The following is a 72089-nucleotide window of genomic DNA, read 5'->3' as shown; positions in this document are numbered from 1 at the left end:
CGTAGAAAAATTCACTCATTTGCGTTACCGTAACTGGCGTTGAAAATTCAGGCATGCGCATTATGTTCTGATTGTTGACAACGGATACGGACGTTTTGAAGGCTTAACCTGTTTTCGACCGATTATTTTAAACGATTCTGTTTATTTTTTTCGAGTTTCTTGCATTTAAAACTAAACATTGTTAATTAATTGATCTGTTCATGTTGAATCTGGGAAAATTTTGTAGAAAACTTCTTGAGATATTACATAAATTAAGAAAGATATTCTTTAGTGCCCATAAGGTTTAGTTTAAATACTCAGCGACTTTGTTTTCAGTACTCATATTTTTAAAAAAATACTTCGTTTCAGTAAAAAAATTCCTTATATTAATTGCAATTTAACCATTTCCACTTTAATTTAAAGCATAAATTCTATGGGAGCTAAAAGAAAATGAGAGAGATTACGTTATGGTTGAAGGCCTTTATAATATTATGAATGAATTATATGACTATCAAAATTTATAGCTTTAAAATATTTTGATGAAGAAGCTATTAAAATAGGAGTTACATAAAATATTTAATTATTAAAATTTTAACGAGCAATAAGATTGGTGAACCGGCTGGTCGCTAAAGGCGGCTAGTTGAAAATAAAAATAGAAAGATTACTAAAATCTTTATCTTATATGCTGAATAATAGAGAAAATTACTGAGCTTAAATTAATTGATTAAAATTTCAGAAATACTACTCCGATATTAAATAAAGACAATGAGATTAAAATGTTAGTTAAAAAAACGAAAATAAAATTTCAGCACTGAATGAACGTCAAAATATGAAGATTCATGAAATTTGCACAGTTTATTTCCGTTTCGTAATTCAATGAGACTATTAGAAGTGTAGAGAAGTTGGTCAATAAAGCATTCCTTGTCAAATCTGCAAAGCTGTAATCTTTCCTCTTTTTTTAAAGTAAAAAAGACCCCCACCCCCACTGCAAAAAAATTAAACAAAGCTGCGATTCGACTGCATTGCAATTCGAACTTCCACAGAAATAAATTCAATCCTATCCCAGAAAGTAGTCATAAATATCTGATTAATAATTCGCTATTTTGTCCACTCTCTTCCAACATAGCAAAATATTTATTATTTATCATTTTTGCGCTTAGCATTTTCGTTTGTAGCCCTTTTTTTGCTGATTAATGGGATAGTTCCAAGTTATATAGAAGTCTGACGTTAGTTTATACCCCCTCCCCCTCTCATTCTTAATAAGAAGGCTAAAATATCCAGTTTTATCAAATACTGCTCGCATGTTTTTTTTTTTTTTTTAGTTTTAGTTTTTTATGTTATAGCGATCATTTGTCTTCGCTTATAAAACAAAAAATATCTATTCTTATATAAAGCTCAGTGTGTGTGCGTGTGTGTTGGTGCTCTACAGGCCAGGCCATTTGACCTATAGCTACCAAATTTGGTACATGTATACCTTAGAGGTCGGGAATGTGCACCTGGGGTTACTTTTTTTGAAATTTTAATTATTAATTAAAAACTAACTTTTCCGCCAAAAAGTCTTCTATTTTCCCCACCGCCAAATGAGTAAGGCTTCAGTTTTTTTTCCCAACAGTAATGAGGCTATGGTTAATATTCACGCATTTGCGTTACCGTAACTGGCGTTGAAAATTCACGCATGCGCATTGTGTTCTGATTGTTGACAACTACTTTCAACGGATGCGGAGTTGATTTAAATTATTTTTAGGTTAGTTTTATGCTTTTGTAATTAAATTGTATTTATGTTAGTCATATATTTTTTTGTATATGGTTATAGTTTTAAGTACATCGTTTTTTAAGTAGTTTTTTTAAACCTGTTTTCGCCCGATTATTTTAAACGATTCATTTTTATTTTCTTAGTGTTTGATGCATTTAAAATGAAACATTGTTAATAAATCGATCTGCTCATGATGAATCTGAGAAAATTTTGTTGACAAATTTTTGAGATATTACATAAATTAAGAAAGTTATTCTTTAGTGCCCATAAAGTTTAAATGCTCAGTGACTCTGTTTTCAGTAATCATATCATAAAAAAAATGCTTTGTTTCAGTAAAAAATATTATTATGTTAATTGCAGATTAATTTTTTCCACTTTAATTTAAAGCATAAATTCTACGACATATTACGTTATGACTGAAGGCCTTTATAATATTATAAGTTAATTATATGACTATCAAAATTTGAAGTTTTAAAATATTTTGATGAAGAAGCTATTAAAGTAGGAATTGCATAAAATATTTAATTATTAAAATTTTAACGAACATTAAGATTGGCGAACCGGCTGGTCGCCAAAGGCGGCTAGTATTCAATAAGAACCGGAATATCAACTACTTCAGAAATATTAAAATTAACTGAATATAGTGAGATATTAAAAAATTAAGAACCCTTCATTTTAATTTTTAAGAACGTGGGGAATAAATAAATGAAAAGGTACTTTTCACTTAAGGTAGGTGACTAAAGTTGATTTTTTGCGAAATTACATTTTTTTTTCTTCAATTTAATATTCTTAATGTTTGAACAGGCTTCCTTATAAAATCGGAAATACTGATTTTTATATTAAACGCGTTTTAATGCTATTTTATATCGTTAGATGTTATTTCTTCAATTCTAATCTTTGATACAATTTTCTTGCGAAAAATACTCATACATTAAAATCTAATGAATATTTTTTTGTTCAATTTAGTATAAAATTTATCAATATTTTTTGCTATTCCAGAACTAGAAATTAAGTAATCTGTTCAGTTAGAAAGATTTTGTAATCGTTGTGCTGCACAATGTAAGAAAAAAAAAGAAATTTTGTGTTATTTAATAATTGAACCCCAATTTTTAAAGAATTATTAAAAATGCAATTTATATTTTTAGTTATTGAACTAAATAATATCTTTGCAAGCTATCGGCAAAATTTTAAGTAAATCATTTGATAAACCTTTAAACTAGAAGAATTTTGCTTTATACCTCTTTTTAGCCAAAAAAGACTTTTTTTCTTTCAATTAAAAAAAAAAAAAAAAAACATATGCAACTTAACTGGTACGTTTTGGTTGCATAGATGTCTTCTCAATCTTATTTAAGTAAATATTCAAAAATAAAACTATTTTCAAACGTTTGTCAAAGAAATTCATCCAGAATGTAATCACATTCCTTAAATGCTGTCAATTTTTTATTCCTTCAATTTTGCGTATCTCTATATTGGTGTGCCAAAGGGTAGAGAAATCTTTCTATCTGTATAAAATGAAGATGAAGAACTGTAAAACTTACTTCTGCTGAAGCGTATAACTAGACAGAGGGAAAATTCCCTTTTCACTGACCTTGGTTGAAGTTAGTTTTGTTATCATTCTTAAACAAACTGCGCATGCGTGTATCTAAGCTCGAACTGTATACGTCATGAAGGGAATTTTCCCGATGTGACCAGACAGCGACCTCGGTTATTTCACTTAGCTTACTTCCACTCTTTTTACTGAGCCGCTTTGAATTCTCCGTGGGATATTCATAACGATTTGAATATGGAAGAAGACAAGTGCCATTTCACAGCAAAGTGGCAAATAGAAAACGCTACATTTTGGTGGTTGGAAAAAACGAAGCCACCTGAATCGCTCTGCAGTCCTGCTTTCAATATTTCGCAAGATCCCAGTTTGTCTTTCGCCTTGAAATTGAATCCGTTGTATGAATGCGGCGAATGTTACATCGGACTTAGTCTTTTGAAAACGGACCCTGATATTTTTAGTCATTATTGTGATTTCGAACTTTAGTTTCTTACCACCGATGGGACGCCACGGAAATCGGAGAGACATTGTGAAGTACTTTTTGGTGAGAGTCCTATTTTGCGTGTGAAACGAAATGAAATATTTGATGAGATAAGTGACGACTCGCTTTTACAAGATGTCCTGATTGTTCGCTGTAAGATTTGGTTCGACAAGCCTCTTCAGACAACAGGGCAGTGCTGTGCTCGCACTCGCTTCGGAATAAACAGGTTGCTGTTCCATGGAACTCGGGGAGATTTCAGTTCATTATATCCTGGTAATAGGAAATGCGTCACTATCAATTACGCATTGATGCAAAAGTTAATGTATCTTGTGGATATTTATTTGACTCGTGATCGAAAGATTTTTCTTGAAGGAACACCGCGTAAGAAAATGCCATGCAATTCACTCTTCGAACTGCCGCAACAATCCGAAAAACTCTGCGTTTGTAAATTTTCTTTTTTAGATTCTGCTGAATGTTGGATTGGTTGTGGGCAGGCAGCTGGTATTTGGAACCCTTTCAAACCTTGGAAATTCCCTCTGAATATTTCTAAAGAAAAACTAACAGTAAATAAAGAACAATATTTGCCAAACGATACTCTGACCCTTCAATGCGAAATTATATATTCAACGGGAATAGAATTTCAAAACGTTGAGAAAGTAGATGATGGGTATGGGCTTCCTCGAGCAGTTCAGCAGATTACTTCAAATTTAAAAAATACTGATTTTTTCAATGATTCGCAGGAATTGGAAGTATCATCAAGCTTCAAAGATGAACTCATGTCCCTCTACAACAGTGGTGATCTGTGTGACATGAAACTGCGTACAAATACCCAGACATTTTCTACGCACAAACTTATTCTGAGTGCAAGATCTCCTGTGTTCAGAGCGATGTTCACCCATGATATGAAAGAGAAGGTGAAAGACTGTGTCGATATTGAAGATTTGGATTCAGACACTGTTCGTCGGATGTTGCTGTTCATGTACACGGATAACCTGGAAGATATGGAGTGGGAAAATGCTAAGAGCCTTTATTTTGCAGCAGACAAATACGAGATCCTATCATTGAAGCAAAAGTGCTCAAATTTCTTGAAATATAATATGTGTCTGAGCAATTGTAGTGACATCCTGCTCTTGTCTGAGTTGCACAATGATCCCAATCTTAAAAAAATTGCTCAGGAGTACATTCTGAAACACGATAAAGTTGTGTTTGCTTCCGAAGAATGGGCGTATTTTATGGAAAATCATCTTCAATTAGCTGCAGAGACCATGCGTTTAAGATACATAACGAAGTAGGTACAGTAAATTGGACTGTTTGTATTCCTGCTATCGTAATTATTCTTTACATGAACATTTATAAACATTTCCTGAAAATTCAGTTGCAGACCTCATGCATTTATATAAAAAAATACATGTTTTCTTTGTTATTACTTCTAATGTAAAACTCTTTTTAATTTAATTTAATATTTAGAGTTTTTTTTTTAATCGAAAGTCAGCTTCATTGAAATTCAAAGGACATGTGTGAGATATGTGATGAAAAAGTAAATAGTGTATAAAAATACAGCTTTTTTTAAAACCTATTGTAATAATGTATTTCCATTAAATGGATATTTAAATATATTCGTTGATGAATCAGCAGCAGAGATATATGCCTTCAAAATATATAATCAGGTTATTTAATGCATGTTAATATTGTTCTTTATGTTTCAAAATAATATATTTATCTGAAAATCAGAAGAATTAAACTAAAGAATACAGTATAATCCCCAATTGTAATTGTTTTAATGATGATAAACTGTCAAATATGATAATTTAACAGTATTTTTTAATTAATATTTGGCGAGTTTTCTGCTGGCAAAAGTTTTATAGAGATTGACAGAAAAAACAAAACAAAGCTATACTGTTGTTGATTTATACTTGAAAACACATGCTGATGTAGATTTTTTTTTTAATTATTATTATCTCATTATTTTTTTTTTCAAACCAAATGAAAATATTTCATGTAAAATCAATTTTCAGCTCAGCGATCTCATTTTTAAAATGTGTAACGCAATAAGTAGCACATGTTTATTTTTCTCTTTCTTCTACCATATAGATCTCCATTGGGAATATTAATGATATCATGTTAGGTGACAAAAAAAGGCGCCAATACTAAATATCACCAATGGGGTCCTATATCGAAATTTTTCTTTCATTTTTAATATCATATCGTTAATTAATCTTATAATATTTATAGATTAATATGCTATTTGTAAATTTCTACATGTGCAAATGTACAATGCTATACGCATAATTAACATTAACTTTTAGAATAATAAATGTACATTAGAAAAAAAAAATTTCAAATTTTCATTAGTTTTTTATTTAAAAATTAACTGAAATTTAAAAAATTTCCCTCAATAAATTTGAAACATATAATCGCACTAAAATCATTTTTACACCACTTTAAAATTTCAGAAAATTACCATTTCATTAAAATCAATTTTAATTATATACAAATTTTACGATGTGAATGCATTTTTAAAAAATATTTACAAGTATATTTCATAACAGAACTTTTCATATTTCTAGTGAATGATTTTTATAAACACGCTTGTTGTAATGAGATTAAATGTATGTTTGTGTGCATATTATTGTTCTTGCTTATTGAATAAAATTTTATAAATATAAATGAATTGGTCCTTAAAAATTTTCATGCAATGATATTTTGGATACAAAATATCTGATCAGTATTCTCCCCCCCCCCTCAAACAGTTAGAAATTATTTGTTCAAAATCATTTTAATTTAGATGAACAAGTTATAGTCTTTCATTTAGTCGAAATTCAAGACAAAATATAATTTTTATTTGGTTTATAATGATATGTTATTATGTTTTTCTGGCAAAATTTTGGTTTGTCCAAATTTCAAATTTATCTTATGTTCAAGAAAAATGATATATTTAGATAATAATTTTTTTAATGTAACGCAATTAATAACAATAAAAGATAATTATGGTCAAAAATTTATGATGAAATTACATTGGAACGTTATTTGTTATATAGTATCACAGTTTTAGTTTAGGATTTTACAATCTACTATACATTGGCGTAATTAGGATGTGGCAGGCAGGATAAGTCCTTGGAACCATCACCAGAAGAGCGAAAATTGTGGAATAAGTTGAATTTAATAAAAAGTACTTTTTTCCTTCTTTATCGTATTTAAAATGAAACTTATTCTCTCATTTTAATAGTTAAATACAATCAGTTATATTGATGAATTCCCAGATTCAAACGACTATTTAAGTTCCGTACGCAAACATTGTTTCTGACATAGACAAGCGAGTCATGAACGTTTGAAAATATTTGATAATAAACAAAGATAAATATATCTCCATGACGTAAGTGAATCCTGTAATTGCGAATTCTGTTACTTGCAGCCCTAGTCTTTGCTCATTATGAGGCTGATCTTTTAATAAAATGGTAAATTCAGTTCCATGTTTCAACGCATTTTTAACATATTAATTACTTGTCTTAATTATCTATTTAGGCTTGATATCTTTTATTTTATAAACTAATATGATGTACTGTCTAAAACATATTTAATAAATTTATAAGACTTTGATCTTTTTTGTTTTATTAACTAAGAAAATGTACTTATTTTCATTTATGTATAACGTCTTGAGACTGCTTCGCATCTACGTTTGTACACATTATGATTGAAGCAGAGGTTCGTTATTTATAAATATTCCACTAACTGAAGTGAATACAATCAGACATATAGAAACATGATACAATATACTTGATAAAATATTAATATTATCAAAATATTTATAAAACTTGGGTTTTTTTACAATTTATTTATTCATCAACTTAGAAATTAAGTTGACATTTTAAATCAATCTGATTGCGTCTCTAAGTTAAGTCTAGATTATGTCTGCCTAATCAGAAATCTGCCGAAGTCATGCTAGTTGTATATGATAAAACTAGACACAGTGTAAAATGAGTTTTAATTTAAATAAGCTTAGAAAATCATATTTATATTCAATAATCATTATCAATCAGCAAAAGCTTATTTGTACTTTTGTTTGTTTTATGTTGAAAGTGTTTCGTTTGTTGTATTTTGAAATATATTTCGATTGTTTAGCGTATCAATGCACCAAACTAACAATCAGGAAGAATCGTGAATAAATTTCATTAATGATAAAAGTGCCAAATGTAGAAATTAATAGCAAAAAAAAAAAACTTTTATTTGATCGTATAGAATAATGAGAAAATAATTGGATATTCTTGCTGCTTTTTAAAGTTGGAATAAAATTAACTCATTTTCAATTCAAATCAGAACAACCGAGAACGAACGCCGTTCTTTTTTTTTTGGGGGGGGGCATAATATTGACGTTGCAGTGGAAAACGAATTCTTCGCTGGACTTCAGCTCTATTTTACAGATTGATTCAATATTAGAAACTCCTGTAGCCAATAATCATTTAACTGCTGCACAATATTTGACACTGAATAATTAATCAAAGAACTGCTATACAGTTGCATGATCTCATTAAACTCCAGAACCATAAAAATTCTGAATATTTCCATTTATTAAATTCTATCATAGAATTTTTAGTTTCATTCTTTTTCAAATGCAATATATTAACTCATGGTCTTCTTTTAATTTCAAAGGATATTTTTAATTTAAAAAAAAATTATTTCATTTCTTATAAAAGTAAAAGATTTAATCAATATTATAATCTAATTTTTTTTATATATATTTTCAATGATTGTAGCACCCGTTGCCGAATTCTTTTCTTAAATTCGTTGTTGAAAATTTGATTCGATTCGATTTCCGAAGTTGGAAGCATATTTTCTTTAAAAATAAACGTATCTTAAAAATTCTTTTGGAAGCTTATCTTAATTAAAATTTCAACTCGATAATAATATAAAAAGAATTCTAAACCAATAATTAGTTTCTATTATATTACCAACTCTGCTGACTCTAATTTCATTGAAAAATAAATATACTAGTTATTCTTTTAAAAAAATATTCTCTTCAAGTGGATTTGTACTTTCTCCAATTTTGTATTCAACCATTTTTAAAATTAAAATCAGAGTTATCGTTATATTAATAAAAGATTTTTTTCAATTCCGGCTTACTATATATATCTCTTTTATTTAAAATTCAATTTCTGGTATTGAATAATTCATTTCTATTTCTATTTGAAAAACTCTTTAAAATGTGGTGCGATATTAAATTTTTAAATGAATATTTCGTTGAATCTGTGAAATGTTTATAATTTATATAATTAATTTACTTATAGCCGTTCAATGAATAACATAAATTAGTAGCTACTGAATTTTTAAGTCTTAAAAAAATTGTATTTGTTTATAAAATGTAGAATTAAAAATATCTATACCTTTAATAGTTATGAAAATTGCTTAAATTATTAATGACAATATAACATTCAAAATCCAATCTTGAAACAAAATCTACTTTTTGCTTAAGATTATAAATCTAGTATGTAGAGATAGAATATAAATTCGTTATCTGTAAAATCACTCATAATTTTGCTTAAAAATAAAGCAAAGTTCTTGATTCAAAAAGTTATCCGAGATACAGTAATCTTTTTCAACTGACGAAAAACAAATGCTTTAAAAATTCAATAAGAATAGGAAATAGGTCTGACTTAAATTTCAACAAATAAAAATATTGTCGCAAATTATATCTAAAATAATTTTAAAAATTTATTAAAATTGAAAAAAAATGCACAATTAAATATGTTGATGAAAACTTAAGTGTTTGGAATTTTAATTTGCTGTAAAAACTTGTGAATTTCAAGGTGATATTTTCGGTAATTGTATTTGTGTAGGATAATTTCAGACGTTTTCTCTAGAACCATCGAAATTTGATTTCTTTTTTGATTAATTAAAACTTGTGTTGAAAAATTGCTTTAAGATGCACATTTCCATACTCTAAGGTATATTTATGTCAAGTTTGATAATCGGTAATTTGCTCTTTCTTTTCATAATCAGTAATTTGTTTAATGGGCCAATCAATTACCTGCAAGCAAGAGATACACATTTCTGCTTTTAATACTTATAGATGTTACTACATAATGAATATTTAATTCAAACGGTTCTTTCATTTATAATGATACATCTTTAAAATGTTTTATTTTAAGGCTTTTGAAAGTGTTTAATAAAATTTTTTATAGTCTTGTTCATCAAACGTTTAGTATTTTAATAGCTTAAACTGTGAAAAAAATTTAAATGAGAAATTGAATAAATATTTATATGAAAAATTTGGTATTAGAAAGATATGAAATCAATATACATTCCACTGATTTCTTTATGGCTAAAGCTGGCATTCTTAGAGCAGATTCTGAAATAGTTATTTATAATGTAAATTTCGATTTTTCACAACTTATTTTTTAAAATATGACTTCAAATGGTTTTACTCATTTGAGTTATATTTTATAAATATAACTCAAATATAACTCGCCATGTTTTGAGTTATATTTTATATATATATAACTTTTAAAAATAAGTACTAAATTATTTACCTATTTTTAAGGTAAATAATTTTTTTCATAGGAATCCATGTTAAAATAGGGCATTGTGTTCCATTTTGAAAAAAAAATTTCAAATTTATAATGCAAGGATTTTTTTATAAGAAAATTGACTAAAGGCATTTATTATTAAGACATTAAAGACAAAATTTGGCGAAAATGGGATACAGTATTATCGTTAATGAATTTGTAGAAGGCATAGTTATTGCCTGATTACGACGATGCTTCTCAGCGTACGATGCACTAAAATCTTCCCTTACTTAAAGGAAAAGCTATTCCTTGCAAAGGCCCTTGTTTCCTGCTTCCTGACGGAAACTTATCTCCAAGTTTTTGCTATGACACAGAATAAGATCTCCATAAACTCTTCTGTAGTTCTGTAAACATGCTTTCACCAGCTCATCGATGTTGTGTCCACTTCTAGTACCATAACATTGGCTACAGACACATTCTGATCGATTAAGACTTCATGGGCACCTGCTCAAATCCCTTTTAGTTGCATTCGACAACGCTTTCCAGCTACACATCTTTATTTCCATGCAGAAATAAAGATTCTCTTTAAAAAACTCTCAATGCAAACTGATATCCAAATCTTTAGTTCATTATACGAATCACTCGTAATGGAAAGTGATGTTTATGTGAGATATGGCAATACATGAGAATATATCAAAAATGTTATACATAAATAATACTATGAATATTTTTTTGTTCTTTTACAAAATAGCAGTAATCAATTAGCATTCTTCGTCAGGTACTGGCAACATTACGATAATCTCATGAAGCATCATATCGTATTCGAATCCAGCCTTATATTGAAACCTACTCAATATGAAAAAATAAGCCAAATTTTCATACCTTAATTATTATTGATAAAAAAAATTCCACGAAATAAATATTAATAATGAAAACGATTTGAAAATCACTTTGTAATATATCTTCTAATCTATATTCTATCTCTTTGTAATCTATCTAATATCTTTGTAAAATATGCTTAAAATATTTATTAAAAATAGAAACAAAAAATTCATTGAAAGAATAATTTTTTTTAAATTTTAAGATGATGTAGTGATGTAAAAAACATATATGCTGAACTGTTTATGGATGATGTGACAAAAAAAAAAACTGTAAAATTTTGCATGGTTCTTAATTAAAATCTCAAAAAGGAACAAATCCGTAGTGCACATTTTGAACCTTCCTAGTGTATATGCGCCATGTTTGGTAGCAGGCCAAACGGCCTAGCCTGTAAAGCGCTAATACACACACAATCTTCCGTATTATTAGTAAAGATATTTGCAAAATTACATAGTTTGTGGCCATAAGACAATGCAAATTGTGAGGATTCTCTTTTAATAAGATGGTCGATTTAGTTTCGCATTTCAGCACATGATTTATTTTAGAATAATCTTTCTTTAGTTTAAGAACTTTGTGAAAGTGTACGAATGTTGTGTATCTTTAGAATACCAGGCATTCATGTTTGTACACAAAATTATTGAAGCAGACGTTGGATGCTAATAATTAAGAAGACTTAATGAAACATTAAGGACGTATTTCCGGAATTCTTCATTATTCTTTGGCCTAGATTTCTATACCATTAGATAATTTTTCGGGGTTTTTTCCCCCTTTGTTTCTTTTCATTTGTATCTCATTGTCGAGTCGTTTCTGATCATACTTTAATTCAAAATTGCGTATTGGTTGTTTATATGGCTAGTTCAAATGGAAAGGAAAAACAGTTTCAGGAGTTGCATGAAATATAATGTTATTAAATGTGGCTAATTTTATCTATCCTTATTAATCTCAAAATGTTATTAAAAAATTCCAATAAAAAAAGAAGCGTTTCAACATAATAATTATTATTCTGTAAAGAAGTGAATTATCAAAAGCCAAGGACGTAAATCTTCTATTTATTCATCACAGCTTAATGCTTAGGCCCCTTACAGAAAATAAAAATTGCCTCGAAATATTTGTGAATTAATATCTTTTTCTGACATATTAGATGTTAACCGCAGCTTTAATCGTATAATCCGAATTATCCGCATTTTGACACATGCTCAAACTCGTGGAGAGTTTTCAAATACCTGAATGAATAAATACTACAGCAACGGAAAAACTAACCACACATCATTCGCATTATTTAGAAACAAATCGATACTCTGTGCAGAAATGAAAAATATTCGTGTATATTTAATTTTTTTAATACTTTCTTTTAAAGAAGTTATTGAGATTATGGAAATTTCAAACATTCGTTGGATAAACATTATGATATTCAGCGAAAGATTCAACACAGTATTGAAATAATCTCACAAGTGGAAGATCTTGCGGAATTTTGTGAGCTGATGATGGCTTTCTTCTGCAGCTAGGCAAGCATTTTGATTAAACACAGCATTTCAAAACGTTTCTCGTTACTGAAATACGTCATCCTTTTGTCAAAGTTGCACCTTTTTGCAGGGCCGGCCATGTAGGGGGGTGCGGCGGGTGTTATGCATCGGGGCCCCACGACTGAGAGGAGCCCCACCGTTATTAAGAATTAAAATAGTGTTCTGAACAATAATAACGTTTACACGTACTGAAAGTATACTAGTTTGTTTCTACGTGGTTGGCTGAGCGTCGACTAGCGTCGTAATTAGGCAATGATCGCAGTGATACCTATAAAAAGGGGGGGAGTTCATTTATGAATAAGGAAATCCCCTTTAGACATATAAAGATAGAGCAGCGTGACTTCTGGGCTCAAGCGGCGGCAAGAAGTCGATGCTGAGGCTCGGTTCAAATGGACTTGTAAATCATTAGCTATTTACTTTTTTTGCTACATCTAATGTAATATTTTCTATGCGTGCATCTATGTATGTTTGTTTATATTAAGTTGTTCAAACAAAAAGTAAAACGATTATAAATTAAACGACCAATTCCTAGCAATGCACATTGCATTACTGTTTTACCGGCCATCAGCGGAATGAAAAGAATTAAGGAAGAAGTTTAGATGGAACAGTCGACTGATTTGAAAATATACGAAGTTTACAGTATATATTATAGTTTAGTGCAATTGTGCAAAATATTGTTAATATAAGGTAAGTAGATTTGCAGTCACTTACCTCACCTACTAGGTAATAGCGTATAGTATAGCATATACAAATTTGATAATTCATTCTATAAACTGCTTAATATTGTTATATATAACCATGTCCATGCCAAGGAAATAACTCTCTGGGTGTCAAAAAAAAAAGAAAATTATCAGAAAAGGAAGAAAAGCTAAACTTCAAGAAGTTACAAGTAGATCTGTTTTCTTGGCTTCGAAGTAATTCTGGAAAAGAAATTGCTTCACCTTCAGAAATTACAATTCAAACTTCAACTGGGGAAGAAATTTCTACTCCAACTACACAGTCTTGGAATGAAAATGTTGAAACGGTGAAATTTGTTGAAGAACCGTCTGTTTATACAAATATGACCGAATCAAAAAATAATGGCGAAAATGACAGTAACAAATGCCATCAAGAGAGTATAAATGATCCTGGTTTATGGCCAAGTATTATAACTGATAAATTTAGAATGTTTTGTGTTAAAGCAGACCTGTGCAATACGAGGGATTGTTTGCTAAAAATGTTGAAGATAGATCTTTCCCCTACGTACTACTTTTAAAAAATGCCAAATGGTGAAACCTAACTTCGCAAATGATTAATTTATTCATAAACGCAAGACTTCAAGAGTTTTTTTTTTTTTTTTTTTTTTTTTGTATACTGTTTTCCAAAAGAAGAAGAGATGACCAAACTACACGATTTATAGGTGGCTATAATAACTGGAGAAAGCTGCCAATTGTAATCCAAGATCTAGTTGTCATTTTAATTCGTTTATTGCTTGAGAAGAATTACTTAAACGACTAAATTTACATTCAACTATTGGTAAAACAAATCAAGTTAAATGATTCTATTTTTCTAATCTTCCACTTTGAGGAAATCGCGAAATAAAAGGATAGCCTAATAATGGAAATTTTTTATGTTTGATCGAATTATTAAGTTAATACGATCCTGTGCTAACGGACCATATAAACAAAATAATAAATTCGAAAAATACAATTGGGCATCATTTAGCTCATAGATCAAAAGAACAAATTATCTCTGTATTAAGAAATGAAGTCCAGAACAAAATTAAACATGATATAAAAGCAGCCATTTACTATAGTATTCAAAGGGATTGTAGTCCTGATATTTCCCATAAGGAACAAACTTTAATCATTATTAGATATATAAAATTTGAAGAGAAAAGGTTAACTATAAGCGAGTCATTTATAGGGTTTATTGAAGTAATTTATGTGAATGGAGGACTAACAAAAACTCTTTTGAAAAGATTTACTGATCTTGATTAAGATATTATGAATTGTAGAGGACAAGTATATGACAACGTAGTAACATGAAAATATAAAGGAGTGTAATCTAGAATACTTTTCTCTAAATCCGCATGAAATTTATGTTTCTTGCCTATTACATTCTTTTAATTTATTAATTTGTGATGCCACTTCCAGCAGTATATATAATAAAAAAAACTTTTTGAGATATTACATCGTTTATATTGTTTATTTTCTGCAATTAGTAAAAAGGTGGAAAATTCTGCAAAGCATTTAAACTATACTCTTAAACCATTATGCGATACTCGTTGGGAAGCCAAAATAGATTAGGTGAAAGCAGTGTATACACAGTTTGAAGGAACTTGCAATGTCCTAGAAGAATTTATTGATGTTTAAATGATGTAAGTAGCGACAATACAGCGGTATCCGAAGCTAAAAGTTTATTAGGTGCAAGAAATGCCATTTATTTTATGTTTAATAGTATTATTTGCAATATTTTCTAAAATTAACACTATCAGTAAACTATTTGTAACAGAAACAATTGTACTTGACTCGGCTTTCAGTTTAGTCAATAAAATTAAAACTGAAATCCAAAATTTAAGAACAAACTTTAGGATATTTTTCGACGAAGCAAAAGTGCTAACACATAATTTGAATATTTTCCTGAAAAACGAATTCGAAAAAGGAAAAGATTATGTTCCGAAGTTATAAAAAAAAAAGCCCGGTAGAGAAATTTAGATATTATTTTTTTAACACGGTAATTGATACTGGTATTGTATAAATAGAAGATGGGTTTAAAAGTATACCAAATAGTATTTCTGATTTCAAATTAATCACTGATATAAAAGCTTTAGAGAAACCTAAATTAGAGAAATGTTCCAAAAACTTTGTAAAGTTTCATAACACAGATGTAGATGAAAACCTAATCCAAGAAATTTGTTACGATTTGATTTTGAATAAAAGAGATGTAAATAACGCACAAGACATATCGCAATACATACTAAATAACGATTATAATGTGTTATTACTAAACGTATTAACTGTTTTAAAACTTCTTTACGTTGCCAGTTACTACAGTAAGTGCTGAGCGCTTTTTCAGCAAATAAATTAATAAAAAATTATTTTCGGTTAAGCATGTGTTCAGAACGGTTAAATGCACTTGCTTTTTAAGCATCGAAAAAGAAATTGCAAAAAATTGTAACTTTTCAGAAATAATTGATGTATTAGCAAAAAAAAAAAAAAAAAAAAAATTACGCATTAACCCTTTAAAGGGACATTTTTTTTCTAGTCATATTATGTTAAAATATTTTTAGGCTTGAAATTAGAATAAGACAAGGGATTCATTTAGCTTATTAGATAAATTTAATTTGATTAATTAATTAATTTGGTTAATTAATTAAGTGACAAATCAAGACACGTCATTTTGTGTGAGATAAAGAACTGAAGCATCTAAGTTTTCTGTCTTTCAAAAAAAATTTGTAAGAACTGATGCCAACTTACATAATTTCATACAAAGATTGATAAATTTGGTAGGAAGCATACTTCCCACGGCCTTAGAAAGGGTTAAATAAATATGCATTGATAATATATATTCAGATTTGCATTTTTTTTTATTGCTTTACAAAAAATTAGGGTCCCAAATGACTTCTTGCACCCAGGCCCCTTTGCAGAGAAGGCCGGATCTGACCATAAAGCCTTTAATCTACTTTGTCATAACCGGCTATAAATATATGGCGACGAATTATGTTAGGAATTTGTAAATTTTTGTCACTATAATTTTCAAATTCAAATCCTTATAAGTTTCCTCTATCAGATTTATGATTGCCAAAGCTACTGATTTTCTGTATGTGTGACTTCTGCAACAATTCTTTGCCAAAGCATATTTTAAATTCTTTTTTATTTTTTTAGGATAAAAAAACATTGCAGTTGTTTCTACCATAAATATATGTTCTGCATGTTCTGAATTTGATGTTTGTAATCAAATTTTGTGGCATTAAAATACAAAATCAAAAATTAGGTGTGTAATTTTGTCAAACTAAATAAAAAGTTCATTATTTGTTTCATACTTGAGTAGCCTCTTAGCCGATGCAGTTCCAAGGAACTGCACCGTTGCCCAGGGAACACCACGTGGAGGTAAGCTACTTTTGTTCCCCGCCCACCCACCCTCCATCGCTGCATCCGAAGACAGTTCTGATCTGAAAACTGCATCGGGCAGCCGACGACAGTTTTGATGTTAAACTGCGTCCTTCTGCGACCGGTATCTCACTGGAATATCCAAGGCTAAGCAGAACTGGTAGATCTCGAAAGATTCTACAACTGGCACTCCGACAGGAGCCATCCGTGCAGGCAAACCCAGAGCAGAACACAGCTTGTAGACCGTATAGGATTCTACAACAGGGATATCAGACTTCTGGGTTGTAGATGGAGCCAGTTTCGCTGGAAGTTCTAAAGCCTGGCAAATCCTAAATACCGTGTAGGAGCGAACCACTGGGACGGATTCTACTCTAGTCGCAGGTGGATCAGATGGTGTATCAACATCTTGATCCAAATCGGGATCGAAAAACATATCTCCGATTGAGGGTAAGTGAGGGAACATGTAATATTTCAACAGTTCCAAGATCGTCCAAAGGACGATCCATCCAATGATGGCCGTAGCATCATTGAAATGTTCACAAAACGCACCAAGCATAGCTCAGCAAAAAAAGTCACACAACGATCAGTTGCAAAAAGAGAAATGATTCTTAACAGAGCAGCAGAAGGTGGATTCATTGTTTCATCTATTATATTGTTTGTATTTTGTGCCTTTGTTTAACATTAAACAGTAATATTCCTGCTAATAACAATAATAAGAGTGATTGTTGAAACCTTCTGCATCCAATAACAACTGAAATATAACCAATGATTATTACTAAGTTAACAATGGAATAAATCTAATAATCAAGCATAAAATACTACAGGGGGGGCAAAGAGGGGAGTTAATATTTAATTAAATGATGTGGGTTTTAATTTACATATTTTTTCGAATATTAACTAGATTTTTCATGAGCAATTAAAACGAATACTATCAATCGAGATTGAAATTGATTAAAATTTGTAAAAAAATGGGTTCAGTAAAATTTGAGAATAAATTTCCTTTTTACTTAATATGTTAAGAAATAAGTTTCTGCCTTGTGCTGTATTTGAGGTAAATTGTCATCTCATATTAGTGTAGTAGTTAAACAAAGGAAGTGGAAAGTAAAAGAAAAGTGAAAGAAAAAGAGAAGAAACGCGCAAAAATATGATGAAACACAAAATTCACGCTAAACTAATGCAGAGAAAAAAACATCAACTCAAGAAGCACCCATTTTCAAAATCCCTTACATGAGCTTTTAGTGATTCGTAGAATAATGAAGAAAACCGAATATGCATTCTGGACATTCATTTGTCAATCAAATGAAACTCAAAATTCCATACGAAACTATTTTAATGATAAGATCCATTATCAGATTAAGTTGCTTGTGAACGAGCAGATAAACAGACTGTCAATCCAAATTTGAAATACTTTAGATATTAAATGACCGGCATCCTGACCTAGGGGTAACGCGTCTTCAGCGTGATCTGGGCGTCCCGCGTTCGAGTCCTGGTTCGGCCATGGTTATTCTTCTCCTTATGTTTTATCTGTGAGGTGTGTGAAAGAATCCCCTGTAATAAAGGGTTGTGTGAGTGTCATCTTCATATAAGCTGGAAGTCAGACTTCTGCCCTCGGGTGCTCAGGGGTCTTTACCCTCAGAAGCTACTGGTCCTCTCTTTCCGTTGTAACGCGGACATCACATTATCAGATGTTAAGTCTGTACATCAAATATTACTCATTTAGCGTTCTTCGTTTTGTTGCTATCGTGTTAAATTACTTTCGGACCACCGAATTGACAAATTTTCTCTGAATGCACTTCGTTTAAAATTTGATAGAAATTTAAAAATCTGAAGTAGAGACCATATACAAAATTTCATCCATCAAGCTGAAAACGCTTTTGAATAATTGTATTCACTCATAGGCGTGCTTTTATTTTTTAAAAATAAGTTTCTCAGATTCTGGGAGATCTGGGACGTGCTAATTTGTCAAAATATAGATTTCGAATTTTTTTAAAAACTATTATAAATGCAAATTATTAAACTATTATGTATAAACCATATTTTTTAACTATTATAAGTCTTGGCTAGGCACACCGTCAACCCATTCTTATTTGATTAACTGTTGACGAGTTTTCAGAAAGTTGGCACGATTTTGTCATGTTTTGCCAGTAACTGGACATTAATCTTAAGTCTTGCCGAACCTTTAATTACTGTGTCTTACTGTAAAAAGCATTGAGAAACTGAATTGAAGCTTCAAGTGGCGCAAATAATGCTCAAAACTTGTAAAGTGAAATACAATCATTCATTTTGTTAAAATTTAATAATATGCAATGTATTAAATATAATTAGTATTTTGTAGCTTTTTTTCATTTTCTGTTTAACTCATCTTTAATTAGAAATCTGTTTTATACATGAAAAAATTTAATATTTCGAAAAATGATGATATAAATAATTTATATACCTTCTTCCTGCATTTATCCTTTAAGATTTATGGATGATTTCAGTCTTAAACCCTTAGAAACCACAAAGACGCCAGAAAAATTGAAATTTATTCTAAGTGAGAGATTAAGAGCTATTGAAGGTGTTTGCGTAGCTGTCGTCAGATTTTGTCACAAGACACAAAATATGAATTGGAGAAATGTTCCAAAAACTTTGTAAAGTTTTATAACATAGATGTAGATGAAAACCTAATCCAAGAAATGTATTTGTGACGGGATTTGATTTTGTATGAAAGAGATGTAAATAAAGCACAAGACATATTGCAATGCATACTAAATAACAATTATAATGTGTTATTTCTAAATGTATTAACGGTGCTAAAACTTTTCTTTACGTTGCCAGTTACTACAGCAGGTGCTGAGCGCTTTTTCAGCAAATTAAAATGAATAAAGAATTATCTTCGGTCACGCCTAGCCCAAGCTATATACCTCCATCTAAATTTGTGATAAGTCCCTCTAAATTTAAAAATTAGCATTTGTGAAATAAATACTTCCATCTGAATTTGTGATAAGTTCCACCAAATTTAAAAATTAGCATTTCTGAAAATATATATATATATAAAAATTTTTAATAAACCCCTCTAAATTTAAAAATTAACATTTCTGAAAAAAAAAATATCTCCATCTAAATTTGTGATAAACCCCTCTAAATTTAAAAATTAACATTTCTGAAATAAATATTTTCATCTAAATTTGTGATAGGCCCCTGTAAATTTAAAAATTAGCATTTCTGAAATAAATACTATCATCTAAATTTGCCCCTCTAAATTTAAAAATTAGCATTAGCAAAAATTAGCAATAAATTCAGTAGAATGCTAAATTCACGCCTAGATTTATATTTCTTATCTATTGTACACCCAATGCTTTGCAAGGATTTCTTTGGGATAACACATTTATTAGAGAGTATGCAAGAAATTTTTGAAGAGACTACTCCCGCTGATTTTTAAACAGATAAATAAGCTAAAAATTAAATTTTTAAAAATAATTATAACATTTGAAACATATTTTAACATTCTTCACATTTTTTAAAAATAAAATTGCACAGTTTAATATTTATGTTTTAAAAAAAACCTGGAATACACCATTAGCACATAACTTATAATCCAATTAAATTTGATATTTTAATTCCCAGTTTGTTGATTAAATCTAATGCGCAGAGACATTCTGAATTTTTCGCTTTTACTTTTCAACTGGCGACAGAAATTTCATCGCCAATTCTATGCCAGCCTTTCCCACTAAGCATCCAGCTGTGCATACAGAGAATGTTTACTTTTGCAGTTTAGGTTCGCAATAGGTTTTTTCCCCCATTTTACGGATATCAATGGATTTTTAGATAGCGATCTACTCCTCAAGTAATAAGATCTAGTTCACTTTTGATTATGTTTTTTTTTTTTTGTTTGTTTTTTTTTTTTTTTTTGCAAACATCTTTATGACTGTATCCGTAATAAAAATGCCACGGTAAAATAAGTGCAGTCTCAGGTTTTGATACTTTAAACTCTCTTAAAACATGTCCAGATTTTTTTTTTGATACTTTTGTGTATATGAAATATATAATATATATATGTAGTAATCAACAAACATTTTAAACTCGATATTTTGACAAATCATGTATGTGTTATATTCGAATTAGTTTGTGGCAGCATTGAACATAACACATACATTTGGATTTATACCTGTTTTTTACGTAAATACAATAATTTAAAAACATTTTCTACTAGATGGACAAAATTTGGTAAGTTATCTTAATTCCAAATTTTACGATTTCTATCAATCTTGAAAGAAATCCATTTACAGAAGTCTATCTGTCCGAATGTTCATGAAGACGATAACTACAAAGCGTAAAGAGCTAGATAAATAAAATTTAATACACAGTTTTAGCATTTGAAATGTATATCCATTTCAAGTATTAAACCTAATACATCAAAATGTTAGCGTTCCATAGGTCTGTACATTCACAGGTTTTCTTTCATAATATAAAGCACAAAATTCTCATTTACAAGACACTGAAAATAAAAATTTGAGTAATTGTTATGTCAGTGTGTTGCCTTAAATCCAAGATTTTTATGCATAAGGGAGGGGTGATGAGACTTTTATTATACGAAATAATTTATTTCTTGGAGATTATTTGCACTGATTTTATTTTATTTTTTAACGATTTGTAAATAAATTATTCTTAAAATATTTACCTAAGATACTAGGACTTATTTTTAAAAATGTCTTTGGCAACTTTTGTTAAATATATGTTCAATATCAACAAGGCCGGCCTTCTGGGGGGGGGTGCAGCCCGGGATTGAGGGGCCCCAAAATGATCAAGAACTAAAATGATATTCTGAACTATAATAGCGGAATGGAAAGAAGAGAAGAAGAAATTTAATTTTAAAAATCATCGGGTTCGGATACGGATACATGCGGATATATTATTTTCTAATGCAAGTATGCAACATATTACAAACCTAAGGCAATAATTTAACGTCATTTGTATCATCTATTAAGACTGCATATAGTGTTTCAAAAACCATACCATAAAATATTTAATATTGTTAGATCTAACCATGTCCTTCTGAGTGTCAAAAAAGAAAATTAGCAGAAAAGAAAAAAAAAGATGAAAAAAAAAAGAAGCGCTAAACTTCAAGAAGTCACAAATAGATATGTTTTCTTGTCTAAAAAGTTTTTCTGGCATTGAAATTGCTTCGACTTCAAAAGTTACAATTCAACTGGCGAAAAAAGATCCTCACGAACTACACAACCCTGTAAAGGAAATGCAGAAACTGTGAAATTCATCGGAGAACTGTATATTTATACGAATATAATCGAATCAGAAAATAGCTATGAAAATGACGATAACATCAAGTGATAAACATCAAGTGATAACATCAAGTGAATGTAAGTGATCCGTATTTATAGCCAAGTACTATTATAACGAAGAAGTTTAGAATGTTGTGTTAAAACCGGACCTGCATAATACAAAGGAAATTTTGCAAAGAATCCCTCTACGTATTATTAAAAAAAAAAAAAAAAAAAAAAGTGAAACCCAGCTTCGCAGCTGATTAATGTATTCAACAATGCAAGACTCGATATTTTGTTTTTATCGTATACTATTTTCGAAAAGATGTGGAGATGAACAATCTACATGATTTATAAGGGATTATAATATCTGGATATAGCTGTCAAATGATCATGACAGTTCTATTGCCCACTTTAATTCGTTTATTATTTGGAAAGAAATACTAAAACGACTAAATTTACGTTCGACATTGATAAAACAAATCAAGTTACCATAAATAAAGAAATAGGAAGACTTAACTATTTTAAAGAATGTGATTGATTCTAATTTTAGCATGTAATAATCTTCGAGGAACCCAAGAAATAATAGAAACCCCTAATAATGATTTTTTTAAAATTTAGTCGAATTATTAAATAAATACAATTCTATGCCAATGGATCTGTGCAGGTTGAGGTTCGAACTCGCGACGTTTGGGTTCGTAGCCGCGTAACAAAGCCACTAGACAAAAGTGTACACTCTTCTCCGGAAGTTGTTAAATGGCTTATAATGTTACCACCACAATAGTCCCCACCAGTGAGTCGGTAGAGTTTATCGCGCCAGTTATGGCGAGCGACGAACGTGATTATCGCGCCAGGCGTTATGGCGAGCGACGAACGTTGTAATCGCGCCAAGTGTTATGGCGAGCGTTTTGTGGGTGCTAATGCGCCAAGTGAGTCTGGCGACTTTAGTTGCGGGTAGATGGCGCCACAACAGCTGTATGAAGGATGCGGTTGTTCAGAACCAGGGTCACCAATGTGCAGGTTGAGGTTCGAACTCGCAACGTTTGGGTTCGTAGCCGCGTAACAAAGCCACTAGACAAAAGTGTACACTCTTCTCCGGAAGTTGTTAACTGGCTTATAATGTTACCACCACAGATCGTATAAACAAAATAGAAAATTCAAATTATATCATTGTGCAGCATTTAACACACAGATCACAAGAACAAATTATTTCAGCGTTAGGAAATGAATTAATAAAATTAAGGACGGTATATCCACGAACTTAGTATCTAAATGTACTCCTGATATTTCCCACAAGAAACAAATTTCAGTCATTATTAGGTATACAAATTTTGAAGAGAAAAGTTTAACTACAAACGAGTCATTTACAGGGTTTATAGAAATATGAATGACTGGAGAAGGACTAGCAAAACTCTAGCGAAAAGGTTAAGTGAGCTAGATTTAGATATTATTATGTAGAGGACAGGCGTACGACAACGGTAACAACATGAAATGAAAATATGTGTACAATCTATAGAATAATTGCTCTGAACCCTAATGCAATTTATATGCCTTTCCCAATAACATTCTTTTAATTTATTAATTTGTGATGCCACTTCTAATAACGCATATTGTAATTTTTTTTTTTTTTTTTTTTTTTTTTTTTTTTTTGAAAATTGCAACGTTTATATTGCTGACTTTCTGCAATTACAAAAAGCTAGAAAATTCTACGAAAAATTACTCTTAAACCGTTATGTGACACTCGTTGGGAAGCCAAAACAGATTCAGTAAAAACAATGTATACACAGTTTGAACAAATTTGTAATGTCCTAAATGAATTTATTGATTGAAATAACAATAATACAACGGTATCTGCAGCTAAAATTCTGTGGGATTCAATATCGAAAGTGCCGTTTATTTAATAATATGACTTGCAATATTAATACCGGCGTCCTGGCATAGGGGTAGCGCGTCTTCCCCGTGATCTGGGCGTCCCGGGTTCGAGTCCCGGTTTGGGCATGGTTGTTCTTCTGTTGTTCTATCTGTGAGATGTGTGAATGTGCCCTCCTGTAAAAAGGGGTTGTGCAAGCGAATGAATGATGCGTGAGTGGCAAAGTCGTACTCTTGGCCCTAGTTGGCGCTGCTATAAAAAATAAGAGACGTTCCCCCTCAGGCTTAAATCGCTGTCTTCGTAACAGCGGGCTTGTCAGTGGCAATTGCCATAAGAAACAAACAAACAAACAAGCAATATTATTAAATAAATTTATCAATATCAATAAATTATTTTGATCAAAAGCAATTGTTCTTCATTGATTTAATTTTAGTTGATAAAATTAAAACTGAAGTCCAAAATTTAATGCATTTGTAGAAGACGCGAAAGTGATAATGAGTAATTTAAATATTTCAGAACATTTTTCTGAAAAAGAAAAAGATCATATTCTGAAATAGCAAGTTAAAGTTAGAAAACTCTATTGAGGAATTTAGATGCTATTTTTTAACAGTACAATTTAATTTTAACAATTGATACCGTTATTGCACAAATAGAAGATAGATTTAAGAGTATTTCAAATTAATTCCTACTTTTCTAAATTAATTATTTCAGTCATTCACTTTTAAAAATGAAAAAAGAATTGTCTTCTGTCTGCCATTGTGTACAGAAGACTTAAATGCACTTGCTATATTATGCATCGAAAAGGAAATTGGAAAAAAAAAAAAAAAAAAAAAAAAAAAAAAAAGAATTGTAATCTGAAGAAATTAATTTTTCCGAAATAATTAATAGCAAAAATGAAATCACGCATTTAATAAACTTGCAATAGTAATATATACTCGTGTTTGTATTTTTTTTTTTTTTTTTTTTTTTTTTTACGTTACAAAAAATTTAGGACCTTAAATAATTTCTTGCACCCAGGCTCCTTTATAGAGAAGACCGGCTCTGAATATCAATACAGGTGAATCAGAGAATAAAAAAAATGAGTCTGTCTTGAACGGTATTGTTAGAAAGAGCTATAATTTGATAAGAGGGATAAAATTTAAGATAATAATGTGGCTAAGTAGAGGATCACCCCATAAAAAATTATTTAAAATGTAAGTTTATATCATCTAGATATTAAATACCACCAGGGTGCACCTTAGATAGGAATGAGGAGCTTCCAATATGGTGGTTGGTTTTCACCAACGTAGATGATAAAGAAATGGTGTGACTTCAGCTACCCCTGCCAATAATGAGACTTGAATTGGGAGAAGTTGTACCGAGGCCAGTGATTATCCTTATTCAGTCCTTACTCAGTTATTCAGTTCTGGTGGTAAGGTCAAGGTTCGGAACCGGAGGGTTTCAGGTTCGAGAACCGATTCCACGAAGAAATATCGTGTGAGCGGCTCTGGTGCACGTTAAATCCATTGGGGCTAAACGTCCTCCCACTGGTGTGGAGAGGGGGTGACAGCTCAGGTTTTGCCCTCGTCATCTGATCGCGGTTCAAAATTACGAGGTCCGTCCCAAAATAGCGCTAGTGCTACTTTAAAACGGGACGTTAATATAACTAAACCTAAGCCTATTCAGTTCCCGCCAATACTGTCGCAGCGCCCGGTCATTCAGCTTTTTCCGTGTATCTTTCATATAAGAGAAATTGCATTTGATTATCTAGATACTGAAGTCGCGAAATAATAAAATATCTGTAATAAAACAATGCACATTTTGCACTTAAAATTTTGTATTTTATTTTTGATCAAGTATTAATTAGGGAGATCAAAATGTATTTTTACACTTTAAAAAAATAATTATTTATAAACAAACAATAATACAATAAAATTACGAGGTCCGACCCAAAATAGCCCTAGTGTTGCTTTAAACGTTAATATAAAGTAAACCGACCCTGCTGCTTATAAATATGGTAATAATCAAGTGAATAAAATAACATAGATAGGAGCCTGAGCCATTATATTTCATAAAATATTGATTTTAGCCTAATATTTTATGATACTGATTTGACTAAGTGTTGATGTTACATTTAAATTTTGTAAATCAAAAAGAGAATGTGCTGCAAATGTATTTATTTGGTAGCAAAGTTTATCGCTAAGTTATCGATAAGCCTGCGACTCCAGGGAATTATCTAGTTGGAAATCCGCCACTACTCTTTATTGTTATGCTCTCGATTGTGAACGGCAGAATTATGAGAACGCTATTTACTTACTGTATGAAGGTCAGACGCCGGAAATCACTGTAGTCGGGAAGCCTATCTGTGAGGGAATTTTCCCTTTTTCACTTTAGATTCGATAACGTATCTGTAGTTCTCTCTTTCGTGACGTTTGTAATCATTTGTAAGAAATATTTTTGCCGTGTTCATAGGCGGTTGGATTTTCTACTCTGAAACTCGTTTTTGGAAGTTTATTTCGATATAAGAGAGTGGTAATTTATAGTTAAGTTTGTGATTTTTCGAATGTGATTAGAAAGCATTATTATATATTTACAATACAATAGACATTGCGCCAGTTATTAATTTTTTTTTTTTCATGGCTCGTCAAATAACCGATGAAAAAAACTTCTATTCTATTACATGGGCTGTAAATAATTTCAGTTATTGTTGGCAAAAGAAAAATGAAGCTATCGCCAGCCCGATATTCTCCCTCTATGTTCCAGAAGAAACTAGATGGAAGTTATTGTTATTTCCGCACGGAGTAACTGTTTCAGATGGCAGTTCCCTTGCTTTTTATCTTTATCGAGACCAGGATTGCGATGGTCCAGAAAATATAGAAGTAGAATACAATCTTGAATTCATAGCTGCAAATGGCTCCATCCTAACTAAAGGCGAAACAAAGCATAAATTCAGTAAAGAAAGTCGATGGGGTTATCCATGTTTTCAAAAGAGAAAAACGGTATTCATAACAAAAAGAATGAAATTTTTGCCACAAGACATCCTGACAACACGTTGTTCAATGAAACTGAACAGAATTCTTGACCAAAAATCTATTGAAAATAGGAATTTATTTGCGAGAACCATTATTAATGTTGAAAGGAAATCTCTTCTGTGGACAATAAAAGGATTCAGCAGTTTTGCCACGGATCAGAAAAACGGATTAGTAATTAAATCTGCATCTAAAGAGATATTGTTAAAAATCGATCTGTTTCTAACTGGCGGACAGAGTTCTGAAGAGAAAATTAATCTGGATATATGTCCTGGTGATAGATGCATGAATTTTTTTACAATGAAGACTTTGATATTGGTAAATGACGAGATGGAGGAAGATATCAATGCTGGTGAATTCGAATGTTGGTGTGAATTTGGAAAATGCTCGACGTTTACTTTGAATGTTTCGAGGAATAAATTGATGGAAGATGAAGTTCTTTATTTGCCCAATGATGTCTTATCTTTGAGGTTAGAATTAGCCACTTCCACTGGCTTTGCTTTTGAAGGAGTAGAGAAGGTAGATTTTGGAACAATTTCGCACGGAACTTCAAATGAACTTCTAGACAACTGGAGCAAATGCAATGCTGAAGGTAAGAAAACTAAAAATTCATGTGCATTAATAAATGATTTGACATCTTTGTTCAAAGATCAAAGCCTATGCGACGTGAAATTGCAAGCAAAAGCAAATGTATTTCCCGCCCACACATCAATTCTTGGTGCAAGGTCCCCAGTGTTTAAAGCGATGTTTTCTACAAACATGAAGGAGAAACTGAATGGATGTGTTGATGTTTCCGATTTAGATGATGAAACTGTGCGACGTTTTCTCTTATACCTGTATACCGACAAAATAGAAGAATTGGAGTGGGAAGCTGTTTCCCAGCTATATAAAGCTGCAGACAAATATGCAATAATTTCACTCAAGGATCAGTGTTCTATGCTTTTGAAAGACGATTTGAATCTGGAGAATGCATGCAAAACTTTACTTCTTTCTGACTTGCACCAAGACGAAGACTTGAAAATTATTGCTCAAGATTTTATTCTGAAAAATGCCAAAGAAATTTTTAAATCCGAGGAATGGATTGTTTTGTCGGATAGTTATTCAAAATTAGCTCTAGAGACAACACTTCGGAATTGGAAGCAAGAGAGTTGATAAAACTATTGAATTTCATGTGGTAACTATACATTTTGACTAATCATCTTGTACAGATTTCCCGTACAAAACTAAAAAAACATTCTGATATGTTCTATTCTTTCATGTAATAATTAAGCTTTCCATATGAAGAAATTTTTTCACATATCAATTATTTCTTTAATGTTATAGTTATCTTATTGCTTTAAATGTATGTTAAAAATGTACTATACCTAAAGACAATCTGTTCAAAATATGGAATAGATCTTATTTGATTTGCATATACTCTATATATTTTAATAGGTTAATTAATGAACTTTTTCAGTATCTTTGAATATGATTATGCTCTTCAGTTCTACGTGATCAAATTAGTTATGCGTTGAACTATATCAAAATAATTAAAATGGCTCCAGAAATTTGCATAAGTCCTATGTTAATACTTCAAAAAATCGATAGTAGAATAATTTATTTTTAAGGAAAGTGTAAATGTGCATCTGCATCTAGAAAAATTATTTCTATTACCAGAAAAACCAAAAGGCAATCTCAAATTTGGGAACAAGAAGTTTCCAGAATGGTCGTTGGTTGGCTTTGTCTTGGTGGGCACAGAAATGACGTGAGGTACGCTACCAACTACTGATGACGAGACATGCTTCCTATAGGATGGTTCTACCATGACTAGTGATGACATGTCTCAATCATACTTTCCACAAATGATATCTTGGCATTCTGAAAATTCAATTTATCCAAATGCCTATTGCATATGAAGTAACCATAGTTTGTGTTGTCAGGAAAATCATAAAATGGCCAGCGTTTTGATAATACGTGCTGGTTTGATCAAATGACTAGGATTGTCCTAATTTTTATTAATTAATAAATAGCTGATTTGGAAAAAAAAATTAAACTGCCTAAATTAGAACATGGGAACCAAGAAGAATAATTAGCTTCTTTGATGAGGAATTATTTAATGTATTATAACAATGTTTCTAAATTTTATTCAAGCCAACACCACATCTCTTTACAATATATAGGGCTGAAATTGGGACAAAAACTTTGCTATTTGCAATTTAAATACTTAAGGAAAGAAAGCTTACTAGAAATGGACATTTAAAATATAATATTTTATGCTGTTCTTTCTATAATTATTTTAAACATTAAATTAATATTGTAAATTTATCTAAATTTTGCTGCTATAACATGAAAAATTCAAAAGGCTTTTTATTTTATATTAGTTGATTAATTGAGCAATTTGGTTAAATATTATTTAAATAAATATGCTTGCAACTGATATATATAATGAGAAATAATAGTTTTTTGTTCTAGTTCATTTTAAGCTATATATGTAGATTTAATATTAAATTGCTGTAGCTAATATATATACAAAGTCCATTATTTAATTCATATATATTGATATAGAAAATTTGAATTGGAAAAATATTTTTTGTTTCCTTTGTTCTGACAAACTCTTTCTTAAATTAAAATTTTGTTTAGTGAAATCACGGCTAACACGAACTTTTAATATAAATTCTTTGATAATTTGAATTTCCTGTATGGCTTTTGAAATTTTCTTTTAACATTAAGATATCGTTTTCAGTTGAAATTTTTCTAGCTTATTTGAAATTTAGAAATAGAAAACCTTGAAAAATGATTTTTATTACTAAAGTTTTTCTGCTAATGAAATATATCACAAATTTTATTCTCAGTGAATGGATTATAAGGTCCTTAAGCTTTTCAAATCTCAAAATCTCTTTTAAAACCTTGGAATACTTTAGATGTAAACTATCATTTTGCAGTTTTATTATACATCTGTAATATTCAAAGAGCTGTAATCTGTTTATTAAAATTATTATATTTAAAATAGATGAGTAATTAGTGTAATTTTATTTATTTAGTATTTAACAACAACTACAAAATATTTTTAATAGTTAATTTAGAAAAATTTAGATACTCAAGTTATAAGGGCTTTATACTTTTCCTTTAATATCATAAAAATATGTAATATACTCCCAAATATCCGGTTCACGTCTATCCGGCTTAATTTTCTTTTATCATACTTAAATGAGGAAGGCAAGGCGTTGCAAGGGCAACATTGCCATTGTGACAGGAAAAGAGCAGTGTTCTGTTCATTGTTTCGTCAATGTGTAATGGACCTTAATTGTTGCCACTGTTCCGGATTTTAACTGCATAGTTCATACAGTATTCGTAATAAATTCTTGAAATGTGCAGTGCAGTATTTAAATATATGTAAACTACCAGTACAGAGCCTTTTATTTTAACTCAACACTTCACCGACAACTGCTTCTATGTTTCACTGGGCCGTAGCACATTTGCATTCTATGCGACCTCAGAATGAATGGAGGGCTTAGTACTCAATAAGAAGAGAGGAAATATGTATTGTAACAATGAGTTTTGGTATAAAAACTTTGTCCTCTGGTATTGGTGGACAAAGAAATGAGTTCATAGAACTCTGACTTATCTGGCATTTTTGTTATCCCGCCACTTAAGACTGGATAACTTAGCATTTAACAGCAATTATAGAATATTTTTAATAGTTAAAAAAAATTATATAATTTGAATGTAAAAGCTTTTTTCTTTTCTTATCATAAAAGTATTGTTAATTTTATCTATTTCGGTTATTGTTATCACTTAGTTAATGCTATCAAAATTTTTTTATAACTGAAATGACCACATTAAGCAACGTCTACTGCAGTGTATATTTAAAGTTTCATAGCGCATAAAGTGAATTGTTTATGGAAATATGTGAAACACAGGAAACATAATTTAACAAGAAATGCAATATTCTTCCAATGTAAACAAAGGAACATGAAATTTACACTTACCAAAATATATAATTAAGTTTTAAAAATCTGATTTTCACTATGGAAAGAAGCATTTCAAAAATCTAGAATGGTCAGTTTCTAAACTTTTTTTTTTGTGTGTGTGTGTGTGTGTGTGTGTGTGTGTGTGTGTGTGTGTGTGTGTGTGTGTGTGTGTGCGCGCTATGAGATAAAAAAAAAGTTAAAAGGGATCCTTTTTTTATTATAAATAAAAGCTCTTTGAACAACATGGTTACCAATCGTCATTTCCAAGAAATGATCCTCTAAGAGATGACATAAGAACATCTTCAACTTGCTTCCTGGGATTGCATTCAAGATCTGTCTTTAAAACACCCATTTCAGCCAGCATCCATTCTAGTTCTAAAAGGGGTGAAAAAAATGTGCCTGTCATATAAATAAGTCCTAGAAATACATCACTTTTTTATTAAAATTAATTTTATTAAATTAGATCAAATTAAAATTATTGGTCTAATATTTTTTTAATTAAAACTGACAGTAAGTAGGAATTTATATTTAATGTGTATCATTTATATATCTCTTTAATAAATGATACATAATAAACAGTAATAATTTTTAAGAATTTATAAATTAAAAATAAATGGACAATTTCCATCAATATACAGTAAACAGCAATTATACTTCAAAATAAATTCAATTCACAAATAACTAATATGATTTTTTTTTGTTAAATGAATGCAGTTATTTAATGAATGAAACAAAATAAACAGAATTTTAATAAAGAATAAAAAAAATTATAAAAAATTAAAAGAATTAAAAAAAATTTTAACAGCTAAAAAAATCTATAAATAAATAAACAATTTTTATTAACAAATAGTATACAGAAATTATACTTCAAAATAAACAATATAATTCACAACTAATATCCTAATTTTTTTAAAGAAGCAAGAAATTTCATTTTTTTAATTGTATGTCTTATTTAGCAGTAAAGGCCACGAGAGAATGACGACTTAAAATACAGGTACTTATGTTCATTATGAAAAAATAATAATAATAATAATAATAAAGAAATAAATAAAATAAATACATTTCAGAAACAGTATATTAAAATTTTCAGTTTTGACTTTTTACTATTAAAAAAAATTGGAGCCAGGGAGAAAATTTGAAATTAATTATGAATTTTCCATTGCAAAACTCCAATATATTGGTAGTTAACTATTAAAAAACTTTTAAATATATTGATCGGCAAGCAAAAACATTTAAAAGTCGAACTGTTTTGTTAAAGTCAGTAATGAAAAGCAGTAGAAAATGATTATAGAAACACTCTTGAAGATTTATAAATGATAAGATAGAAAAGCCAAGAAGGCAAAAATAAGTCTCTCCAAAATCCTTTATATTTTAAACAACTGACAATTGTAGGCATAAACAAATAAAAATACTAGAGGAAGATTTTTTTTTCATTTCAAATATTTAAAATAAAATTTAAAACCACAATTCAAAGTCCAGAAATATATTAATAATAATACAATAATATAGATGCACACAAATTTTCTGGTTGTTTCAACTGCATTCAAATAATTATTGATGGAAGAAAATCAGTGAATTGAATGAAAACTTAAAACAGAACATCAAAATAAATTAACATACCATCAGCTTTAAAGTTGAGATTACCAAATGCTTCAGGTCCAATTAATTTGTGCTTCAGTTGACCTTCATAATAAACAAATAAAGTAGGAAGATTTCGATCAGGGTAACCTGCAATGCAAGTGTCAGAAATGCTTCTTAAGAATTTCACAGCAGGGAACTTCTTTGATAAACTGTATATGTAGTTATTGATCATTGTACACAAAGGAATGCTGCAAACAAGAAATGTTTTATTAAAAAGTTGGCAGGGAAATCATTATAAACATAGGACTTAGATGTAAACTTAGCTCATATTTATCATATAAGAAATCATTCAATTAACCGAACTATTATTAAAAAAATTAGTAACTTTCCTATTAATGTGACAACAGCAATTATTAAATAAAAATGTTGATGTAAAATGACATTCTTATTACTAGTCATAATATTGTCACAAGTCTGTAATGTTGCTTCCCAGCCCAGTTAGTTCAGTCATTGGAAAGACCATTGGATGCTGAGCATGTGCCGAGTTAGTGATCCCAGAGCTTGGCGACGAATTTAGCAACAAAATAGATAATACTGGAATCCTCCAGAATTCTGGGGATGGAGCCAATAGGAACCGAGATATGTCGAATTTTTCTAGAACCTTCTCTGCCTGCCCCCAGGAATTATAAAAAGGCAGTAGTCTCAAGCCGAAGTCAGTCGTGAATTGAAACTTGGAGAGTTAACAGCAAATAGTTGGATCAGTTCAGCAAAGAGCAAACTTTGTATGGAGCTTAAATGATTGCTGAATTGAGCTGTGTGTCTAGTCCTGGTATTTATTGTGGAAGCAGCAATAAGTTGTATGAAGAGTAGCCAATCGTGTAGTAGCGTGGCAGCAATTGGTTACAGCTAAAGCGAGGAGACAGTAGAGAATTGCAAGCATTTGGGAAGACTGTAGAGAGTAGCTAAGAAGATTCCCTCCTCCTGTCTGGTCTCTTTGAGTGCTGTGGTTGTTATTACTACTGATAACTACTTGTAGGCTACTACTTCCCTGTGTTCATCTCGACTATACACTTGTTGTTTGCTATTGAAGCTTGTTGCTTGTGTTTCTTCATCAACCAACAAATCGTAAAGAACCCAGAGTTCCATTAGATTTGGTGTCAATTGTAAAATGGTCTTTCCAATGTTTGAACTAACCGTGCTGGAAAGCAACATTACAAATTTGTAACAATTTTGCCATTTGTGACAAAAATCACTGTAAATATATTTTGATCATTTCTATTAATGGAAAAATACAGCATCTGGCATGCATTTTAATAGCAGTCAAGTTTACAGGAAAATACTAAACTTACTTATACTAAATACTTATCTCTACAAATGATTGATAGGAAATAAGAAATTGAAGAAAGAAGATAAAGAAATAAAATGATCAATACTTTTTTTTATCTTATGCAAAGAGAATGCATTAGATAATTAAAAAAATTTTTAATTATTAGAATTTCTTCTTTTATACATAAATACTTTATCAATCATCAGCAAGGACAAATGATTAAGTGGCATTTAAATTTAATCATTTTGTTCCGACAGAATTTTTAATTCCTTTTTCTTAAGACAATAATAATATTTAAAAAAAAAAAGAAAACACTACTGTGCATTCAGGAAATTCAAATTGTGGTGGCATTTAATCAAACTTATTTGCATCAGGTTCAAGAAAAGTAATATATTGCATTCTTTTTCTGTTCATCTAAATAAATCATGTTTCTTGTTATCTAACGTATATAAAATTGTCATTTTACTGAATTCTATACTTGGAAACTTTGGTAAAATTAATTCTTTATTTTTAAAAGGAAATAAAATTTGAAAATGTTAACTGCTTTATTAAAAATTAAAAAGAAATGTACACAAACTATAAATTATTTTTATTAAAAGAATTCATTATTTCAAATCAACCGAGTAAAATTTTATGCTAATTACAAAAATAAATAATGGTTAAAAAAATCAGTCCCCCACCCCCAAATCTGATTGTAAATTATTTTTTTTATTCCACAATTCAAATTAATGGGAGAAAATTTCTTAATGAAGAAATTCAATCAAATGTCAATTATAACTACTCTTAGTATGACATTAATATATGCATGCTTTTTTTTTTTTTTTTAGAAATTACTGTAAGTGAAAAATTAAACTTGTGGAATAAAAATTCAGAAGAATAATTTTTTATATCATTGCCAAATGCTAAGAATTTAAAACTAAGAAGGTTATTTAAGAAAATGAAAAACATTTAAACCACATATATACATATATGTTTACAAATTGAGATGATGATGAATTATACAGTAAAGTAATATTTATGTTTTTCATTTATATAACATTTACATTTATTTCTTCATATATATGTTATTTCATCACTGGCCTTAATCATTTTTAACCGTTACTATGATGTATTATGTGCAATAAATACAATTTATATAAAGTAAAAGATACAAGACAAAAATACAGTACACTCCCTATTATCCGCGGAATTGGGTGACGCGGCCGCCGCGGATAACAAAAATCGCGGATAATCCGAAAAAAGCTAAAAACGGGTATAGCAAAAGAGAAAACAGCCATTCCAACTTTGAAAAATCGTTTTATGTACAATAAAACGTAAAATAAACAGCAAGAAATGTTTAACTAACGCTTAATATTTTAGAATATCACTCAAAACTAACCTAAAATGCATTTTGTTAATGAAAACAGAAAAGTGCTTTGTACTTACGAGAGGCGTCAAGGATACACAGAAAAATTAATACATATGCACTGTTTGAATACTGTAATGTATTATGTAATTACAAAAGCATAACTGTAAAACTGCATCTCTTTGAAGAAATCAGTCAAAAAAAAAAAAACTTTGTGCGACAGGCGCGGATAATCCGCACGCGAATAATCGGGAGTCTACTGTATTACATTGATTTCCTTAAGGTTTTTTAGGAGTATTTGAATTGTAATATCAATACCATAATTTTGGAATTATTCACAAAAGATGAATTAATATAAAAGAAGATGTCTGGTAATAATTTTTAAAAAAACTGCACCCACATAAGAACATGAGAAAATGGTTTCAACTTACTTTAAAAATGCAATGGTAAAGGTAATAATAAAAGTGTAATTTAAAGATGTATTGAAAAAAATTTGAGCTTATTTAATCAAAGTGCTAATAAAAAACATTCAATGACTTTAATTTGATACAATTTCTTCATTAAGCTATATTATTTATGTCAATTTTATATTTAATAATCAATCATATTAATGTTGTATTTAATAATCAATCAGCACATCCAATAACAGTTGATGTTTTTAATTAATGCCTACTTACACATACCTAATTTTTATAAAATAAAAACTGTATAAGTAAGCGATAAAGGTATGAATGCTCTCACTTTTATACTAAATATTTAATTTTAAAATTGAATTTTATCTTCAATACTGTTTAGTAATATACAAATGCTAAAAATCAAACTTAAAATTTTCTTAGCTTTACATGAATTTACATTAGAACTATTAGCTTTATAATAATCAAAGTTTTTTATTAAAGTTCTAATTATATGTTCCTTTTTGCACCATTTTATGCCAATCCCTTAAAAGATGTACAAATAGTAATTTACTGTATGCCTTATTTTTTTAAAAGAAATTATTTAATTTGTTTCTTCAAACTTATTATTAAGTAACCTACTTGTGTATTATATTCAAGTTCCGAATAAGAAAAAGGTAAACCGAAACACATTTAAAAATTGAATTTTTCTTTTGAAATTATAAATTAAAATCTGAAAATAATACATTTGTTTTAAAAATAATTTTTACTAAGACATAAGTTTAACTGTAAAAACAACCATCAAACACACTAATAAAAATGTAAGTTGTTTTTTTTTAACATTAATAGTACCAATTAACTTATAAAAATAACATACCCTGGTTTATATAAATGTAAAACAACCCACACACCAGGTCCAGCATTATTCACTTGTTCAACATAATCTACAGCTGAAATGTCTCTAACATCACCAAATATTTCTTTGGCTGCTTGCTCTTTCATTTCCTGAAGTCTCTTTTGCCTTTAGGGAGAAAAATGAATTCAAGATATTATAAAGACAGGATAAAAGCTCTCTAAAATACTTATGTGCTTTTCATAATTACAAAATATTAATTTTAATAGACCACAGCATTGTAAGGCAAGGAATTTTTTCTTTATATATAATGGATATTACCTACTCAATGATTGATATTACCTACTCAACATGCCCATAAAAGCTATTTATCAATCAAAAACAAATCAAATTTAGCTGATTCTAATAGGTCTCAACTTTTAAAAGGATATTTAAACCTGATTCAATATATTTCTTTACAGCAGGTTTCAGATGCAGAAACTTTAGTTTTATGTTGCTTAGTTAATTATTTTCCCCCATTAACCTTTATATGCCATATTATTTGTGGAGGCATGCTCTTTTTTGTTTTGTTTATACAGTTGAGAATGTCATAATTCATTCTGCAACCTTTATTTAAAAGTTGTGACTTGAAAAATAAAATGTTCAAGTATATATTTAATTTAATTTTTTTTTTTTTTTTTTTTTTTCCTTTCAACAAAAATTTAATATTGGCAATGGAAAATAAGTTGTTTTTCATTCATAAACCAGATTTGAAATATTTTTTAAAACATTTCTCCCATAATTTATTTTTTTAAAGTTAAAAACACGCTTTAAGCTTAGGTTTGTTTTGTTTTTTTACTGAGCATTTAACACTGCTGTTCTGTTCGCACTTACTATATGCATGTAACGTTCGGGTCAATATGACACGAACACAAAATACTAACTGCGGAAGCCTCTGTGAAGCAGGTTTTCAGTAAAATAGTTTTTTTAAAGATGTATAAAGTTTCTTTTAATATAGTAAACATGATATATATATATATATATATATATATATATATATATATATTATAAATGTTTAATTGCATGTAAAATATTTAATAACATGAGCATGCATATTAACCCTTAAATAAATTGTAAAATAATTTCAATCTTACCTCATTTTTATTAGCACCCTGGACAATAATATGATACATGAAACTTACATATGTGTTTTTTACAATTCTTGCACAACATATTTGTTTTATTGCCGTTGCTTGATGGGCAGAACTTGCATCTCACACGTTTATTATTCACCTGTAAATTAACAGTAGGCCTTGGTGATGTATCACTTTGCCTTTTACCCTGATCTTTTTTACTATATTGCAGGACTCTTCAGTTCTAGGGAGATCTTGTCTTGTCTGAATATATGGGTCAACCAAAGACATGCCTAGTTCTTCTGAAAACAACCTTCTTTTTGTCAATTTGTTTTCATTCCATTTCTTATCTATAGATGTCCACAGAATAAATGGGTTGTAAGCAGAGGTATCCAGCATATTATAAAATATAATTAGTGGCCATCGATTTGTTTTTCTTTTACAAGTATATGTATTTATCAGCTGATCAAGAGTATCAACAGCTCCTTTAGTGGCATTGTAATCTAATACGATTTTTGGCTTTTTGTCTAGTTTGTCACTAATCAATTTATCATGATGCATTGTGCTCATAAGAATAATATTCTTATTCTTTTTTGGAATGCAGTTCATAACAGTTGTATCATCTGTGAAGTAAAAGCTTGAACTGTGTAACTCATTATTTGTCATTTGATCAGGTAACTCAGGTTTATTTTTTCTTATAGTTCCAAGCATAGTAATGTTATGTCTAAGCAGAAGTTGTCCCAACATATATGAAGTAAAAAAATTGTCGCATGTTACATTGTGTCCTCGAAGTTCATATGTGAGATCACTCACAACTCGCATGCCTTGATTTTTTTTCCCGATTTTGATTTCCAATATAAATCCGTGCCTTTAGAACATATGAAGTTTTACTATCACATAGAGTCCATATTTTGATGCCATATTTCGATGGCATATACTGCTTAATGGACATCGACCACGAAAAGCAACTAATTGTTCGTCTACTGTGACATTATCCCATAGATTATATAGTTTAGGAAGAATTTCAAGCCATTTTTCCCAAATGTCCCGAATAAGAGCAAATTTATCTGTACGCCTTCTTTCTTGACAAGTGTTGACTAAAAACTGTTTTTGGAAGTTATTCTTTTCGTTTCCCGCTTAATTAATAATGTATCATGCATTTTTTAAACAGAATTAAAAGAAAATATGAATCGGGTCATATTGACCCGAACGTTATATTGATACAATTTTTAAAAACATCCAGAAAATATTTAAATAGAAGAAAATCCTTTTCAGAGGAATAATATAGCATACAAAGTCATAAAGTATCATTTAAATATTTACATAATGTTTTTTTGTGAGCCGTTAAAAATCATTTCGGGTCAAATAGACCCGAACAGAACAGCAGGGTTAAGAGTTAAAATGTCAAATTAAAAAAAATTATAATAATGAAAGTTAACATAGAAAGAAAAATCTAACATTTTATTAATGAAAATTTAAACATCAAATTAAACCATTAGAAACATGTAATAAGAATTGTTAGCATACTTTAATTCGAAAACTTTTTTTACTTTCATCTACGTCATTTCTTTCATCAAAAAATGTTTATAGGAAAAATATACTTAATTAAAGAATAAAATCTTAAGCAGCAATATTTATTCTAAATTAAAAATGGAGTCTTTACTTTTTGAAAATATTCGGTATAAAATATTCTTCATTCAGTATCCATGCATTTTTTTTTTTTTTTTTTTTTGTAAATATCTTTTATTCTTCACCCAAAATAACATAAAGCAAACTTTGGAAAACTTTGGGAAAATTAAAAGTCTGTCAAAGACTTTAATAGGATATAAAAATATGATTTACCTGTATTCTTCAAGAACTCTTTCATCCTCTTCATCTTCAATGAAATCTAGTTCATCAAGAGTCATGTCCTCAATCCTTTTCTGTCCATTTTCTAGGAGAATGAAACTAAAATATTTGAAATATCTTATTTGATATGTCAAATCTATATTAATATAAACTTCAGAGGATGTACCATAGAAATATGATTGGTGCTCTAAGCATTAAAAATTTTAGTGCAAATTATATATTTATCATTGGGTTCAAATAGTAAAGATAGTCTCTGAAGAAGTTGCATTATGCATTTATGAATTGCAGTTATTAAAATACTGTATAGCATGAACTGGATTAAAAAATTCATACTATATGTTATGTTACTTTCAATAAATTATTAACCCTTTCAGGACATGGAGCCTCTATCCTAGATGCATGCGCTGGGTGGAGTATATACGAAAGGAATCATCCCACAGGGTGGAAGTTTTTCATCACTAAGCCTAACTTTGAAAAAAAAAACACAAAAAATAAAGTTTAAGTTCTACCGTCGTCATTTTTGCAATCGTTTTAGATTATTAGTTCATTCAAAATACGATCATGTTATTCCACTGACAAACAGTGTTTTCTTGCCATAATAACCTGAAACCAAGGCTTTCCATAATAAAAAGAGAAGAGTGTGAAATGTATCCAAAAGCTACATGAAATACAACCAAAAATGATAATAAAACCAAAAAAGACTAGTTACAGTTACATAGAAATAACAAAAAAAAAAAAAAGAAAAAAAAAGAAGAAGAAAAGAATTCAGGGAGAAACTAGAAATGCAAATTATTCCATCAAGTGGAAAGTTACCCAACCCAGCTTTGTTTATTTACATTACTCTTACCCCCTCCCCCACAAAAGCTGATGAGTAAAATACCAGAATCATATTAAATATGAACAAACTGAAGGTCAGAATAATATATTTATTTCAAAAGTAATGAATACAGGACATATTCATTACTTTGGCCTGCCTAGTGGCGTTTAAAAATTGTACAAGTTTAAAATGCGCACATGCATCACCTCCCATGAGTTTGATTTCAAGAAATGCACTGCGGTACTCCCAGTAAAACAGGTAGGTGATGCATATATGATACATCCATCGCAAAAAAGTTAAAAAAAAGATGGTCACTATAGGATCACCAAATTTTTTTTAACAATATGGTAATGTATTAACATTCAGACATAAAAAATGAACATCTAATTAAGCAAATCTTGTAATGAATTTAAGTTTGTTAACAGAATTCCATACTTATACCACAAACTGCTAGAAGAAGGCCTGCTGCAGTAAACTTCAATATTTTGATACATATTTTTTAAATTTCACAGCTAATGTGACATGAATTGACAAAATTTCATAGCTAATCCCTAAAAGCTTATGTAACATTATTTCCAGCCATCCTTCATCACATATTGATAGTCACCCATAAGATAACATGTTTATTAGATTTCAGTAAAACTGCTGTTGAGGTCAATCTAAGTCATATCACGTACTTAAAAATAAGTATGTGAAAGATAATAGGCAATAATGTGGGAAAAAATTCTTCAAATTATCAGTTTATTAGACCTTTTAATAAAAGAAGCACAAAAATTTATTCACATATTAAGTAAAAAATCAATTTCACACTTTTAATTCAATTTTCCATATTACCATAGGAAATGTATATATGACAGAGATTATAAAAAATGTATACAAAAAAAATTTAAAACTTTTAAATAAAAATATAAACTATATTTCTAACACAAATAATAATTATAAGTACTCAGTAACTCCAGATTATAATTATATTCAAACAATTCAAATGAATAAAACTAACATGATCATTTTATAATTTTCTTGCATAATTTTTTTATTTTACTTATACTTTACAAATAATACATTACGATTAACTCCATAAATATTATCAGAGATAATTCCTTCTAATGAATAATGTACCACATGACATTTACTGCTGAAATACTGAATAGATTGTTTTTAAAATTAATAATTCATTTCTTCAAAAAATATTTGCTCATGTGAATTTTACCTCTTAATTTTTCTTCAACTGTATTTTCAACTATGTTCACAATTTCATCTTCTGTAAATTCTTTTTCCTTTTGTGGTAAAATACCATGTCGACGTAAAGCATCATTCCATTCAGTGTCAGCATTTGGATCCTAAAACATTTACATTTTAGATATTTAAAAATAGTCATTCATGAAAAACATAGTTACTCATGAAGCCATTAGCAAAGATTAAAATCAACAATTTATGAGGTTTAGAAAACTAGTTTGTATTGTGTACTTTTAATGTAGAAACTTAATTTGAAAGTTCAAACAATCTTTGGAATTGGATATTAAAAATTACATTTGAGAATTTTCAAATAACACTCAATACTATTATTAAATTGGACAATATAGAACAAAAGTTTTGATTAAAAGAACTCTTAAAATTTGACATACATTTAAATAATTAAATTCATCAGGAACTGTTTATACACACGTATACCAACTTGTAGATATTCTGAGATTTCATGGGCAACAAACTGTGCTATCACCTATTAGTGGATTTCTAAAAATTCAATTTATAGGATGAATTCTAAAAAGATTGTTTCAGAAGAAATTGAAAAATCTTTTTTATCAAAATTTATAACACTAGGCATGTTCATATAGATTTTTAATGCAGAAAGTTTTCAGAGATGATTGCTTTTGGAAATATTTTTGATTATCTCAACTTCAATATGCAGTAGTCCAAATTCAAATATTATTTTTAATAATGAATTTTATGTAACATTATGTTATTGATAAATATGTTATTTAACTATTTTTCAAGGGTACAAATAGAGAATGTAAATTCTCTTTAATTATAATGCAGATTTTTTTTAACAACAGGAAAACTTGAGACTATTTCTGATGCATCAAGTCTAATTTTAAAATATTGGGAAAAATAACTGAACTAACTAAATAAATTTTTAGAACAGAGGTCTGTTAATCTAGTGGCAACTAATTGAAGATTAATCTTTCAACTTTTCACAACTGTTTTCACAACTAGTGAAAGCATGTAAAATCAGTTTATGGTAAATAAAATAGTTGGCATCTTAAAGGTATTACATCTAATATACTTTTACACAATAAAAGAAATAAAAAATTAAGCTAAAGTGGAGTTTAATACAGCATCATTTAAACATTTTAAGATGAATATATGTTTTTAGATAAAAGAATATTCCAAGATTGAACTTTGCATAAAACTGAACTAATAATATAAAAGAAAAAAAATTATTGAGAATCTTTCCCTGGAACTGGTCATATAAATTGAAATTAAAGTAAAATGGCCATTAAAAATCACATTTTTAAGTAAAAATATTTTATTGAATAGGAGCTAAAATACAGCATATGATTCTTACCAAAAGTATAAGAAAACATCTTCTAAGATATTCTATCTGTAATCTTTTTAATCACTGTAATAATATGTTTTTTGTATTTGTTATTTGAAAAATTTAAAAGAAATGTGTGTGTTTTTTTAAAGTTCTTAAATTCGGACATAATAATAATCTTATTTATCCTAAGGTGGGTTTACTTTTGTAGACAATTAGAATTATTAGCATTATATAACATCTGTATTTTATCAAATGGATGCATTTCATTCAATATGAGAAGGGGAAAAAGAAGGGAAAATGTTTCATATATTTCAAACTGTCTAATATGAGTAATGTTTTATATTTATTAGTATTATCAAGAGTAAAACTATAAAGCATAAAAGTATTCTAGTCTGTTAACACAGATGAAAGATAAATTTTTAAAATAATCAGTAAAATATGGCCATTACTTTTAAGAGAATCTTTAGAAAAGTGGCAAAAAGATGTGGGCTTCTACATTCTACATGTAACCAGAATTTTGCAGAAAAATTACCCAAAATTTAATTTTGTAATGCATGATATATGCATAATGATATGTATTAGTGTCAACTTTTTATGATATGAATCAAAATAACATTGAAACTTTATGCAACTAATGAAAATTTTAAATCATTAAATGATTACTTTAGAATAAGGAGGAATATCAACATAATATTTCAGGATCTTAAAAAATTTACATTGCACAGTTTTCATATTCTTAGTTAAATAACATGAATTAAAACTATTATTTATAATCAGCAGGATCAAATTAGATTACTGTAAACAAACAGAAATCAAAGATTCTTATAAGTACCAAATTTTCTATATAAATTATGTATTTAAACTAAGCTATCTAGGCAAAACTATATTATACTAAAGCAAAATCAATATGTAACTTACCTGCATGATTCTATGAGGATTTCAACTTTTAAAAAGACCTATACAAAAAGTGACATGCACATTACAATCATCCAGTTATTATGATGAAGATCATTCACAAGCATTGTATGTAGGTAAAATATAAAGAGTGAAGACAATAAATGAAGAATAAATATAATATAATAATCACAAAATAGATATCATGAAGATAGAATAAATTATAATTATGTATTGTATACAACTTTTGGATAGATTTTAATTATAACTCGTCACTTAATTAAAAAAAACTTTTTTGTAAATATGTGATATAATAAATTACAATTTTGGTCTCAAGTTAAAAAAAAATTTATTAAAATCATTCATTAATTAAAAACAGACAATAATTACAATGATTATATTGATTACTATTTACTTAATATGGTTAATTTACCAGCTAATTTGCAATAATAATTATTATTTGTAATAATAATTAACAAATATATTTACACTTGTTTTTAATATACATACAGCATTTATTTAAGTTACAATAGCCTTAACTGAATTTTTGAGCTGTTAGCAATAAAAAATTTAGCAAAATGAAAATATATAGAGAATTTTCCACAGCAACAGATATAATTTCCTTGCTGACTACAAAAATCTGCATTAATTTTATTTAGATCATGCCTGTTACTTGGTATGCTTATGAAAAGTATTTAAAAGAATGTAAAATGGATTAGATAAACCATTCATAAAGGCAGACAGATTTATACTGATTTTAATCTACACATTTTTCCTAATAATAGAAAGCTAATTTTAAGGAGCTTAAAAATTAATTTTAATTCTGAAATCTACATGTCAAAATACATACAAGAATGTGTAGAATTTATTCAAAATACATTGTTATTTTTTTTAACAAAATGAGAATTAACATAATAATTATCCTTTAAAAAATATACAGCATTTTTTCATTAGCTTAAAAGCTTATTTAACTATCATAAATGTTGGTATAAAATATCTCTTCTATTTAGTATAGCAAATATTAAAACATGCACAAATTTTCCATGTTTAACTACTTTAAACAGCAAAACATGTAATTTTTTTCATAAATTTCACAATGCAAAGATGTTAAAAATTAAACAAATTTCATAACACATGAAAATATAATTAGTTTATTGCTAAAAGTACCATGATGAAAAAAAGAAGAGTTAATATTGTTTGCTATTTTCAAATGCCATCAGTGTAACAGAAAAAATTGGAACACATCAATATAAGTACACTGTTTATTGAATACTGATGATACATGAATTTAATTTTATAGAGATGGAATTTTAAAATAATAATAAGAAGAAATTAATTTATTTCTTGACTAGATCTCCTTCTCAACATAAAAGTTTTTAAGCAAAATTCCTCATATTCATAACGAATTTCAAGATCCTCCTATTTTATATTTAGCCAAATCAAAATCTAAAACAGTGGTTCTTATCTTTCAATATTTAATTAAAAATCTAAAAACTTGACAAAAAACGAATAAATTCTTAGCTATTAATACAAACTTAAAACTATTAAAATTATCCAAATTATTTTTCTTATTAAACATTACTATAATTCATTTTGGGTGTATGAATTTTTACTTTGTATATCTTAGCATAATTTCACTGTAAATTTATTTTATTATAATGAGACAAATATTTAAAAAACACACTACACTACATGGTTTTTAATTATTATTTACATTTTGGAAAATTTTTCTTTTCTTATATGCTAAAAGCCAGGCCTCCACTTCACAGAGTTACCACACAAATCTGGGGGGGGGGGGGGAATTCCCTGCATTTTCCTAAAGTATATTCAAGATATGAGGAAATCAAAGAATAGCACGATTGTAAGGAGTGGAAAAAACAAAGAAAGGAAGCAACTATTTATATTATATGAAATAATAGCATATTAAAAGTAGATTTATATTTACATAAAAAAAGAATTTCTCTTCATTATTTAGAATTTAACAAGTTAAATTTAAATATTAAGTGGGGAAGGGGGATATACTATTTCTCATGTTCTTTAACTGTAACTCACCCAAAATTAAGAATTCGGGTGAAATAAAACAAAGCATTTAATGATTACTTACAAAAAAAAAAAAAAAAAAAATCACAAAGCAAGACTATTATTTATTTATTTATTCATTTTTGCCACTTTATGTATTTGGGCATCAATTTTTGCAAATTTATGGTGTTGATCCTTAAGAAATAAGGTACAACGTTTTTTTGTATGACCTAATATACATTTTTCACCTATTTCATTTTCATATGAACGTAAATGAAAATATTTATGATATATCATAGAATGAATTAAAGACGAATTGTACATAATAAGCTTTAATGCCCATGAAAATTAAGCATTAAATGATTGTTGTTGAAGTAAAAAATTCGAATTTGGTTATTTTCGGACATTACATTTGATGTTTTTGGATTTGGCATGTCATTTTTTCCTGACTCTTTTAAACAGGCAAGCAGTCTTGTATATTTTCCTCTTTTAGCATAACTAGTAACTGCTTTCAATATTACTTAGATTTATCATTTTACAAATCGAGCAATGCACAACAAATGTATTTTGCTGAACTTCTCAAACCCATTCAGCAAAATTTCAGCCAGAGTTGATTTTTTTTTTATCCATCCAATTTAAATTAAATATGAATTTTGCCCATAGTTTTGCATGCAGCCCATAGTTTTTTAAAAAAATATCTAATATACTTTGAATAAGCTCACAGTTTCTCAAATAATAAAAAAAATCCTTCAATAAACTCAAGTATAGTAGATTAAACATCACTATGCTGCTTTTGCAGAGAAATGTATTGTTATAATGATACCATTATTTCACACAGTTATAGAAGTCTCACACATTCTCATTAGCTTCAATTCAAGAATTGCATGGAAAAAGACTAAATGTCTCGCAAATCAATACTGGAATAAGGGGAAAGAGTAAAAGGCAGGCGAGTTTCCATATTGTACAATCCTGAATGATATTATTTCATTTTTGGAAGCTATGACTACAATCTTTTATTCTTGTTATCTTTAAAGATCTTCATTTTTTTTAATGGGAAAAAAATAACTAAGAAACTTGAAAATCCTTGTATTATTTCCGTTTTTATAAAAATTTTCAAATTTCCCTACATTTTCCTGTTTTTTTTTTAATTTCCTGTGCTTTTCCTTATTCTCGAAGTGGCATTGCAACCTTGCTTTATCTCATTATTTTTCCAGTTTTTTTTTTAAGTCTTATCAAAATTTTAGACAACAAGGGACTTTCTTATATCTATAAATTAATATCTTCTTTATTATACATATATCAGCATGAACAGCTGACACACATATGACAGGTAATCTAATATTATAATCTAAACTAATATCTTCTTTATTGCACAAATATCAGCATGAACAGTTGACACTGGTACTACTCTCTTCGCATCAACATTTATTAATAAAAATTGGTGATAAAGGAGTATTAACAAAAAAATTATAAAACATTCACTTTCATAACTGGTTTTATAATTACAAAACACATGCTAATTAGTAATCCTAAATATATTTTTTTCGAAGCAAAAATTTTAAATTGTTTCTATGAATTAAATGAAATTATTAAAAAAAAAGTCTTTGTCATTTTTTAAAAAGAAGAAAATCTAAATAAATCTTTTTCAAAAGATTCAAAACATCCAGCAGTACGTATAAAACAATTTTTATGCTGAAATGTATAATCTAATATAATTCGATGAACTTCTCATTTTGAAATTAAACGAGAATTATTAAGAAACCTAAAATCCTGAGATGTTAACTTCTAAGGCAACAAATTCTATTATCTAAAGTATCTGCACAAGAAAAATATATTTTATGCTTTCATGTAACGAAATTTAATATTTTCTTTATACACCTTTTCAAACGCTACCAATCTTTTTTTTTAAATAAAAACCACAAATGAAAGACTGAAAAATTGAAAGCGTTCTAAAATTCTGCGCTCTTTTCTCTATATTGATTTATACCTCTAAATGGCAAATAAATCGCATGAGCGCACACGATTATAAAAATGAAATGAAGGCCGACACTAGAATTTAACCAAGTTATCCAACTATTAATGAAATTTTGAAATATATTCAACACAATGAAAATTCCCACAGAAAATATCTAAAATAATTGCCTTCCTTTTCGGAATACCATGTGCATGACGAATACTGATTCATTAAATGCGTAATAATATATTTCTACAGTAAAGAAATCAATGAAACATAACATTTTATTGCAGTAAAAAATAAAGAAAAATTTTACATACTTATAAATTTCAAAACACAAAGAATCCGAAGAGAACTTACCCTCCACAAACCTTAATTTTGAAGGAACAGAAATCAGCAGAGGAATCTCCTAAAAAGGTTTTGTTTTCAAGCAGTAAGTATTGCTGTTGCCAAATTAATTTTGGCATACAACATAAAAAAATTATCTCAAATTTCCATTCCATTTTGTTAAAAAAAATAGTTGTTAAAAAATAAGAAAATTCTTTACACTATTAAAGCATTGAAATTACTTTTGTTTGAGAAAAATCAAGAATATAATTAAATTTCCGATTTTAAATTACTGCTTCCAATTTTGTTATATAAACTACAAAATATACTTCAACTTAACTACTCATACTTCTACCGAATGAAACACTGTTTGTTTACTTTTTGGCGTATTAAAAAGCGATAGTAGTTGTAGACAAATAAAGAATTTCTTATTCTAGAATTTACTTTAAATTTTAAATTAGATTAAAGTACTACCAGAATATTAAAAAAGCTATAATATAAGACTATACATGATTCTAGTGACGTGCGGATTGAGTTTATCTTTTTACATTCAGATTAGTTATAAATCATATCACGTGCAAAATCTTATCATTTAGTTTAAGATTAAGAAGTATATTCATCATTTCGTAAACGGTATTCATTAGTGGTCAGAATGAATATCCCAGGTTCCACGGATATTATTATACTTGCTGGAAATTCACATCCAGATCTTGCGCAAAAGATTGCTAGGTAAAATATGTTCTTGAATTAGAATCAAGACAAGCGATAATGGCTATTAATTCTTCGATATACTAGAATTAATTTGTAAATAGTTCGCTGAATGACATCTAATGCTCATTATCTGAATGTCGTGCCGCATGTTAGTTTCATTTCATGAGCGAAGATCTACATAAATTGCTATTACTACTTGTAATATTAATTCTTTTTAATGGATAATTAAAAGCTGAATTAATTGCATGTTTGGTAATTTATTTTTCGAGTACTTTGCTCTGTTGCACAATCATTGCCATGCTTTTTTAGCATATTATATGAATTCGATGATATATTCATGAAAATAAATCTTCAATTATACAAATATTATTTTAGTAATTGGATAAATAGAAATTGTGAGAACGTTACAGGAGTTTTTGAAACTATTTTTATTGTTGATTTATATTTTTAATGATGTGAAATATTTTCAATAATAACATAATTGTGCATACTCTTATAATTACTTCTTAAAGATAAAAAAGTAATAACAAAATATGATATTGCAAATTGCAGTATAGTATTTCATTAAATAATGAATATTTTGTATATTTGAATTTCACAACTTTTGTGTTTTAGCCGTCTTGGAATTCGAGTTGGAAACTGTTCTGTTATCCATGCAGCTAATCGAGGTAAGTTCTTATGTTGATAGAATGACTTATTCTTCTTAATTTTCTAAAAACATATATTGTTTTTATTATTTTTGTATCAATTGAAGTTAAATAAATTGTCATTCGTATTTCATTTTTTGAAAGTTTTTGTATTAATATATTTGTATTTTATGTAATAATTTGAAAGTAATGCATTAAAAGGTCATTTCCTTATAATATGATGATATTCACATTTTTTTTTTTTCATTCAAACCTCAAATATTAATAATCAATTTGCTTTTTTGTTAATAAATCAATTCCATTTTAGTAAATTGATTTTTTTAAACAATCGTGTATTTCTTGTGCATCTGACATACTTCATCTCAATAATTTGCCTGTTTATAGTCTTTTTTAATATGAAAGCACCTAGTATTTCATGAAAAGAATTAAATTTTAATAAAATGGCATGAAAACTACTTTGCCATGCCCCTCTAAATAGAATTTCATATGTTTTGAGTTAACTTCGGTTATTTAATAGGATTAATTTTAATTGAATAAGTCATCAAACTACAAAAAATTACTCTCCTTTATTATATATTCATATCATAACGTGAAAACTAAATTAATAAATTTTAAAATATAGTAAATTTGTAAAAATATAAAATTGATATTTATTATAAAAAAGAAAATCAGATAATTCCAAACTTTATTACACTCTATCTACAATACTTTTATTACCACATTCTTTTTGAATAATCATATGGACATATTAATTTTTTCTTGAATTTTCATCATAGAATATGTTATAATAAAATACAACTCCTTTTGTTGCATTTAACATTTCATTGGGTCATTATGAATTAATATATCACAATAGATAAACATTGGAATTTCTTGATATTTTCTAGTAATATCAAGAAATAATACTCAGATTTTAAATTTTTTAAAGACCACTTTTAATTTCCCTGAGTAATGAAAAAATTTTATCAGATTTTATTGCTCTACTGTTTGATTGTGGATTATATTTATACATATTTTCCTCCTGAGATGTTAATGTTCTAGTTCTTTTTAATATATATTGAAATATAGTAGGTCAAGCATATCAAAAGAAATGAGTTTGCAAGTAGCATATAGGAATGTTGTGTGCATGTCATGGGGCATTGTTTGGCATCGTATGAATTCTGCCACTAGAGACATCTTTATTCTGGTTGAAGATTAAGTGAAAGTTGGAAAATGTTATGCATCATTATGAAATAATATACTAGTATTAAATGTACTGACGATCTAATGGAAATGATGAGTAATGAGTTTTATTTTCAGATACTCTAAACTGTTGATATAATTACATTGTGAATAATAAAATAATTCTAATATTTTTAAAACATTGTCTTGTTTCCAGCCTGCTTCCAATTCACTTAATTGCTTTGTGTTGGAAAGATACTATTTAGAAAAGTTTTTGAAACTTTAGTCCTATTTTTATGGTTGATTTAATAGCATTGTCATATTACAAGTACGTCTGCATTTTTCCATAAGGTTTGAAATATCACATACAGTTATATAATTTCTTAAAAATAGTATAATGCCTTACTGAGATATTATGAACTATATATAGTTATTATTATTTTGGAATTTAACTATGAATGTGATTGTTTTACATGTTAGAAACCCTGGTGGATATTGGAGAATCTGTGCGGGGAAGAGATGTATACATTTTGCAGACAGGAACGAAGTACGTTTTTATAAATTAATTTTCATTGCAATTGAATTATAAAAAAAATTAAGAAATTTTTTTAATCAATACTTAATGTTGGATTACTACTAAAGGAATTAGTTTTTGAATTTGAAATTTAAATGTATTGCTTAATTTTCACATTTCAACATTATTGTAAATGTTATGTTTTGTCACTTTTAATTACTTATTTAATAATTAAAAAATTGTTTCATGTTTCATTAAAAAAATTTTCTTTAGTAAAAATTATATATTTTTAATAAATTAAAATGGTGATTGACTTTCCATATTTCACTATTAATATATTTTTTGCTTTCTTTAATTCTCTTTTCAATAAATCTATAATAACTTACTAAAAACAGACATACATTTTATTATTTTAAGAATTTTGTTATTGTCATAATTAGAGGAATTTGTAACTCTGTTTGACTCTTTTCAGACATTTTGATTTATAAAAGTGAGATATACTTTAATTTGATTTAAAATTGAATTATTATTGTTTCAGAGATGTTAACAATAATATAATGGAACTATTAATCATGGCCTATGCTTGCAAAACATCTTGTGCCCGCAAGATAGTTGGTGTTGTACCTTATTTACCTTATAGTAAGCAGAGTAAAATGAGAAAACGTGGCTGCATTGTTTCAAAGTTGCTTGCCAAAATGATGTGCAACTCAGGTAATTAATTATTAATAATCTATCTATTGAAATCGGATGTTTTTAACATAATAGTGTTTATGGGCTTCCATACTATTTGTAAATAATGGCATACTTGATTAAATGTTGTGCAAAATGTTTTAAAGGGTGATCTTTGGGCTGTAGGGTTACTATATTTGACTGGTACTTACTTCTTGGTATTGAAATATTGACTGAAAACAAGACTTTTTTCAAAATGTGAATGATTTTCAATGAAATTGTTAATGTTTTTCCTCGAGAACTTCTGAATATGCTATTATACAAAAACAAATTATACACTATTTGAAATTAACAACTAACCTTCATTTTCCTCCTATTTCTAAACTTTTTATTTACTTTTATCACCAAAAAGAAAAAAGGAATTTTATAATGTTATCTTGTGTGTAATTTTAAGCATAAGTTATGTATCATACAGAAAAAAAATGTATTTTTGTTTATTTAATTTCAAAGTTATATTTCTAGGTACTTAGATATCATCACTTTTGTTCTCTGTATGTTCTTTAAAAATGTATAAATTTAATATAATGATCCTAAATATTATGTACTTTAGTGCATGCATAGGATGTTTAATGAAAAAAAACTTCTAACGTGACCTTTAAAAAAATTAGCAGAGCAATGAGCAATTTCAGATTGTTTTGTGCAATTTATTTTATAGGTTTAACACACTTGATTACAATGGATCTTCACTCAAAAGAAGTTCAAGGTTTTTTTGATATCCCTGTGGACAATTTGAGAGCTTCGCCTTTCCTCCTGCAATATATTCAAGAAAGTGTTAGTATTGCATTTACACTTATATATTGGAACAATTTATTATTCATTATGTTTTATTTTTATTTTGAAGACTGTAATCTTATTCCCAAATTCCTGAAAACTACTGTGTATTAGAATTCCAGCAATAATTCAAAATATAAATGTAATACATAAATAATTTCAAATTGTTTGATTAGCAACATAAAACTATTAGAATAATAACAAAATAAATAGCTTTTAAATAATAATAATTTAAATAGCAAAATAATTTTAAAAATTTGACTCCATTTGATAAAATTCTTCACTATTTCTGTTTTGAACATATAAAAAGTACTTGTAATTTTTAGGGATTTGAAAGTGAAAGGCTTATAAATACAGGGAATTTTCATGAATTTAATGAAGTATCCATAAAATGTTTAATAATAGGGTGGAGCTACATAATACAATAAGTATATCAAGACGAGAAGTTGAGATTTTTACTTTAAAGATTTTATTTTGGTAAAAAGAAATAAAATGTATTATTTTATATCATTCTTTTGTTACAGAAGCATTGTATTTTAGTATTGTTTATTCCCTTTTAATTTTTCTTATAAGAAGTTGAAGAATTTCATTCCATCTAATATCTGCATGTAATATTTATTTTTAATCAATAGTGTGTACTTTTATGAATTTAAAAATTCTGTATTTGAAAAAGAAGAACTAGAAAAGAAAAAGTCAGGAATTATGGCTATATATAAATTGTAAATGAATGTGTATTTATTAATTTTCTCTTTTTTTTGTATCAGTTTCAAATGGTTGTGTGTTTTTACAGATGTTCTTTAATTTCCTGATTTGTATTCTTTAAATAAATATCCATGTTGTTATTATTTTTACTCTTTTAGATACCAGATTACAGAAACGCAGTGATTGTTGCAAGAAATCCAGGATCGGCAAAAAAGGCAACTTCATATGCTGAAAGACTTAGGCTAGGTGAATAGATATAAATATATCATTTTATGCAACTTTTTGTTTCAACATAGAGATTCATCTGTTTTGCTATTATAATATATTGCTACTACATATTTTTAGATGAAGTTATTTAATATTTTTCATTGGGAAAAAAATAATAATAGTAAAAATACTCTCTGATCAATATCTAAGTTGGTACTTCTCCATTAACTAGACAGCAGACATAATCATGTCTAACTGTAACAGTAACTCACCACTAACTAATTAATCATAACACTCACCTCATAACTAACGAATCCTAACAGTAGATCAATATATTATCTAGTGCTGTTGGTAGTGCAGAATGATGTTTTGCACTCTTTTTTTTTTTTTTTTTTTTTTTTTTGCTATCTAATATCTTTTTATGGAAAAATATATAATAATTAATTGATTACTTTTATTCAATTATTAAATTTACTTTTTACTCTACATATTCAATGTATGGATTAAAACTAATATAGAATGCCAATGATGACAATACTTTAGGATTTATGTTGTTAGAAATATTTATACCTTATTTATACATGTGACAATAAGTAGTGAATTCTTGGAAAAGGAAAATAACATCCTTAGATCCATTAAAAAAGGAAGTTCAAAACTAAAGTTACCTTCATAAGATTAACATTAATTTTAAACTATAAATTGCCAATTTTTTGGGAAACCCTATAACAAAGTAAATAAATATACATTTGCTGGTATTCTTTAGTTAGTTGGAATGTGTGGATACCCAAGGTCGTATTTTAAGCAGTCAAACCACATCAACATTGGAGCTATGCCATTATTTAATTTATTGTTAATTTTAAAACATACAGCATTTAAAAAGTACTGAATTTAGGGAAGAAAAAAAGATTGAACATTTTTAATGTTTGGATTTATTTTTTTCCCCCGTATAGGGGATTTTTGACTTTTAAGTAGGTTTTTTTTAAAGTCTTTTTTCAGAAATTATTAATTTGCCTCTGTTATAAAAGCATTCATTCATGGTAGAAATCATAAAAGTTGAATAAAACTCTAGACTTCCTTCAAATCAATGAAGTTATGAAAAAGAATAAATATTTTTGTTGGAAAAGTAATTTTCTTTCTAATTGCAGTATTTAGAAATAAATTCATTCATCTATAATTAATTGATATGATCTCGATTCTAAAAAATAGATGTATAACTTTCTGAAACTGTTCTTATAAAAATAATAAAAGAGAAATTAATTATTTTTTACATTAAGTGAGAAACAAGTTGAAAAGTATATTTTAATTACTGTTAGTAGAGACAAAAAATAAAAGATTCTTGCGAGCCATTTTTATAATCATGATCTAGAGTTTTGTATGATGTTTGGATTATCATAGTTAATTTCTCATTAATTTACCTATTTTCAAATTCTTATACCTACAGAATCTTTAGAAATATTGATTCCAATGAAAATGTTAACATCTTTTTTTTCTCTTTTAATTTTTACTTATTTGATCATAATGCAATTTATACCTTAACTTGTACTGGTTTTCAATAATAATTTAGAGTTGAATTAGTTTTAGAGTTAATTTTTCCTGAACATTGCTAAAGCATTTGACCATGTTTGAATCGACTGGGTAATGTATAAAATGATACGTATGAAAATCCTTGATCAAATTACTCTTTTCATATCTGTCTGGCAGATTCATTATAAGAGTCAAGATCTGACTATATAAGTCTTGAACAATCTGCACTGGAGTAGTTCAGGTTTTTCCAAATGTAGTCCCACATCCTTTAGCATTTTCATCAATGTTATGTCCAGGATATTAAAATCAGTCTATTTATTGATGATACAGCTCTATTCTGCACTGACAAAGACTCTGAAGTCATTTTAAGTAAACTCGCTGATCACCTTAAATTAATTCAAAAGTGAACTTATCTAGCAGAAATTCCAAATTAACATCAGCAAAGGTCAAGTCATATACTTCTCCTGGAAAAGAAAACTCCCACTACCACCCGATTTATTTCAATAAGCATTAGAGTAATGTCATAGATTGCTTTGACATCATGTTGGATAAGCATTTAATTTTTAAAAAGCAAATTAAGAAAATTAAAAAGAACTTTAAAGCACCTAAAACCAAGCTTTATCCATCCTAAATTGCAGGTCAAAATTTAACAAACTTCTAATCTCAGAAACCATGCTTCGGCGCCTAATCTCATACACATCACTGAATTTGGGCTACTGCTTTAAAGGCTCACATAACTATACTAGAAAGATTGCAAAATGTGATGGTTCAGCAAATCTGCAACATTTTGTAGTTTGTTAGAAACAATGACATCCAAAAAGACCTCAGCCTTGTAGCATTGCTAGAATGCAACAAGATTCTTCAAGAAACTAAATTAAAGTGGCAACATCTTCAACAAAGAAATCAAAATATATGAGCAAATGTTTTCAAAGAATATCAGTACACCTGGCCATCTCATTCATGTCTTAAGTTTTCGTTATAGTTTTACCACACTATATTGATTCTGGACTGATTTTGCTGAAATAACACTAATGTAAAATTCTGCATTCTTTTTCTTCTTTTCCCGCTGTAATATAAGTTATAATTAATTTACTGTTTTATGAAAAAGATTCTCTTAATAAAGTACTACAACTTGCCAAGTGATTTCAGTACTATGTCAATACCCATATAACCTGTTCAGTCTGGGGTTGAGACTCTTCATTGTAAAAACTCTGTAACACATCTCTCAAATTGGCAGTTAGAGCTAAAATACATACCTTTTCACTATACCTTTCACTATTTGGGGAGTTTTAAAATGTAAAGAAAAAATAAAACACTGTAGATTAAACATAATTTTTAACAGATACATAAAATATAAAAGAGAAAGACATTTATATACTTTTTAATCATAAGATAATCAGATTTCCCATGAATTTAATGAATAAAAAGGTGATTTTAGAGTTTTTTTAAATATAGTTTAGTATATATATATATATATATATATATATATATATATATATATATATATATATATATATATATATATAGTTAAAACCTTGTTTCTTGTTTTTTTAAAAATATTAACAATAACTGAAGAAACAAAAATGTAGCATAAAAGATGGAAATGCAAAATGGACTATTTATGATGTTTTGTATATTCAAAGGTATTGCTGTTATCCATGGTGAGCAAAAGGAATCAGAATCGGATATGGTTGATGGCAGGTACTCACCTCCTCCTGCTGTATCAGCAAGTAGGACAATGGATGTTGGACTTGACATCATGCCAGGTAACTTTATAACCGCATATATTTTGTCAACTTTGTGAAGAAATTTTCAAATTTATTAAAAAATTTCATTTTCTCTCAAATGAGATTTTATTTATCTGATTGATATTTTTAAATAAGGATTAGATAAAATATAAATTTATTATTTACGCATGTGTATGTTTTGTTTTGAATTTTAGAATATTTATTTAACTTTCATTGCCTAGTTTGTTAATAGATGCTATCTTCATACAATGGGACTTGTTGATTCAAAAATGTTTCTCATGTCTTTTGAGTTTCTTAGTAGCATGTGAATAAAATATTGCCTTATGAATTATTTATTTTGTTCATCCAAAACTATTTTTACATGGTTTTTATTAGGTAAGTATGTCTGTTCTTCATGTTCTTAGGTTTTTTTTTGTTTGTTTGTTTGTTTTATTTTACGATTTTTAATACGTTTGTAAATTTCTCAGTGATAGACTGTATTTAAATCATAACAGCAATTAAAAAAAGTCATATTTTTACAGCTGAAACTTTACTTGTTATTTTTGAATTGTATTATTTATTTTGTTGCATTAAATGTATTATTTGTTGCAAATAAACTGTACAATCAAATGCTATTAATCTGTTTGTTAATTAAAATTACTTATTTATTGAAATTATTCTGATTGAAACTACTTGCTGTTTTTTATTATGTATATTTTATTAAGTCTATTTCAAACAAAAAATAAGTATTTACTACTGTTTTTAGTATAAAAAATTATGTTCATTTCTTTTGCTGTACTTGTTTTTACACCCAATTTTTCTTAATTGAAGTTTATTTGAGAAATCATATTTTTATAATTAACCCACAACTTTCATTGTATTTAGATTTATGGATATTAAAAGCTTTCATGAATTAAGGCAGTTCTGAAGGAATCAAATTAACATTGGAAATAAATTAATGGTTTTATAGAAGTATATTGATAGCAAATTATAAAAATATCAAAACATTTGAAAATCTTTTTTATAAAATTTTAATAAATCTTGTTTATACAAATAATTTAAGAATATTATGCTACTTGTTGAGCTTTTACTTATTAAAGGCCATTTATTTCAGTGCTTGCAGCTAAAGAGAAGCCACCTATTAATGTAGTTGGTGATGTTGGTGGAAGAATTGCCATCATGGTGGTAAGTTTTTAGAGCACAAAATTCTGAAAATGCATCAGACTGTAACTCAATACTTTCATTCATATTTAATATTCCATTGCATGCTTCTGCCTCTCCAGACCCTTTTTTTTTTTTAATCTTTAGTCTAATCCTTTTTTTTTTTTAAATAATAAAACAGAATTATTTTTATTTTTGTACATATCATTTTCTTTCCATAATGTTGCAAGAAGTATTCTCTATATTTCTTACAAATGGTTTCAGTAGAAAGGATTGTATTTTACAAATTCCTTAATGAAATTAGAAAAACAGTACTATCGTAAATAGCACCAATTTCAATGCATGTAACTAAAACTTGTACATTAAATATAAAAATAATATAATAAAAAAAACAATTTCCAGCTATATGCATATCAATTTCAGATTTAATTGTGGTTTAAGTCCTTGATGATTGTTGACTGAAATCTAGATTTTGTTAACCCACTATAATGGAAGTCCTATGAAAATAAGTGGTAAAATGGTGTAGCCTTTGCCAACTAAATTAAAGAAGAAATACAGAATATGCTTAAGTGATTTGAAAGATCACTTATTGTTAATAAATGGTTAATGACTGAGATATTCTGCAAAGAATAAATACTTATGGACTTAACTTAAGTGATCAAACTGTAATGTTTTTTTTGTTTTGTTTTTTTTAGTTTTACTATCTATCCAATGACTCTTTTTGAAAGCAGGGGGGGGGGGCACCCTTTAAGAATAGAATTATCTAATGATTGAAATTTTGATCATCAACAGTTATTTCATGCCAAGATTTTGTAATCAATCAGAGTCTTTATGGTCACCCAGTATATTTAAAAATTTCAGTATTATATCTCGTTGATAAAGTATGATTGAATTAGTTTACAGTTTTGTGCTTTTTGAAACTGCACTGTTTATTAAATTGTTTCCTGCCGATTTCCATTTTATTTAATATGTTAATTCATTAGTATGTTCAATTTTTTTTCTAACAACTGAAAATGCTGAAGATAAGAAGAACTAAAGGCATATTTCTAAGATTTTAAAACATTTAATAATTATCAAATGTTATTATGGTGTGCAAATAGAAAATTAATGTTTGCTATTTTATTTTATTTTTTTTGCCTAGGATGATATGATAGATGATGTAGAATCCTTTGTTATGGCTGCTGAAGTGCTGAAAGAACGAGGAGCTTATAAAATATATGTTTTGGCAACTCATGGTCTTCTTTCATCTGATGCTCCTCGATTGCTTGAAGACTCTCCTATTGATGAAGTAAAGTTTCTTTTTTTAAATTTATTTTTATTTGTTTTATTTTGCAAAAATCATTTTTTTTTATTGTGGGACATACCCCACTTGATATCATTGGAACATTCTAGGAGCCATAAAAATTTTCATAGCTCAAAATGCATGATTACTAATATACTCCTTGAAAGAACAAAATAAATTAGATCACACAGATTTATATTCAGATAATTCTGTAAAATATCCTCACAAAATAAAATATTTGAATGAACAAGATTGATATTACTGGCTTCTGATTAATTCTTTTTATTTAAATTAAATAGAAACATTTTATCATATATATTTAAGCATATTTTAGCAAATGCTTGCTTGAGTAGAAGAAGCTTTTGAAATTTTAAAACTTCAGTTTTTTTCATTCTAGAGGCATAATTTATTCAGATAAAAAGCAGTAAGATATACATCAGTCCAGTTTGCAACACAATAGCAGAACAAAATAGACCAACATTTTTCCTTTCATGGTTTTGTAATGAGATCTTGATAGGCATTTCTTTCACACATGTAGACTTAGGGAAGGAAAATTTAGGTATCTTTAATAGAATATTGTAAGCATTACCGATTTTTATCCCTTTGCTCACAGCATGAGAACCTGTGAATTCAGCAGTTTTGAATGCACATGTAGTGCAGATTAAATAAAAAAGTGGGAATTGGATCAGGAAATAAGAGAGTATTTTAGAGTGAAAATATGGGCTAAATTAAAATAAAAATTAGGAAATCAATTGATTTAAATTAGATAATGAGGTATCATTACATATACATGTAACCTCTGAATCATTGATCACTTCTATTTATACTTAAAATGTAAGAATATTGTATTCTTTATAATTTCAATTACTTAAACTCAGTTATTTTTATTTTTGATCAAGATTATCAAAACCTGTGTTTTCTATATTTTTCATAAATTTCTCCATTTATTATAAATATAGCATTTCGATTTATATTGTTTCTGTAGGTTGTTGTTACTAACACAGTTCCTCATGAAGTCCAAAAAATGCAGTGCCATAAAATCAAGACTGTCGACATTAGTGTCCTACTATCAGAAGCCATACGACGCATCCACAACAAAGAATCCATGTCATATTTGTTCCGAAATGTTACTCTGGAAGATTGAAAACTTTTTTGATGGTTTTCATTATGATTTCGATTATTCCATTTTTTTACTATTGCTAAACCTTTATTATAGTATTTTTGATTCATTAGATTTTGATTTGAAATGAAAGAAAAAATATTTTTTTTTTTCTTAATTCAGTACTTAAAAGTGGATTTTCTCATTTTTATAGGAAAATATATAAATCATGAATATAAGTAATTGTTAGACTTTCTAAATTTAATCTTAATTCCTTTGTTTAAATTGTTTTAGTTTTGTAATTCTTTTTATTTTGATATTTTAGCTTTGTTTGCAAGAAATTAATTGACTCTTTTCTAGTGATTTAGAAACTATTAAGTGAAATGTTTAAATAAAATATTACAAAATTAAATTAAGGCAATAATGAATATGAATTTGAGTGTGTTAACTGAAATTTGCTTATGAATTTTTTAGTTGTATTAATGTAATAAATTTTGCTTTTTCCAAATAAAAATATTTATTGAAATATTAAGTAAAATGAAATAATATATCACACACACATGAAAAACTTAAGCATTAACTATTTGAAAATTCTGAATTCTGATGCCAACAGAAATTATATCCTTGTTTTCAATATATGGGATCACAATTAAATTACTTTAAAATGCTTCCTTATTTTTTCTTTTCCAAATATCTTGTAGAATTTTGCAATGCTATAAGTGTTTTTGTATGTTGCATTTCAATTTATATTTTTGTGTTCGATATTCAGTGCTTTTGTATATGTCTGCTTAATAAATTGTGATTCATGTCTATATTTTGCTTTTTTTTAAAAGTGATTCATTTCTACATGGAGTTTAGTTTTTTTATTTATTTTAGCACTTAAATAATATTAAAAATAATTTGTGAAAGATTTTTTAAAAACTATTTTGATTAAACTTTTTGTGTAAAATAAGACATAACTGAAAAAGTCCTGTCATTATATATAAATCTGATACATCCCAGTATAAATAACCAATTACATTAGAACAAAACTAGAGATCATTTTAAACCAGTCTTTTAATGACATAAAAAAATGAGGAATGTTAAAAATTCTTTGAATATATTATGTGTAAATTATTAAGAACATTCTTGGCTCATTTTTGCATCATGAATTTTCAGAAAAAATTATGTTTAAAATCTTGCATGATCTGAATCATTCTTATCTTTGAGAATTTTTTAAGCTTTATTGCTGAATTTTGATTTGATAATTTAATTTTCATTCTTAAGACCTTTTAATTAAAATAAATTCAGTTATTTAAATAAAACTGGGATAAAAAGAAATATTTCTTAAATATAAAAAGTATATTTTACAATTTCATTGTCTGAATCAACATTTAAGCAGTTTTTGCCTTTTATTCAAATTCCACATTTTTTACCACTGTTGCATAATTTTATTTAAAACATTTTAGGGCAGTAAAATCATTTGAAGAATATCGTACAGTTGTGTTGAAATAAGAAATGAATTTATAAGAATTTTTCAATACTTGACAGAGAGTCATATGTACTTTAAAATGATTGCCAAAATTTTCCTTTTAATACAAGTGGTATGCAAATATCTATCAATCAAAAGAATATATTGATGAAAGAGCAGATTCCATTCAAGCATGCTAATTTTGCAGGAAAATAAAGTTCTTAGTTTCTATTTACATGATTTTGTAAATTTATCAATTTACAACATTTTTTTCAACTAAAAATAACTAACTTGTGCTGTTTAATATAAGTTTACGTAAAACTATAAAGTTTTAATTAAAAGTAAAGAGGATATTGTGAAGAAATTTTTAAAAATGGAATTATTGCTATTGCATGGTGTCTTGGTCATTAAAAAAGCAGATTTGTCCTTAAAATGTTTGATTATTTATTGGCAGTATTTAGGAAAACTATTTACATTGACTGTATGATTGTTAATAAGTTGTACCTATCTGTTCCAGTTTTTTGGAAAAGTAAATAGTTTCATTTCTGCATAAAGCATTTGGTTGTAAACAAACTTTTAACATGCCTCTCATTCTTTTCTGTTGTTTTAAAATTGGTGTGAACTATTTAATAGTTTCGGAATTAAAATCATAATATAAATGGTTCGAAATTAAATGACTAGCTTTTAAATTTCAGTTATTTTTTTCAAAAAAAAATGACAGAACTCTCTTGGTTATGTTATAATGATAGTTATACCATAAATAAATTATTAGTTTTTTTTTTTTTTTTTTTGCTAAATATTTTTATTTTTCAAAATGCTTGTAAATTGCTTGCATCATCTATTTACATTGAAATAACTAATATTTGAATAAAAATAATTAGTTATATGAGGATGTACTAATAAATTTCAGTTAATGTTTATAAATAAATCATCCAGTCTATCAATATCAGTCACCAGTTTATGAATGTAGAGTAAATGTTAATTGTTAAGATGCCTATTATCTGTAGTGAAATATATTATCTTCCTGCAATACAAATGCCAAATATTTTTATAAAAAGAGCTTCTTATAGAAAAATCTGAGAATCCATAATTATCTGGAATTAATAATATCCAGTGTTATTCCCCATTAAATGTTTGGGGAAAATGTCCATAAACTGTTTTTGCTATCGTATTAAAAGGACTAACCCTTATTGGACTTTAATCAACATTTTGTCAGTTTTTGACTTGAAGTACAAATTAAAATATTGTTTCTATATTAATCTGAAATATTAAATTTCTGAAGGTGCATTTAGCTATTTTCACTGGAAAATATGAATTTAGATATGTCTATTTGTATTGTTTATATGATAGTTATAAAGGCAATTTCAAAATTATTTAAAGTATTTCTTTATTTTTATTTTGTTTACAAAGCTTTTCTGGTGATTTAATGTCTTTTTTTTTATCTGTTCTGTTGAGTTATTTAATTTCAGACTCACAATTTTTAAGGTATTGGCAAATATAAAAAAAACAACATTTTTTTTTATCTAAATTCTGTAATTTTATTAGAATTTCTTTTATTACTATTATAAAAGAAGCTTAACTAGCACCTAAGCTATTTTAAATTGCCTTGCTAATACAATAGAGTTCACTTTTCATTTTTTCACCTATATGTTTTCCTTAACAGTTTATTTAGATGATGGAACGAATTGCAGCAACTGATTCAGAAAGCATTCTCTAAGTATTTACTTCTGTGTTCTGTTTATATAAAATGTTTTCCTTCTTATTTTAAAATTTTCTCTGAAATGTAAATAAATAGAAATGTTCATATTGCTTTGCTTCTGAAGATTATTTTGTTTGAATAGAGAAGTATGTTTAAATAGTTTTCAATTATATATATTTTTGTGTGTGAGTTGTACATAATCAAGTTACAAATTTAAACTTTTAAATTTTTATTTGTAGACAATATTTGAAAATAAATTTTATGATTGTGATTTGTGGGCTTTGTTATTATTAATGATACTGTTTATATAGTTGATTTTCTTCCTAAGAAAGCTAATTTGCATAATTATGGACTTAAATTAATAAAATATGTTTATAACAACACTTTATTTACAGTTGAGAACAAGATTGTGTGGGCTAAATAATTTTTTAACTGAATTTTCTTTAAGTCGCCATTAATAAATTATTTATTAGCCGATATACCCAGTTTTGCTTAGAATTAAAATCTGTTCATGTGCAATATTTTTAATATAGAAACTCCTATTGTATAAAATAAAAATCTCATTTTTAATATTATATATTAAAATAAAAGAATAATTTAAAAAAATTATGGCATAATAATTTTAAAAAATTATGGCATAATAATTTAAAATCTTAACGTTGCTTAGCAAAGCCATACCTATCTACATATCTTATTTTGGAATCATTACATTAAATTTTCTAAAAAATTAATTACAATTGAAAGAAAATTGCAAAAAATGAAATGCAAGTCATTGAAAAGGTAATATTTTTAATTTTATGATGATATAATTTAATTTCCACCAAAGTTTTTGAGGAAGAAAAACAAAAAATTAGTTAATTTCTCACAGCTTGAAATGGCTTATATGTTCACAAAAGTTTTGTTTAAGCCCGTTTGTAGCGGCACATACCCTGAATAGGCGAACCAGAAAACCTCGTCAGATTGGGATTTCATGCGAGTAAATGCTCCTCTACTAAGCAGGAGATGAAACCTTTTGTAAAGGATTATTGTTTGTATTCATTTCCTGGTAAGCGAGGATGATTTAATAGTACAATTTTATACTTTAATAATTTAGTTTTCATTAATCAAATTATAATTGCGCTCATTTCATGAATCTTTGTTGCGCTTTGCAATAAATTGTTTAATCAGCAGGAGTGCTCTTCCTAAAACGTTCTCTCCAATTAAGTCTCCATGCTGGATAACGCCTTACATGGCATTGGGGTATAGTAATTACGAAATATTAACTTTTGGCATTTTTTTTTTTTTTTTTTTTTTTACTGTATCTGTACTGTACTTTGGCATTTTTTTTACTTTTAATAGTATCCAGAAATCAAATTTATGTTTTTTTTTTAAACTTTTTCTCTATCGATTGATAAAAAAAATGTTGACACAAAACTGCACTTGTAATCACAGGATTCCGTGATATATATATGTCATTGCGTTTACATGTTTCTGAAAATACAGACCGACAGACAGTCAACCCGTTCTTGGATTTAACTCAAAATTTGACAGGTGTCTACACTACAGATGTTAAATCTGTACACCGAATTTCATCTATATAGATCTCTTTTATAATTATCGTGTTAACTTATATTCGAACAGGCGAACTTCCTCTGAACGGATTTTACTCAAAATTTGATAGAAATCTGCAAATTTGCTATCAATACCGTATACCAAATTTCAACTCTCTAGCTCAAAACCTTTTTGAGTTATCTTTGTCCCAGACAAACAGACGGATATTTTCTAAAAATGTGTTTTTCGATATGAATAAGGTCTAAAATATGGAGATTTCTGAAAATCTCAAGTTTAAATGTTTTGTCGGTTACTTTACTTTCTCTAAATTACGTATACGAGAAAGTAGAAAACGAATCCAGTCCACCTCATTTATGGAGCAAGAGACTGGTTTATTTTTTGTCTCCGTTTCAATAATTACTTTATTCTTATTTTTAGGCATTTTATCAAATCAGTACTTAAATGAATGAATAGCCGATCAAAGATATGTATTGAAATAAAATAGAAGTTTAAAAAAAATAGTGGTAGTTCAAGATTAAGATTAATTTTCATGCATTTATTTTTTTAAATTAATAAAAATGTAAAGAAATACTATGCGATAATTAAATATTTCATTGCAATAGTAAAATTAGGACTTAGATTATTTGTTCCGAAGTTACTACGGAAAAACAATAAAATTTTGGTTAGTTTCTAATTTATTACATACTATCCGCCTTTGGCGATCAGCCGGTTCGCCAATCTTAATGCATGTTAAAATTTTAATAATTAAATATTTTATGGAACACCCATTTTAATTGCTTCTTCATTAAAATATTTTAAAACTTCAAATTTTAATAGTCATATAATTCACTCATAATATTATAAAGACCTTCAATCATAACGTAATCTGTATCTCTCTAATTTTCTGTTAGCTCCCGTAGAATTTATGCTTTAAATTAAAGTGGAAATGATTAAACTGCAATATTTTTTTTTAACTGAAACAAAGCATTTTTTTTTTTTTAAATATGAGTATTGAAAACAGAGTTGCTGAGTATTTAAACCTTATGGGCACTAAATAATATTTTTCTTAATTTATATAATATCTCAAGAGGTTTTCAACAAAATTTTCTCAAATTCTTCATGAACAGATCGATTCATTAACAATGTTTAGTTTTAAATGCATCAAACACTAAAAAAAATAAACAGAATCGTTTGAAATAATCTGTCGAAAACATATTAAGTCTCCATATCCGTTGAAAATAGTTGTCAACAATCAGAACACAATGCGCATGCGTGAATTTTCAACGCCAATTCTGGTAACGCAAATGCGTGAATTTTCTATTCAAGTGGGAGTAGCGCTATGCAGATTAGAAATTTTTAATTTCCTTTCTTCTGTTTTATTTCAATTCAAAAGTACTTCAGAATGAATCTGAAAGATCGATTCATTAACAATGTTTAATTTTAAATGCAGCAAACATTAAGAAAATAAACAGAATCCATTGAAATAATCTGCCAAAAATTTCTTAAGCCTATCCACTTTAGCGTGGGGGGAAAAAGTGAAGCCTTACTCATTTGGCGGTAGAGAAATGAAAAGATTTTTTTGGCGGGAAAGTTAGTTTTTAATTAATAATTAAAATTCTAATTAAAAATTCAAAAAAGGACCCCAGGTGCACATTCCCGACCTCCAAGGTATGCATGTGCCAAATTTGGTAGCAGTAGGTCGAACGGTCTGGCCTGTAGAGCGCCAACACACACACACACACACACACATTGAGCTTTATATAAGTATAGAAGATAGATTATATAACCGGCGCTGTGTGTGTGAGATTAAAACCTTTTCATGTGTAATTCTTTTAATGTAAAAAGTATTTTTTTATAAATCATTTTATTGGCCACTGTTTCAACGTTCTGCAATACTATATCTACCTGTTTGCAGTATTAATACAAAATCCTTTTATTATCTGAAAGAATTTTTAATTGAATTTAAAATAGCAATTAAAGCAGTTGATGGTAAGAAATCTCAAAGAATTTAAATATCTGATTTTCTCCATAAGTTTGTAATATTTATTAAATTAATCATATAAATTTTGTTCACAAATAAATGTTGAAATATAAGAAGAGCTATTTTGAGGAAAGATAAATTAAATATCTTTCATTAATAAGAAAGCTTAAAAATGAACAAAATCAGTAGCTATCTTGATGCCGATTGATAAATGTCTACGTTTCAAAAGTTTTCTCTTAGAATTTTCCTCATATTTGCTTTTGCATCAAATCTTCGTGTGTATTCTTGTTCGTGAACAATAAAAAATATTTTATTTGCTTACGAACGATTTACTTTCCGAGTTTTCATTTGAATTTGAATGGTGCACTTACGTTATCTTTGGTTATCGTTAAATCACTACTAAAAGCAAACAAACATTATCCTCAGATATGCATTTATATAAAAGAGATTTTTTTTAAGTAGTGATAAAGTAGTCCAATGTTTGAAAATTGCTTACTAAAGAAATTCCCTATGAATTTCCTTATTTCAGAATCGTCTGCGTTAATATTTTTAAAAAAATTAATATAGATTAAAAAATTGCACAGAAATAAAAATTAACATCAATAAAAAGGTGAAATTTTGGATTTTAATATGGTTTAAAATTGTATTATAGAGATGGTTTAGCTATTCCAGTCAAAGCAGTACAAAGTTACTATAGAAAATAGGCAATATTGTGATTATTTTTCATAACATGAAGTCACCGCTGTTGATAAGTATCTATTTCATTTGTCTTCGAAAGTTTTACTACTTTTGCTTCTGTCTAATTGATTGTCCAAAGTGTGCTTTAACCATTCTTTAATTACTCAATATCATTAAAAACAATGTCAAAATATGTATAAAATAAAAGACAAATTTCAGAAAATAATGGTAGGGTAATTCAACATTTTTTCCATCAGAGAAGTATCTAAAAATTTCTTTATTTTAAAATCTGATTTAACTTTTCTAAAGAATTAATAACAGTTGATATAACAATTAATCAAAAATGAAATCGTAAAAAAAAGTAAAATTATTAATTCAGTGACAGTGTTAATTTTTTTCGAAATATTTTCTCCAAAGTTTTTATGGGAAAAAAAAGGTTAAAATCTGCTATCGCAAATTGTAAGCTATCACTTGAGTTTCTTCTTTTTTCGATGAATTGCTTAGAGCTAGAAAGCGATATTTGAAACTCAAAATCGAAATGTTTTTCGTTGACGGTTGTGATTCAGAATCCATATGGACACGTTCTGTGTTTGAAGTTGAGTGTTGCGGTTGAGAATCTGCCACACTGCATACGTTTACGCTTTCTTCGTTCCCGGTGTAAAGCTATTTTACGTTCATGTTTAATTCGATCAGCTTCTAATTTTAAATTTTCATCATTCGTTTTTGTTGATTGAAGGTTTTGTCTTTGAAGGTTTTGTTGCGGCCTCTGTTTGCTATTTCGTTCCCTTTCTTTTTTTTCTTTGCAAGGCTTCATCGCGAGAAAGCTTAGGACGTTCAATTTATGATGTATTCATTACCTACGCAATTTCGAGCTTCAAGCCTTCCCCCACCCCGCCTAACCAAAACAACAGCATGTTCTTTTTCCGTTTCTCGGCTTCTAATAATGTAAGAGACGTAAATGTGGTATCGTTCGATAGAGGATATTGAATAGAGTGTATCGATTCCAGTCGTAAAGAAAGTTTTTGCAAAAACGAAGACGAAAACCTTGCTTGAAAATTCCAATTTTTACAACTTTAAGAGCCCGTAAGTCGCGAATCACTCGGAGTAGCAACGTGAAACGTGTATCGTTACGTGTATTTCGGCGAGTACTATCCAACGATACGAGCAAATGAACTCACTCGAATTTGTAAATTTCGAGACCCGATCTCGGACCCTATCGAGACACAAGTTTCGGTAAAATGTCATTCAACTCTATTCATCGAGACGAGTGTTTAGACGGGTCGCACTTGTCTTATGTTGCATAGAAGCCGAGATATAGCAACTTCCGGTCTGACCGGAAGTTGATGTCATCAACATCCCGAGACCCATAGGATAACTCTATGGTATCGATCCGACATTGATTTGACCAATATTAAGCAAATTGTGTATTGCGCGTGCGTAATGGATCCAAAATTTCCAGGGCTTAGAAGACCCCGTGGGTACTTCCAAGCGAAAACCTCATGTTTCTAACATATGTAGTTTACGAGATATAACGAAAACTATCTGTGCATGTGCGGGAGATGACTCCATGGGAGATCTTTTATAGCCCCGTAGGATTACTATGGTGAAAACCTATTGTCTCTATAAAAAAAACATTAATATATATTATAATATTAATATATATTATAAAAACAGGTCAATCTTTTAAAAACGCCGCTGCTTTCAAAGAAGCATACATAATAATAATGCAATACTGGTAAAAGCAGGTGAAGCAGATGAAGATGAATATTTCCATTTATGCTTTATTCATTTCCTACGCGATTTCGAGCTTCAATTATTCGTTGCCTTCAATTATTCAAAACCCAGTAACGAAAACAACCTCATGTTCACACATGATAAAAGAAAAAAAATGGAATGTTGGTTAATTTCTCATTAGCCTGCAGTGGTTGCTGTCGACGTACAAAGCAAAGTAAACTCTCTAATCTGAAGAGAAAAAAATTTGAAAACCTTAAAGATCTATATATACTAATAATTAAGCTGAATTTCGAAGTTTTAACGCGATAACTTCCGAAAATATTATCACACCAAAAGGAACTTTACACCGTTTCAAAATTGACTTTTTAATTATAAAAATTTAAAAATCTTACAAACTTTTCCTGAATGTTGATAATTTTTTTAACATATATATATACAAGGTGGTCAAGGTTAAAACACACCTACTCTGAGCTCTTCATACAGCGAACTACTCAGTGTAGAAGCTCCAAAATTGTTAAACATACTATTCAAGACATGGGAAAACGGATTACGCGAAAAAGAATTAGTTCCAAAAACATTGATAGATGGCGCTGTATAACAGAAAATATGCTTCAAAGACACAAAACACACATTTGTAACACATTTTAATCGAACATATCAAACATTCAATCGCACGGACCTTATCGATGCAGGTTAAACAACTCAATAAGATTTCTTTCTTCCAGATGTAAAATCTGCATTCTTTGGACAGCTTGTTCAACTGCGGATCGATTGAGATGCTTCTCAAATGCAGATTGATACTGTCTTTTAAATATGTCAAGATTATCAGACGTCCTCGATAAGAAAGGATTTTAAGTATCTCTAAAGCCAAAAATCACAAGGATTAAGACATGTAGAATGAGATTAGGTTGCCAGAAACGCATGACTAATTACTCTATCATTAGTAAAATGTTGCCGAAGAAACTGCTGCACGCATAGTCCAATGTGCGGAGGCGTTTCATCTTGCATAAAAGTAATTGAATCAAGACATTGGTCTGTTGCATTTGGGGTACAACAACATTTTCGAGCATGTTTTGATACCTCCTAGTCCTTTGTCATTCTCCAATCGATTCATTAAAATTTACTATGGATGCTTGGCGTAACTGCACATATTCACTAAAATTTAATTCTACTAAAATGTTACTGGGAATTTTATATTTCCCATTATAGTTAAAAAAATACGTTTTTTTTTTTTTTTTTTAATTTTAAGAATTTCAAAAAGGTTCTCAGAAGGTCGACACATGCTTTAAATGTAAATAAATAAACGCTTCTGTTTTTTGCTATCAAATCTGTCAGAATTTTGAATATTACAATATGAGAAAAATCTGCATTTACGAAATCTTAGCCCCATCAGCCTTGGGGAAACCATGGCCGATGAATAGCACATCTTCTTTGAGAAGGTCTAAAAGCATGCGTTTTTCTATGATAGTAATATTAAAATTTTCATAACTCATGTTGTTTTAGTTGCAAGAGAATGCGCATTTCTTTTTTCATTATTATTATTTATTTAAAATTATATACTTTTGGCCACCATCTTATCGCTGGGAATATTGGTTATATGTAATTTTCTTTAAAACGTGCCGATATAATTTCATACCCATGATTCTGCTAAATTAACGGATATTAAAGCCATGTTGTTTCTTACATGTGCTCTGTGTATTTTATATATGAACTTTTCTAAAATCGATCAGTCCCATGACATCACGGCGCTGTTAAAAACATAAATACCCGGTTCAAGTGTTTTCTATATTTTGAGATATTGTAGCTTCACTTTTTATACGTGTTGTAAATAACACAGATATTAAATCAAATCGTTCTTCCTTAACTTTGTTGTTGTTTCTTATGGCACTTGCCATGGACCAGCCCGCTGTTCGAAGATAACCGATTTAAGCCTAAGGGGGAGCGCCTCTTGTTTTTATCGTAGAGTTAACTTGGGCCAAAAGTACGACTAGACTACTCACGCATCACTCATTCGCTTGCACAACCCCTTTTTACAGGAGGGCACATTCACACAACTCACAGATAGAACAGGAAGAACAACCATGCCCATACCGGGACTCGAAATTGGGACGCCCAGATCACGGGGAAGATGTGCGACCCCTATGCCAGGACGCAGGCCTTCCTTAACTTTAAACAATAGAAGAAAATTACGATATCAGATAGTTGAGGTCAAATAATGAATCTTTCTTTGAGAGTGTTTGAGTTTGAAGTCAAATAATGTAATTTTTTGTTGGAATTCAGGTGAAAAATTGCTTTCCGAAATTTAGCAAAAATTCTATTCAAAAAATTAGTTAAATTGGCGTAATTATAAAGAATATATATATTTTTTAAATTATGTAAAAAATTTATTTTTGTATCAAATAATATTTTCGAAGTTATTGCGAAAAAACGCTCAATTTCAATTAACATTTAATTGGTGCCCAAAGGTGTATATTTTCCACCAAGGTATATGCGGAATAATACGGAATACGTGTGTGGTCTGTAGAGCCCCAATAATACACACACACACAACTTTAAATATCCCTATTTTAACGATTTTATGAAACTTCAGTCGCCTTTCTGAAAAAGATCCACCAATTCCTGGGCTACGTACTGTAGAATACACGCATTTTACTCTAAGATATCAGACAGTTGGCTAAAAATAATAAAATTCAAAGTATTCAAAGTAAACAGGCTAGTTTTAATCGCAGAAGAGTAAAACATTTTCTGTTAAAATGCTAATGCTTTGAGTATATTTCATTGAATATAATTAATAAAATTTATCTTTATTAGAATAGATAGGATCATTTTAAAAGATCACAACGGATCTTATAATTTACGCAAACCCCTTCAACCAGTAGTAATTTTAGCGAGATGTGACCGTTATTAAAAGCCTCAGTCGACTAGATGATTGATCTGCT

General features: G+C 28.4%; 3 protein-coding genes across 3 annotated transcripts; 2 read left to right on the top strand and 1 right to left on the bottom strand.

The window, feature by feature from the left end:
• The first annotated feature begins 26296 nt into the window (after window positions 1-26296).
• On the top strand, window positions 26297-39777 carry LOC129989329 (speckle-type POZ protein-like). Its single transcript, XM_056097789.1, has 2 exons — window positions 26297-28059; window positions 39668-39777. The coding sequence occupies exon 1, from the start codon at window positions 26493-26495 to the stop codon at window positions 28035-28037; it is 1545 nt and encodes a 514-aa protein (XP_055953764.1). The 5' UTR covers window positions 26297-26492; the 3' UTR covers window positions 28038-28059; window positions 39668-39777.
• Window positions 31032-47993, bottom strand: LOC129989331 (phosducin-like protein 3). The gene is made up of 7 exons (XM_056097791.1): window positions 47877-47993; window positions 43568-43605; window positions 41321-41450; window positions 39288-39378; window positions 36358-36501; window positions 32456-32664; window positions 31032-31210 (listed from the first exon to the last, which is right to left on the bottom strand). The coding sequence occupies exons 2-7, from the start codon at window positions 43571-43573 to the stop codon at window positions 31083-31085; spliced, it is 708 nt and encodes a 235-aa protein (XP_055953766.1). The 5' UTR covers window positions 43574-43605; window positions 47877-47993; the 3' UTR covers window positions 31032-31082.
• A 202-nt stretch (window positions 47994-48195) lies between these two features.
• LOC129989330 (phosphoribosyl pyrophosphate synthase-associated protein 2-like) lies at window positions 48196-63498 on the top strand. Its single transcript, XM_056097790.1, has 11 exons — window positions 48196-48572; window positions 49170-49222; window positions 50843-50909; window positions 51415-51587; window positions 52261-52376; window positions 53237-53324; window positions 56453-56575; window positions 57651-57721; window positions 58839-58985; window positions 59965-60078; window positions 63201-63498. Exons 1-11 carry the CDS (start codon window positions 48496-48498, stop codon window positions 63243-63245), a joined length of 1074 nt encoding a protein of 357 aa, XP_055953765.1. The 5' UTR covers window positions 48196-48495; the 3' UTR covers window positions 63246-63498.
• The last annotated feature ends 8591 nt before the right edge of the window (window positions 63499-72089 follow it).

This window comes from Argiope bruennichi, chromosome 10, assembly GCF_947563725.1.
Source record: "Argiope bruennichi chromosome 10, qqArgBrue1.1, whole genome shotgun sequence".
NCBI lineage: Eukaryota > Metazoa > Arthropoda > Arachnida > Araneae > Araneidae > Argiope > Argiope bruennichi.
The sequence above is the reverse complement of the archived record's forward strand: the minus strand, read 5'-3'. Positions and strand labels throughout refer to the sequence as shown.

Excerpts from the sequence above, each read along its gene's own strand:
- LOC129989330 (XM_056097790.1), top strand. The coding sequence starts at position 48,496 with ATGAATATCCCAGGTTCCACGGATATTATTATACTTGCTGGAAATTCA. Across the intron at positions 56,576-57,650 it reads TGGACTTGACATCATGCCAG|TGCTTGCAGCTAAAGAGAAG; the intron begins GTAACTTTATAA and ends CATTTATTTCAG. Across the intron at positions 57,722-58,838 it reads GAAGAATTGCCATCATGGTG|GATGATATGATAGATGATGT; the intron begins GTAAGTTTTTAG and ends TTTTTTGCCTAG.
- LOC129989331 (XM_056097791.1), bottom strand. Across the intron at positions 39,379-41,320 it reads AGTTGAAGAAAAATTAAGAG|AAAATGGACAGAAAAGGATT; the intron begins GTAAAATTCACA and ends TCATTCTCCTAG. Across the intron at positions 31,211-32,455 it reads TCTCAACTTTAAAGCTGATG|AACTAGAATGGATGCTGGCT; the intron begins GTATGTTAATTT and ends CACCCCTTTTAG.
- LOC129989329 (XM_056097789.1), top strand. The coding sequence starts at position 26,493 with ATGGCTCGTCAAATAACCGATGAAAAAAACTTCTATTCTATTACATGG.